This window comes from Salmo trutta, chromosome 12 (assembly GCF_901001165.1).
Source record: "Salmo trutta chromosome 12, fSalTru1.1, whole genome shotgun sequence".
NCBI lineage: Eukaryota > Metazoa > Chordata > Actinopteri > Salmoniformes > Salmonidae > Salmo > Salmo trutta.
This window is the reverse complement of record NC_042968.1, coordinates 80,922,437-80,986,028: the sequence shown is the minus strand read 5'-3', so window position 1 is coordinate 80,986,028 and position 63,592 is coordinate 80,922,437. Positions and strand designations below refer to the sequence as shown.

General features: G+C 44.1%; 6 protein-coding genes across 7 annotated transcripts in view; 2 read left to right on the top strand and 4 right to left on the bottom strand.

The window, feature by feature from the left end:
• Nucleotides 1-10,500: 10,500 nt before the first annotated feature.
• Nucleotides 10,501-20,833, top strand: LOC115204366 (carbonyl reductase [NADPH] 1-like). The gene is made up of 4 exons (XM_029769875.1): nt 10,501-10,923; nt 17,903-18,083; nt 18,457-18,580; nt 20,343-20,833. Exons 1-4 carry the CDS (start codon nt 10,638-10,640, stop codon nt 20,580-20,582), a joined length of 831 nt encoding a protein of 276 aa, XP_029625735.1. The 5' UTR covers nt 10,501-10,637; the 3' UTR covers nt 20,583-20,833.
• A 7,305-nt stretch (nt 20,834-28,138) lies between these two features.
• Nucleotides 28,139-33,121, bottom strand: LOC115204365 (transforming growth factor beta-1 proprotein). 2 transcript variants are annotated; one of them, XM_029769872.1, is made up of 7 exons: nt 31,648-33,121; nt 30,052-30,321; nt 29,747-29,845; nt 29,482-29,632; nt 29,099-29,249; nt 28,834-28,944; nt 28,139-28,692 (listed from the first exon to the last, which is right to left on the bottom strand). In XM_029769872.1, exons 1-7 carry the CDS (start codon nt 31,985-31,987, stop codon nt 28,645-28,647), a joined length of 1,170 nt encoding a protein of 389 aa, XP_029625732.1. In that variant the 5' UTR covers nt 31,988-33,121; the 3' UTR covers nt 28,139-28,644. The 2 variants fall into 2 exon arrangements, with proteins under 2 accessions (XP_029625732.1, XP_029625733.1); XM_029769873.1 differs by having other exon boundaries at nt 29,747-29,824.
• Nucleotides 33,122-34,693: 1,572 nt separating this feature from the next.
• LOC115204364 (B9 domain-containing protein 2) lies at nt 34,694-36,201 on the bottom strand. Its single transcript, XM_029769871.1, has 4 exons — nt 36,092-36,201; nt 35,725-35,838; nt 35,494-35,619; nt 34,694-35,352 (listed from the first exon to the last, which is right to left on the bottom strand). The coding sequence occupies exons 2-4, from the start codon at nt 35,810-35,812 to the stop codon at nt 35,039-35,041; spliced, it is 528 nt and encodes a 175-aa protein (XP_029625731.1). The 5' UTR covers nt 35,813-35,838; nt 36,092-36,201; the 3' UTR covers nt 34,694-35,038.
• A 2,071-nt stretch (nt 36,202-38,272) lies between these two features.
• LOC115202773 (uncharacterized) lies at nt 38,273-41,647 on the bottom strand. Its single transcript, XM_029766808.1, has 5 exons — nt 41,354-41,647; nt 39,853-40,111; nt 39,657-39,690; nt 39,213-39,495; nt 38,273-39,010 (listed from the first exon to the last, which is right to left on the bottom strand). Exons 1-5 carry the CDS (start codon nt 41,394-41,396, stop codon nt 38,664-38,666), a joined length of 966 nt encoding a protein of 321 aa, XP_029622668.1. The 5' UTR covers nt 41,397-41,647; the 3' UTR covers nt 38,273-38,663.
• A 2,554-nt stretch (nt 41,648-44,201) lies between these two features.
• Nucleotides 44,202-57,646, top strand: LOC115202631 (tyrosine-protein kinase receptor UFO; the record flags this gene model as incomplete). The annotated part of the gene is made up of 20 exons (XM_029766719.1): nt 44,202-44,325; nt 45,302-45,509; nt 45,610-45,710; nt 45,793-45,975; nt 46,290-46,370; nt 46,466-46,581; nt 46,788-46,948; nt 50,908-51,199; nt 51,336-51,512; nt 51,638-51,782; nt 51,965-52,001; nt 52,806-52,900; nt 54,078-54,173; nt 54,325-54,402; nt 54,489-54,581; nt 54,724-54,845; nt 55,016-55,125; nt 55,268-55,427; nt 55,703-55,839; nt 56,025-57,646. Coding segments are annotated over 20 exons (4,065 nt in total), but the record flags the coding sequence as incomplete, so codon positions are not given.
• Nucleotides 57,647-60,929: 3,283 nt separating this feature from the next.
• The window catches only part of LOC115204363 (ryanodine receptor 1-like), a 112,422-nt gene continuing 109,759 nt past the window's right edge, over nt 60,930-63,592 (bottom strand). Inside the window, exons 101-107 of the mRNA XM_029769870.1 lie at nt 62,375-62,521; nt 62,155-62,289; nt 61,881-62,037; nt 61,651-61,715; nt 61,442-61,542; nt 61,305-61,356; nt 60,930-61,189 (exon numbers count right to left, since the gene is read on the bottom strand). Coding sequence (XP_029625730.1) covers nt 61,094-61,189; nt 61,305-61,356; nt 61,442-61,542; nt 61,651-61,715; nt 61,881-62,037; nt 62,155-62,289; nt 62,375-62,521 — 753 coding nt within the window. The 3' untranslated portion in view covers nt 60,930-61,093. The remainder of the gene's footprint in view (nt 61,190-61,304; nt 61,357-61,441; nt 61,543-61,650; nt 61,716-61,880; nt 62,038-62,154; nt 62,290-62,374; nt 62,522-63,592) is intronic.

The following is a 63,592-nucleotide window of genomic DNA, read 5'->3' as shown; positions in this document are numbered from 1 at the left end:
AATCTCCATCTCACATTCACAAATTTCCAAACTAGTTTTGTGGTACTGGCAGAGGCTCAAAATATAAACCGAAGCTACTCACTGTCAACAAAATGGCTGGTACATTGTGTCCACAAACATGCTAGGGGAAATAGACATTTGCTACATTGTTCCATGATGTTACTATTACAAAATGTTGACTAGTTGGATTCACAGACATGTGATCAACCGCGGTGCTATCCTGGTGATGAATCCCACTACTAGGCCTATTTGCTTGTCTGCTTGTTTAGCGGAGATGTTCCCTGTGACTGTCACTACAAGAAGCAGGTTATCATAAAGTGAAAACGGCCACAACCTTCCAAAATTTCCCCTGGTAGCCAGATGCGAAGGGAGAGAAAAGGGCTGACATCTTTCAGTCAATGGTAAGCTAAAACAAAGTGTAATGTTCACTAGGTTGTAGTCTAATAACCTCATTATACACTGAGTGTACAAAACATTAAGGACACCTTCCTAATATTGAGTTGCGCCTCCTTTTGCCCTCAGAACAGCCTCAATTAATTTAGGCATAGACTCTACAAGGTGTTGAAAGCGTTCCACATGGATCCTGCCCCATGTTGACTCCAATGCTTCCCACACAGTTGTGTCAAGTTGGCTGGATGTCCTTTGGGTGGTGGACCATACTTAACGCACACAGGAAACTGTTGAGTGTGAAAAACCCAGCAGCATTAACTGAACACACCTGGTGTCCCGGGTCTAAATCAGTCCCTGATAGAGTAGTGGTGAACAATGAAACAAATGCAGTGGAATTGGCTTCAAGGTCCAGAGTTGAGTTTGAAGGCTGTATACAAAAACAAACATAAAACACCACAATTCAAGTGTTTATATAGGAAGATGGTATATTCTGAACCAGGGGTTGATGGAGAAAAATACACACTTTTTCAATCTTCAATAGCTCTTACACAAAGCGTTCCATGACTATGAAATTATATATTCTGACAGGGGAGGACAGACAAAAATCCACAGTCTTTTTTGTTGTTGTTGAATTCTTTTTTTTTTTTCTTTTTTTTTTTTTTTACATTAGATGAGTATAAAATGTTAATATATTCGACTGTGAATGATAAAAAAATAAGTTTGTTGAGAACGGTTGTATTAAACCAGAGAATGACAGAGGCCACATTTTAAAGTTATCAAAGTAGCAACTGTGTGGGAATTCCTATGGGAGAGAGATAGCGAGAGAGAGGTCATGAGCTCATGGGCTCCTGCGTTATTCTGAAAAAAATTGAATTATAGTTGGATAAATGTAGATAAACTTTGATATTTTTTTTGCAAGGACAAGATACTAGCCTCTACATCAAAACCTTAAAACTAAATATAAATTCCATACCTATACCCTTGATTTTGGACAGAATTACCTGAATGGGTTCTTACTACCAAGGACTATCAACAAAAAACTCCTAACAAACCAAAACCTGCAGAAGAAACACAGCAGAAACCTGGAAATACCATCCAACACATAACTGAGTGAGTAATGTTCAGTCTGAACCTACTTCTGAAGCCAAAAAGTAAATGACAATAATCTCTCGGTAATTTTGTTATATAAAGCTTAGTAAATACGGCTACAAAGCTACCAGGACCGAACAGACCTGACTGCAACTTCAATTAGCACTGAAGTGTGAAGTGAGATGTGTGAACTCTTGAGCTTAACAATGGCAGGAGAGTCTTACAGCCTCCCCCACCCAAATGCAGAGGCCTTAGAAGCCTGTGGTGGATGAATCAGAATTAGTTGGGTAACATAGATGATTAAGATGTTTTATTAGTATAATATGCTTATGTGAGATACTTGTCATTAGAAAGTGTCCTTTGGACTCTGGTATGTTTCAGTTGCACGTTTCCCTTAGCTGGGGCTCAGACACTTGGGGCCCAGAGAGGGGAGAGGTCAAACTTGTCTTCATGTGAATGTGTCTTTACCTATTCTTAAACCATGTGAAGGGATGGCGTGATTAATGGGGAACCAATTATTTGTCTCCACAATGTCTGTGCACAGGTCACTCCCCTCAGTGAGCTTGTCCAGGAGTGGGAACAAGAGGTGTTTTACTGAGGATGGGCCACTATGAGATAGCACTGACAAAGGAGATTTATGGTGTATTTTGATAAGAACGCCTAAAAAGCATTCCAGAGGACATGAGCTAGTGGTTTTGTTCTATACCGTACCAGGGAGGGACGGTTCTAGGGAGACCAGACACTGGTCTATATAATGAACACTGTTGAGATAGCAGTTGCTGTCTGCTGTGCTTTATAGATATATTTTCATACAAAACTTAACCTTGTGACCCATTCTATGTATCTGTGGTTTGTCATGTACGTTGAGAGGGGTGGACCGTGGGTATAAAAGCTCTTTGTATTGAAGGTGTAGTCACCTTTTTCAATGGTTCATTCAAGACAGTGCATTATTGAAGGTCAAGTGCTTTTGCAAAAGTATCTTAATTATTAAAGATGTAGTTAACTCGGACTGGTGTGTTTAACTCTCCTCATTTGGTAATGCAGAAATTAGACACCACAAGCCCCCTGTGCAGATGTCATCACAATACAGTACCCCCTGCATGGAATAAGTACAAAAAGAAGCTCCTCAAGGACATCCAGAGACACCATTTGCTGACTGCTACAAAGAGGGGAACGTAAACAACTTAATTTTCCACACAGACCCTCCCCTTGCATGGCACAGTGCTATAAGAACACACTACCCCTATGTCAAGAGAGAGTGTATTGGCCCAGGGTGGAAACTCAGAATACTAGACATTGAGGAAATTGAAACAACCTCTGTCAATATGTACAAGTCTGGGACAGTAATGGTGCAGGGCATCCTCAAGCAGTTCCAGCAGGACTTTTACGGGATAAAGAGAGAGCACAGCAGGAAAAGCTCTCTCTCGGTGATGACTCCCCCATCCTGAGTGAGTCTGATCACACCTCTTCAAACTGTCCTGCAGATGAGGATAGTAAATCCCCCCGAGAACTCAACACACCCAGGTCCCACAACTGCACTGCTCCTCCATCATTGAGAGGGATAAATTCACAGAGCTGGAGAGAGACATGGGGGAGCTCAGAGAGCTAGGTCCACACAATCCAGACAGAAATCAAATAGTATTTGTCACACATGCGCCGAATACAACAGGTAGACCTTACAGTGAAATGCTTACTTACAAGCCCTTAACCAACAAAGCAGTTAAGAAAAATACATGTTAAGTATTTACTCAAATAAACTGAAGTAAACTTTTTTTTTAATAAAGAGCAACAATAACAGAACAGTAACGAGTCTATATACAGGGGGTACCAGTACAGAGTCAATGTGCGGGGCACAGGTTAGTTGAGGTAATTGAGGTAACATGTACATGTATGTAGAGGTAAAGTAAATATGCATAGGTAATTAACAGAGGAGCAGCAGCGTAAAGATTGGGGGGTGGGGTGGTCAATGGAAAGTCTGGATAGCCTTTTGATTAGCCGTTCATGACAACAAGCTCAGTCCAATGATGCTGTGACACACCACCCCAGACCATGACGGACCCTCCACCTCCAAATCGATCCCGCTCCAGAGTACAGGCCTCGGTGTAACGCTCATTCCTTCGACAATAAACGCAAATCCGACCATCACCCCTGGTGAGACAAAACCGCGACTCGTCAGTAAAGAGCACTTTTTGGCAGTCCTGTCTGGTCCAGCGACGGTGAGTTTGTACGCATAGGCAACGTTGTTGGCGGTGATGTCTGGTGAGGACCTGCCTTACAACAGGCCTACAAGCCCTCAGTCCAGCCTCTCTCAGCCTATTGCAGACAGTCTGAGCACTGATGGAGGGATTGTGCATTCCTGGTGTAACTCGGGCAGTTGTTGTTGCCATCCTGTACCTGTCCCGCAGGTGTGATGTTCGGATGTACCGATCCTGTGCAGGTGTCATTACACGTGGTCTGCCACTGCGAGGACGATCAGCTGTCCGTCCTGTCTCCCTGTAGCACTGTCTTAGGCGTCTCACAGTACGGACATTGCAATTTATTGCCCTGGCCACATCTGTAGTCCTCATGCCTCCTTGCAGCATGCCTAAGGCATGTTCACGCAGATGAGCAGGGACCCTGGGCATCTTTATTTTGGTGTTTCTCAGAGTCAGTAGAAAGGCCTCTTTTTAGTGTCCTAAGTTTTCATAATTGTGACCTTAATTGCCTACCGTCTGTAAGCTGTTAGTGTCGTAATGACCGTTCCACAGGTGCATGTTCATTAATTGTTTATTGTTCATTGAACAAGCATGGGAAACAGTGTTTAAACCCTTTACAATGAAGATCTGTGAAGTTATTTGGATTTTTACGAATTCTTTTTTTGCTGAGTTTACATTCAAGAGAATAAACTTCTTCCACTTTCCCCAATGCACAAGTAGTTATCTCCACCCTGCTACCACGAAAAGACATTCACATTGCCACCATACAGTGGGTGAATGCAAGCATTTCCCGGGACTGTGCCTCAAAACCTAATGTCTACCTGACCCACCACTCCACCCTGGACTCCACCCTGGACTCCACCCTGGACTCCACCCTGGACTCCACCCTGGACTCCACCCTGGACTCCACCCTGGACTCCACCCTGGACTTGAACAGTCTTTACGGCCAGGTCCACCTCTACAAGGCAGCAATCACAACTTTTGCCAGGACCCTGAAGGATGTCACCCTCAACTGCAGCCCCAGCACCTCACACAGGAGCAACAGAGCCACAGACACCCCGCCCAGACCAGCGAGACACCCTCTCAGACCTGCACGACCCCTTCCCGAAGGACCTGCACCGAGAGAACCCATGCCAAGAGGACCTACACCCAGACCACAGCTTCACCAGCCACACCCCAACCAGCTGAGACCACCCCAAACAAACCCTGGCCACACCCTATATAGAACCACCCAGATCAGACCTAAGCCCCATCCTGCGACCTAAGAGGTATGTATCAGATGCTCACACCTACTGTAATGGTCCGGGCCTAAACCACATGAAAACAACACTACACACTATGGGACAAAAAGCTTTTACTATCTCATCCTGGAATATATGGTCTGAGGTCCTATGCCTTTGGCCTAAAGAGCAGGAACCCAGACTTCATCAAATAAATTGGAAATACAGACATTGTCATCCTACAAGAAATATGGTATAGAGGTGACGGACCCACTGGTTGCCCATCCACCAAACTACCAGGTGTGAAATAGGGAAGAGACTCAGGGGGTATGCTAATTTGGTATAGAGCAGACCTCTATTAAATGAGTCAAAACAGGAACATTTGACATCTGGCTAGAAATTAATAAGGAAATTATCTCAACAGATATCCCCCAATAGAATCCCCATACCTTAACGATGACAGCTTCTCCATCCTAGAGCGGGAGATCAACCATTTCCAGGCCCAGGGACATGTACTAGTCTGTGGCGACCTAAATACCAGAACTGGACAAGAACCAGACATACACTCTCAGTACACAGGGGGACAAACACCTACCTGGAGGTGACAGTATTCCCTCCCAAATACGCACCCCTAGACACAACTACGACAGAACAACCAACAAAAACGGGTCACAACTCCTGCTGCTCTGTCACACGCTGGGTCTGTACACAGTCAATGGTAGGCTTCGAGGAGACTTCTATGGTAGGTACACCTACAGCTCATCCCTTGGCAGTAGTACTGTAGATTACTTCATAACTGACCTCAACCCAGAGTCTCTCAGAGTGTTCACAGTCAGCCCACTTACACCCCTATCAGATCACAGAAAAATCACAGTCTACCTGAACAGAGCAATACTCAATCATGAGGCATCAAAGCCAAAGGAACTGCACAATATTAAGAAATGCTATAGATGGAAGGAAAGTAGTGTAGAAACCTACCAAAAACTAAATAGACAACAACAAATGAAAGGCCTTTTAGACAACTTCCTTGACAAAACATTTCACTGTAATAGTGAAGGTGTAAACTTGGCAGTAGAAAACCTAAACAGTATATTTGACCTTTCAGATTCCGCATCAAATAAAAACAAATTAAGTAGACAACCTAAGAAAATGTAAAACAATGACAAATGGTTTGACGAAGAATGCAAAAACCTAAGATAGAAATTGAGAAACCTATCCAACCAAAAACATGGAGACCCAGAAAACCTGAGTCTACGCCTTCGCTATGGTGAATCACTAAAACAATACAGAAATACACCACGGAAAAAGAAGGAACAGCATGTTAGAAATCAGCTCAATGTAATTGAAGAATCCATAGAATCTAACCACTTCTGGGAAAATTGGAACACACTAAACAAACAACACAAAGAGTTATCTATCCAAAACAGAGTTGTGTGGATAAACCACTTGTCCAATCTTTTTGGCTCTATAAAAAAGAACAAACAGCAAAAACATATACATGATCAATTAAAAATCTTAGAATCAGCTATTAAAGACTACCAGAACCCACTGGATTCTCCAATTACAGTGAACAGACTACAAGACAAAATACAAACCCTCTAACCCAAAAAGGCCTATGGTGTTGATGGTATCCTAAGTGAAATGATAAAATATACAGACCAAAAATTACAATCGGCTATACTTAAACTCTTTAACATCATCCTCAGCTCTGGCATCTGCATCTTCCCCAGTATTTGGAACCAAGGACTGATAACCCCAATCCACAAAAGTGAAGACAAATTTGACCCCAAAAACTACCGTGGGATATGTGTCAACAGCAACCTTGGGAAAATGCTCTGCATTATCATTAACAGCAGACTTGTACATTTCCTCAGTGAAAAAAAATGTACTGAGCAAATGTCAAATTGGCTTTTTACCAAATTACCATACGATAGACCACGTATTCACCCTGCACACCCTAATTGACAAACAAACATACCAAAATAAAGGCAAAGTCTTCTCATGCTTTGTTGACTTCAAAAAAGCTTTTGACTGAATTTGGCATGAGGGTCTGCTATACAAATGAATGGAAAGTGGTTTTGGGGAAAAAAACATACGACATTATAAAATCCATGCGCTCAAACAACAAGTGTGAGGTTCAAATTTGCAAAATACACACACATTTCTTTCCACAGGACCGTGGGGTGAGACAGGGATGCAGTTTAAGCCCCACCCTCTTCACCATATACAGTGCATTTGGAAAGTAGAATCTTCTTGGGTATGATGCTACAAGCTTGGCACACCTGTATTTGGAGAGTTTCTTCCATTCTTCTCTGCAGATCCTCTCAAGTTCTGTCAGGTTGGATGGGGAGCGTCGCTGCACAGCTATTTTCAGGTCTCTCCAGAGATGTTCGATCGGGTTCAAGTCTGGGTTCTGTCTGGGCCACTCAAGGACATTCAGAGACTTGTCCCAAAGCCACTCCTGCGTTGTCTTGGCTGTGCACTTAGGGTTGTTGTCCTGTTGGAAGGTGAACCTTCCCCCCAGTTTGAGGTCTTGAGAGCTTTTTCATTAAGGATCTCTCTGTACTTGCTCTGTTCATCTTTCCCTCGATCCTGACTAGTCTCCCAGTCCCTGCCGCTGAAAAACATCCCCACAACATAGCTATGGTGCCTGGTTTCTTCCAGACATGATGCTGCCACCACCATGCTTGGATGGCGCCAGGTTTCCTCCAGACGTGACGCTTGGCATTCAGGCCAAAGAGTTCAATCTTGGCTTCATCAGACCAGAGGATCTTGTTTCTCATGATCTGAGAGTCCTTTAGGTGCCTTTTGGCAAACTCCAAGCAGGCTGTCATGTGCCTTTTACTGAGGAGTGGCTTCTGTCTGGCCACTCTACCATAAAGGCCTGATTGGTGGAGTGCTGCAGAGATGGTTGTCCTGGAAGGTTCGCCCATCTCCACAGAGGAACTCTGGAGCTCTGTCAGAGTGACCATCAGGTTCTTGGTCACCTTCCTGACCAAGGCCCTTCTCCCCCGATTGCTCAGTTTGGACGGTCAGCCAGCTCTAGGAAGAGTCTTGGTGGTTCCAAACTTCTTCCATTTAAGAATGATGGAGGCCACTGTGTTCTTGGGGACCTTCAATGCTGCAGGAAATATTTTGGCACCCTTCCCCAGATCTGTGCCTTCAACACAATCCTGTGTTGGAGCTCTACGGACAATTCCGTCGACCTGATGGCTTGGTTTTTGCTCTGACATGCATTGTCAACTGTGAGACCTTATATAGACATTTGTGTGCCTTTCCAAATCATGTGCAATCATTTGAATTTATCCCAGGTGGACTCCAATCAAGTTGTAGAAACATCTCAAGGATGATCAATGGAAACCAGATGCACCTAAGCTCAATTTTGAGTCTTATAGCAAAGGGTCTGAAAACTTATGTAAATAAGGTATTTCTGTGTTTTATTTTTAATGCATTTGCAAAAATGTAAAAAAAAACTGTTTTTGCTCTCTCATTATGGGGTATTGTGTGTAGATTGATGAGGATGTTTTATTTATTTAATCCATTTTAGAATAAGGCTGTAAAAATGTGGAAAAAGGGAAGGGGTCTGAATACTTTCCAAATGCACTGTATATCAACGAACTGGCGAGAGCACTAGAACAGTGTGCAGCACCCGGTCTCACCTTACTAGAATCTGAAGTCAAATGTCTATTGTTTAAAAATGATCTGGTGCTTATGTCCCCAACCAAGGAGGGCCTACCGCAGCATCTAGATCATCTGCACAGATTCTGTAAGACCTGGGCCCTGACAGTAAATCTCAGTAAGACAAAAATAATGGTGTTCCAAAAAAGGTCCAGTTGCCAGGACCACAAATACAAATTCCATCTAGACACCGTTGCCCTAGAGCACACAAAAAACAATACATACCTCGGCCTAAACATCAGCACCACAGGTAACTTCCACAAAGCTGTGAACAATCTGAGAGACAAGGCAAGAAGGGACTTCTATTTATTTAGTTTTCCTTTATTTAACTAGGCATGTCAGTTAAGAGCTTATTTTCAATGATGGCCTATGAACAGTGGGTTAACTGCCTTGTTCAAGGGCAGAATGACAGATTTTTACCTTGTCAGCTCAGGGATTCGATCTTGCAACCATTCGGTTACAAGTCCAACGCTCTAACCACTAGGCTACCTGCCACCCTATGCCATCCAAAGGAACATAAAATTCGACATACCAATTAGGATCTGGCTAAAAATACTTGAATCAGTTATAGAACCCATTGCCCATTACGGTTGTGAGGTCTGGGGTCCGCTCACCAACCAAGAATTCACAAAATGAGACAAACACCAAATTGAGACACTGCACACAGAATTCTGCAAAACTATCCTCCGCGTACAACATAAAACACCGAATAATGCATGCAGAGCAGAATTAGGCAGATACCCGCTAATTATCAAAATCCTGAAAAGAGCCATTAAATTCTACAACCACCTAAAAGGAAGAGAGTCCCAAACCTTCCATAATAAAGCCATCCCCTACAGAGAGATGAACCTGGAGAAGAGTCCCCTAAGCAAACTGGTCCTGGGGCTCTGTTTATAAACACAAACAGACCCCACAGAGCCCTAGGACAGCAACACAATTAGACCCAACCAAATCATGAGAAAACACAATGATAATTACTTGACACATTGGAAAGAATTGACAAAAAAAGTGAGCCAACTAGAATGCCATTTGGCCCTAAACAGAGAGTACACAGTGGCAGAATACTTGACCACTGTGACTGACCCAAAATTAAGGAAAGCTTTGACTATGTACAGACTCAGTGAGCACAGCCTTGCTTTTGAGAAAGGTCACCGTAGGTAGACCTGGCTCTCAAGAGCAGACAGGCTATGTGCACACTGACCACAAAATGAGGTGGAAACTGAGCTGCACTTCCTAACCTCCTGCCAAATGTATGACCATATTAGAGACACATATTTCCCTCAGAATACACAGACACACAACGAATTTGAAAATAAATCAAATTTTGATAAACTCACATATCATTGGGTGAAATACCACATTGTGCAATCACTGTTCACTTTGTTTATCCATTTCCACTTGCTTTGGCAATGTAAACAGATGTTTCCCATGCCAATAAAGCCCCTTCAATTGAAATTGAATTGCTGTCACATATGCTATAATGGCACAGATATAATGATGAGTCCTCTATCCATCTCTATATATGAAACCAATCAGTATGTCAAACAAAGCTCTTAACTCTGCCTGAAAATATGGAATGCCATGCGGTACACAGGACGCACCGCAGCCTAGTGCGGTTCCCCTAAGGTAGCGTTGCTAACTGCTCCATTGACAACAAATGAGTTCCAAGGCAAAGACGTTGATGTATCGATCGGGTGGACATGAGGCGTTCATTTCTATTCAGTTGACTCGCCATAAATTCGGCGTCTGAACTGTGCGTACATTGGCTAACCTCTCCCGTCGTATATAAATATAATATGCTCTCTCTTTCCCATTGTGTCATACGTGGGCATTTGATCTACTAGGCTACACAACTTCATCTGTCAGAGTGACTGTGCACGTTCCTTTGTTTGCAAAAGTAGCCAATAAGGTTGACTTTCCTCTAAATAAACATTATCTTCTCCCAGATCAGCGTAGGCTACACGTCAGCCCACTACAACCACAGTGCGATTAATTACATGATTTAAATAGTTAGGCTACTTTAACTATTTACTTTACAAAAATAAAGTTTTGGAGAGCGAATGAAATGTCGAAAAAAGTGGCAGTAGTTACCGGTGCCAATAAAGGCACAGGATTTGCGATTGTGAGGGAGCTTTGCAAGGCAAAATTTACCGGGGATGTTATTCTTACTGCTCGAAATGAGAAACTTGGAAATGAGGCAGTGAAGATGCTAAAGTCCGAAGGATTTGAAGTTGCTTACCACCACCTTGATCTCTGCGACCAGGGCAGCGCCAAGCAACTGAGTAACTTTCTGCAGAAGACGTATGGCGGATTGGATGTGCTTATTAACAACGCGGGAATGTCCTTTAAAAGTTCCGTACGGTAGCCTATTCTACTATGTTGGCGCAACATGCTATGCAATTTTGTTTGGCGGCTTTGCTAGGATAGCCGATTGTTACATTGGGGGGGTTGATTAATCTTGCCCGGGCGCCCGTTTAGGCGTACAGCGGGTGAAACTTGATTGCGTTCTATTTGGAACCAGGCTGCCTCCCAGACGTGAGCCAGTTGCCCCGCTCTATCCAACAGCGAAGTCTGCTCATAACAAAAGTTATGTAATTTAAACAGATGTCATAATTAGTAGAATTCGGTGTTTTCACATTTAAAATTGATTCATTTTGATATAAACGCTTTATCTGCCTTCGAAATGAAAACTAGTTAGAACATTCAAACATTTTATTTTATGGAAAAGAGATGTTTCTGGATGACACAATGACCAAGCAGCACAGATTGCTGTTAATTTGAGAAGGGCGCTATTCCTTTCCTGCTTTCGCCCGAGGCCGTGACTGGTTTTTGACCGGTTCAATCCGGGCAAGTATAAAAGATCTCCCTCACTCCAGATAGCGAGAGGTTTGTGGGCGGATCTTGTGCCACAGCTTGGTCTCATAGGCTAGACGTAACATAGTATGATATGTTACTTTTGGTATGGTTACATGAGACAGATAGGCCGCTGTGCCCCTCGGGAGCTAAGGCACTGCATCTCAGTGCAAGAGGCGTCACCACAGTCCCTGGGCTGGCGTGGTTACAAGTGGTCTGGGGTTGTGAGACTGGTTGGACATACTGCCAAATTCTCTAAAATGTCATTGGCTTATGGTAGAGAAATTCATATACAATTATCTGGCAACAGCTCTGGTGGACATTCCTGCAGTCAGCATGCCAATTGCACACTCCCTTAAAATTTGAGACGTCTGTGGCATTGTGTTGTGTGACAAAACTGCACATTTTAAAGTGGCCTTTTATTGTCGCCAGCACAAGGTGCACCTGTGACCATGCTGTTTAATCAGATTCTTGGTATGCCACACCTGTCAGGTGGACGGACTATCTTGGCAAAGGATAAATAGTCACTAACAAGGATGTAAACACATTTGTGCACAACATTTTTGAGAAATAAGCTTTTTGTGGATATGGAACATTTCTGGGATTTTTTATTTCACCTTTATTTAACCAGGTAGGCAAGTTGAGAACAAGTTCTCATTTACAACTGCGACCTGGCCAAGATAAAGCAAAGCAGTTCGACACATATAACAACACAGAGTTACACATGGAGTAAAACAAACATAGTCAATAATACAGTAGAAAAATAAGTCTATATACAATGTGAGCAAATGAGGTGAGATAAGGGAGGTAAAGGCAATAAATAGGCCATGGTGGTGATGTAAATACAATATAGCAATTAAAACACTAGAGTGGTACATTTGACAGTAGATGAGTGTGCAAAGTAGAAATACTGGGGTGCAAAGGAGCAAAATAAATACATTAGGGGAAGAGGTAGTTGTCTGGGCTATTTATAGATGGGCTATGTACAGGTGCAGTGATCTGTGAGCTGCTCTGACAGCTGGTGCTTAAAGCTAGTGAGGGAGGTAAGTGTTTCCAGTTTCAGAGATTTTTGTAGTTCGTTCCAGTCATTGGCAGCCGAGAACTGGAAGGAGAGGCGGCCAAAGGAGGAATTGGCTTTGGGGGTGACAAGGGAGATATACCCGCTGGAACGCGTGCTACGGGTGGGTGCAGCTATGGTGACCAGCGAGCAGAGATAAGGTGGGACTTTACCTAGCATGGTCTTGTAGATGACCTGGAGCCAGTGGGTTTGGCGATGAGTATGAAGCGAGGGCCAGCCAACGAGAGCGTACAGGTCGCAGTGGTGGGTAGTATATGGGGCTTTGGTGACAAAACGGATGGCAACGTGATAGACTGCATCCAATTTGTTGAGTAGGGTGTTGGAGGCTATTTTGTAAATGACATCGCCAAAGTCTAGGATCGGTAAGATGGTCAGTTTAACGAGGGTATGTTTGGCAGCATGAGTGAAGGATGCTTTGTTGCGAAATAGAAAGCCAATTCTAGATTTAACTTTGGATTGGAGATGTTTTATGCGAGTCTGGAAGGAGAGTTTACAGTTTAACCAGACACCTAGGTATTTGTAGTTATCCACATATTCTAAGTCAGAACCGTCCAGAGTAGTGATGCTGGATGGGCGGGCAGATGCAGGCAGCGATCGGTTGAAGAGCATGCATTTAGTTTTACTTGTATTTAAGAGCAGTTGGAGGCCACGGAAGGAGAGTTGTATGGCATTGAAGCTTGTCTGGAGGGTTGTTAACACAGTGTCCAAAGAAGGGCCAGAAGTAAACAGAATGGTGTCGTCTGCGTAGAGGTGGATCAGAGAATCACCAGCAGCAAGAGCAACATCATTGATATATACAGAGAAGAGAGTCGGCCCAAAAATTGAACCCTGTGGCACCCCCATAGAGACTGCCAGAGGCCCGGACAACAGGCCCTCAGATTTGACACACAGAACTCTGTCGGAGAAGTAGTTGGTGAACCAGTCGAGGCAATCATTTGAGAAACCAAGGCTGTTGAGTCTGCCGATGAGGATGTGGTGATTGACAGAGTCGAAAGCCTTGGCCAGGTCAATGAATACGGCTGCACAGTACTGTTTCTTATTGATGGCGGTTAAGATATCGTTTAGGACCTTGAGCGTGGCTGAGGTGCACCCATGACCAGCTCTGAAACCAGATTGCATAACGGAGAAGGTACGGTGGGATTCGAAATGGCCGGTGATCTGTTTGTTAACTTGGCTTTCGAAGACCTTAGAAAGGCAGGGTTGGATAGATATAGGTCTGTAGCATTTATGGTCAAGAGTGTCCCCCCCTTTGAAGAGGGGGATGACCGCAGCTGCTTTCCAATCTTTGGGAATCTCAAATGACACGAGAGGTTGAACAGGCTAGTAATAGGGGTTGCAACAATTTCGGCAGATAATTTTAGAAAGAAAGGGTCCAGATTGTCTAGCCCAGCTGATTTGTGGGGGTCCAGATTTTGCAGCTCTTTAAGAACATCAGCTGACTGGATTTGGGAGAAGGAGAAATGGGGAAGGCTTGGGCGAGTTGCTGTGGGTGGTGCAGTGCTGTTGACCGGGGTAGGGGTGGCCAGGTGGAAAGCATGGCCAGCCGTAGAAAAATGCTTATTGAAATTCTCAATTATAGTGGATTTATCAGTGGTGACAGAGTTTCCTATCCTCAGTGCAGTGGGCAGCCGGGAGGAGGTGCTCTTATTCTCCATGGGCTTTACAGTGTCCCAGAACTTTTTTGAGTTTGTGTTGCAGGAAGTAAATTTCTGCTTGAAAAAGCTAGCCTTGGCTTTTCTAACTGCCTGTGTATATTGGTTTCTAACTTCCCTAAAAAGTTGCATTTCACGGGGGCTGTTCAATGCTAATGCAGAACGCCACATGATGTTTTTGTGTTGGTTAAGGGCAGTCAGGTCTGGAGAGAACCAAGGGCTATATCTGTTCCTGGTTCTAAATTTCTCGAATGGGGCAGGCTTATTTTAGATGGTGAGGAAGGCATTTAAAAAAAATAACCAGGCATCCTCTACCGACGGGATGAGGTCGATATCCTTCCAGGATACCCGGGCCAGGTCGATTAGAAAGGCCTGCTCGCTGAAGTGTTTCAGGGAGTGTTTGATAGTGATGAGTGGAGGTCGTTTGACCGCTGACCCATTACGGATGCAGGCAATGAGGCAGTGATCGCTGAGATCTTGGTTGAAAACAGCAGAGGTGTATTTAGAGGGCAGGTTGGTTAGGATGATATCTATGAGGGTGCCCGTGTTTACGGCATTGGGATTGTACCTGGTAGGTTCATTGATCATTTGTGTGAGATTGAGGGCATCAAGCTTAGATTGTAGGATGGCCGGGGTGTTAAGTATGTCACAGTTTAGGTCACCTAGCAGCACGAGCTCTGAAGATAGATGGGGGGCAATCAGTTCACATATGGTATCCAGAGCACAGCTGGGGGCAGAGGGTGGTCTATAACAGGCGGCAACAGTGAGAGACTTGTTTTTAGAGAGGTGGATTTTTAAAAGTAGAAGTTCAAATTGTTTGGGTGTAGACCTGGATAGTAGGACAGAACTCTGCAGGCTATCTCTGCGGTAGATTGCAACACCGCCCCCTTTGGCCGTTCTATCTTGTCTGAAAATGTTGTAGTTAGGGATGGAGATTTCTGAGTTATTGGTGGTCTTCCTAAGCCAGGATTCAGACACGGCTAAGACATCCGGGTTGGCAGAGTGTGCTAAAGCAGTGAATAAAACAAACTTAGGGAGGAGGCTTCTAATGTTAACATGCATGAAACCAAGGTTTTTACGATTACAGAAGTCATCAAAAGAGAGTGCCTGGGGAATAGGAGTGGAGCTAGGCACTGCAGGGCCTGGATTCACCTCTACATCACCAGAGGAACAGAGGAGGAGTAGGATAAGGGTACGGCTAAAAGCCATGAGAATTGTACGTCTAGGACGTCCGGAACAGAGAATAAAAGGAGCAGGTTTCTGGGGGCAATAAAATAGATTCAAGGTATAGTGTACAGACAAAGGTATGGTAGGATGTGAATACAGTGGAGGTAAACCTAGGCATTGAGTGATGATGAAAGAGATATTGTCTCTAGAAACATCATTGAAACCAGGTAATGTCATCGCATGTGTGGGTGGTGGAACTGAAGGGTTGGATAAGGTATAATGAGCAGGGCTAGAGGCTCTACAGTGAAATAAGCCAATAAACACGAACCAGAACAGTAATGGACAAGGCATATTGACATTAAGGAGAGGCATGCTTAGCTGAGTGATCATAAGGGTCCAGTGAGTAGTGAGGTTGGTCGGGGTCACGGCGATTCAGACAGCTAGCCGAGCCATGGGTAGCAAGCTAGCAGAAGATGGAGGTCTGTTTTTTAGCCACCCCGTGCGTTTCCGCTGGTAGATTAGTGGGTTCTGTGTGGTAGAGGGGATCAATCCAATTGTCAAAATAGTTATAGTTATAGTGGCCCAAGAAGATTGTTCGATAGACCTGTTCAGATAGCAACCGATATGCTCAAGACAGCTAACGATTAGCGGGCCGCAGTTAGCAGATGGGCGTTCAGGTTACGTCGCGATGGAGGGGCCAGTTGAATAACTCCCTCGGGCAGATAACGTCGGAATTCCAGTTGTGAAGGCAGGTGGGGCTCCGCATCGGCAGTAAAACGGGTCCGGATAGGTGATTGTAGCCCAGGAGTAGCTGATGGAACTCTTCAGCTGGCTAGCTCTGGGATAATTGGTGTTTGCTCCAGAATTGACGTTAGCCAATAGTCACTTGGATAGCAGCTAGTTGGCTGCAAGATCCAGGTGTAAATGTCCAGAGCTTGCGGTAGAAATTCGAGGATATGGAGAGAAAATTGGTCCGGCACCACATTTGGTGAGGTGGGTTGCAGGAAAGTGTTTTGAAGTTGAGTTTCTAGAAAAAATATACAAAAAGATATGCGAAGGAAAAGACATAAAATACATACACACGGTATGTTACAGTTCATGAAACATGGGACCAACGCTTTACATGTTGCGTTTATATTCTGCTCAAAAAAATAAAGTGAACACTTAAACAACACAATGTAACTCCAAGTCAATCACACTTCTGTGAAATCAAACTGTCCACTTAGGAAGCAACACTGATTGACAATACATTTCACATGCTGTTGTGCAAATGGAATAGACAACAGGTGGAAATTATAGGCAATAAGCAAGACACCCCCAATAAAGGAGTGGTTCTGCAGGTGGAGACCACAGACCACTTCTCAGTTCCTATGCTTCCTGGCTGATGTTTTGGTCACTTTTGAATGCTGGCGGTGCTTTCACTCTAGTGGTAGCATGAGACGGAGTCTACAACCCACACAAGTGGCTCAGGTAGTGCAGCTCATCCAGGATGGCACATCAATGCGAGCTGTGACAAGAAGGTTTGCTGTGTCTGTCAGCGTAGTGTCCAGAGCATGGAGGCGCTACCAGGAGACAGGCCAGTACATCAGGAGACGTGGAGGAGGCCGTAGGAGGGCAACAACCCAGCAGCAGGACCGCTACCTCCGCCTTTGTGCAAGGAGGAGCACTGCCAGAGCCCTGCAAAATGACCTCCAGCATGCCACAAATGTGCATGTGTCTGCTCAAACGGTCAGAAACAGACTCCATGAGGGTGGTATGAGGGCCCGACATCCACAGGTGGGGGTTGTGCTTACAGCCCAACATCGTGCAGGACGTTTGGCATTTGCCAGAGAACACCAAGATCGGCAAATTCGCCACTGGCGCCCTGTGCTCTTCACAGATGAAAGCAGGTTCACACTGAGCAAGTGACAGACGTGACAGAGTCTGGAGACTCTGTGGAGAACGTTCTGCTGCCTGCAACATCCTCCAGCATGACTGGTTTGGTGGTGGGTCAGTAACGGTGTGGGGTGGCATTTCTTTGGGGGGCCGCACAGCCCTCCATGTGCTCGCCAGAGGTAGCCTGACTGCCATTAGGTACCGAGATGAGATCGGCGTTGTAGGGAGGTCATACATTGATTATTTTTGTGTGATTTTGTTGTCAGCACATTCAAATATGTAAAGAAAAAAGTATTTAATAAGATTATTTCTTTCATTCAGATCTAGGATGTGTTGTTTAAGTGTTCCCTTTATTTTTTTGAGCAGTGTATTTTTGTTCACTATAAATGGGGTGTCTCGGATTTACGTACAGCATAATACAAAATGCTCTGAGGCCAGGTTGTGTGCCATGTTTAGCAACAATCAGCCAGCCAACTGTTCAGTTTAAACTGCCTAGCAACAATAGTAGGGTTAGTTGATTGCAACTTATGTGTAACATGAATGATAGTCATATGTATCAGTGTGATTGCATTTGAAAATGATGCTCTGAAAATATGATGGGTGAGGGTGACGCTATATTGACACAGCCCCCCCCCCATCCCCCACTCTGTTTCTCTCCCCCTCTCTTGTACAAAGCAATAATTGATCATCACATTTTTTCCCTAGATGATGCGACTGAGCCTTTTGGGGAACAGGCTGAGGTGACCATGCGCACCAACTTTTGGGGCACCCTGTGGGTGTGCCATGCTCTCCTACCCCTCCTCAGACCAAATGCCAGAGTGGTGAATGTCTCCAGCTTTGTTAGCAAGAAGGCTCTTGATACATGCAGCCCTCAACTACAAGCCAAGTATGATCTTCATTCTGTATCTAAAACCTCATTCATCCTTAACTTAATTCTGAATTGTAATCTACTGAGGGAGAAATATACACTGATATCATTATACATCCCTCCAGCCGCAGACCTGACCTTCTTGAAGGAAAGCCCTTTTCATCCCTTTCATAGCTGCTGTCGCATTAGCAGAAATGAAGACCATTGTACTTAAGGCCACAACAGCAAAATTTGAAAATCAAATCAAAGTGTATGATGTCAATTGCAATTCTAGTACACACAAATGCTACTACAGATCATAGACAATATTTAGAAATGAAACCATTAGTGATCATTACATGCAGTCATAAACTACTGTATTACAAGGTCTTTTTTCTGTGGTGTCTTGAAGGTTCCGTGATACTGAGCTCTCTGAGGAGGAGCTGTGCTTGCTGATGGGGCAGTTTGTTATTGCTGCTCAGCAGGGAAACCATCAGGCCCAGGGGTGGCCAAACACAGCCTATGGCACAACAAAGGTAGGGTTCTGTCTGTCCACACAACTATTAAGGGGAAAGGGCAAATGCGACCCACCGCCTCAATTTGGTCTTATGTAGCGAAATTGTGTTTTTGGATAAAAGTAGAGACTCGGAGCTCCAAAATGGTATGTCATACACTGCAGTTGAGGAAAAATTGGTAAAGTAATTCTGCTTCGAAAGTTGATAGACTTGTAACCTCACTTTTGAGAAAATGGCCCTTGAATGTGTTGGTTAACCTACTGGAGAGCTCTTCTTTGTCTACACCTATTCAGCATCATTCACACCCACTTAAGCCTTAGCCTCACCCATCTCTTTAAGGATTCACATGGGAGGCCATGTGCTAAACAGAGTGAGTTAGGTAGTGTAGTAAACAACCAAAGATTTCATGACTAAAAGTGGTGAAAGTAGTAGCCTACAATATGAAAAAACTCCAGGTAAAAATGCACTTGATCTTGGCCTATATTCTAATCTGACTTTGAAAGTGTCCAGATAAAGTATTGTATAAATATTGTTAGATGATGTTTACCCATGCACTTGTCTAAATTGATGAGTCATGTGAAATAAATGTTATAACCACCCCCCCCCCCAGCCACATCTAGCTAAGTGGATGGGTCACTATTGTTAGACATGTACACATGTTCATGAAATACAATAGACGGCCGTAATTACACCCAGACACACCTGGCTAACTGGATGGGTCATGTAATCATTCTCTTATGAAGTGGAGTCTTTTGTTTAGACATGTAGCTTGCTAGCTAGCTAGCTAAACAATGAACCATAATCCCAACCCATAGCTGCAGTACAGATGGATTGTCATAGCTAGCCACTATGCATGAAATACTGGAGTATGAATCTGCAGGTAGCTAAAGCTAACCAACTAGGTTCAATGGTAGCTAGCTAACATTACGCTATAACTAACAATGCAATATAACTAACAATGGCTTTCTGTGATACGAATAATATTACTATACAGATCATACACGTAAAGTTAGCTAGCAAGCAAGTTAACATTCGCTAGTTAGTCAACAGTACGCTTTAACTTGCAATGAAAACGACTTTGACAAAATGAGAAACATCTAATATCTGAAAATATAGCTAGACTCTTACCATATACATGGATGAACGCTTCACGGCAGTGTCTTTTCCGTTTGGTTTGTTGCTAGCTACAGCTTGTTTTGCCCGTTGTTGTGTCAAGTCATTCCGGTTCACACTGACCTTTTGCAGAAAAGTAGTCCATCACAACTTATCCCACTAATCTTTGTCGATAGCTCCTGCTAAATCCTGGGCAGTGACGTTATTGAGAGCAGTAGCAACACTTTTGCAGGTCTCCATGGCTAACGTTGTATCTTTCAAAAACGCAGTGGTAGCAAGGATTATCTACACGTACTGAGAAGCTCATGTTATAGACAGAAGCATGCTACATGGCAGACCAATCAGAACTCAACTCTCGGCATGTCCAGCCCATCCATTATCTCAGCTAATCATGGCTAGCGGGAAGGTTCCTGTATTTTTCCGTGGCTCAACCAACAAGGCTCATAATTTAACATTTGTATTCAAATTTACAGATGGCATACACGTTTCTTATTAAGGCACATGAAAGTTCACATATTCCAAAAAGGCATAAAAAAAATACATTTTATTTTATTTATTTTTTATCTCGAATGCCTCTCCTGTGAAGTAGTGACTTGTGACATACACCTAGCTTCTTGAAACAGGTCACAAATGGCAGATTTATCATACTGTTTTTTTCACCTCTGTTTAGATTGGAGTGACTGTGCTGTCCAGGATTCAGGCTCATATTCTGACTAAGACCCGGGCAGCTGATGGAATCCTGCTCAACGCCTGCTGCCCTGGCTGGGTCCGCACTGACATGGCAGGCCCCAAGGCCCTCAAGAGCCCTGAGGAAGGAGCACAGACTCCTATCTATCTGGCACTTCTTCCTGAAGGGGCGAAGGAGCCACATGGACAGTTGGTGTGGGACAAGACCGTTCAGGAATGGTAGAGTGGAGGCAGCATGAAGTTTACCTCATCTCAATCAGAGACTTGAGGAAAATTGCACAAAAAGGTTCCGCCAAATTCACATAACAAAAAACACATTGCAACAGAGGGTTGTGGAGATATCTTTTTTTCATTATATGATTTAATGTGATTAATTTACATAAATAACGCTCTGGAGTACTTTCATTGTATTGAAGGCCTGTTATTCTTTCAAAAAGTTCAATGATGTAAAGAAATAAAATAGATTGATAATAATGTCTGAGACAGTGATTTACTGGAAACTCTTGTTCAAAGTTGTAACTTTGTTTATTGAATTGAGCCTCTAGGGCATAGTTCCCCAACTGGCGGCCTGATTTTTATTTGGCCCCAACAGTTTTATTTGTTATTGCACTGAGAAGAGGGAAATGTGAAAAGAAGTGTGGCGCAGGTGTCTGCAAGCACAAAGACTCTCACATGCACTCAACCTTGAGTGAGAGCCAGCCCTACCACATTGACCTGACATAGCATAACAATTTCATTCAAGCTGCCTGTTGAGATGGTGACATATTCAGAGTGTGAATTAAGGCATGAGCCCCCCTAAATGCAACAAAAACAAACATAATAATGCTAATTTAACCATTATCCTATTGGTATTAAATGCAATGTGCACTGCTACAGTGGTAAATATTAAAATAAAAACATATTCCAAATTAAACAAACACCCCCACCTCTGTGTCCATAGCCGCAGGAAGTAGGGGTGCTGTAGCACCCCGTGATAAATTTAAATAATATAGCCAAAATTAGGCTATTAAAAAATAATTTCCCCCTACATTAAATTACTCCTGTCCGAACAGACATAAATAAAATATTTTTAAATACTACACCAGAGAGCATCATTTTGCTGGAGGATCAATAGCTTATAAAAAATTGCTGTGGATTAAGTTTCATCACAACCACTTGCAGTCGGGAAGGATGCAATTTGGGCAGCATGCGTGCCAAATATAGAACAGCTTGTTACGTTGTAGCCATTGATATAATCCATAGAAGGACTTCAGAACCTCTAACCCTGGCACTTTGAATGTTAAATTCATGGGTTCAGTAGCAATGGCTGCCAGTCCTGACTTGAATGGGAACTGCCTATCTATGGGATATACAGTATTCTACTGTACAGTCGTGGCCAAAAGTTTTGAGAATGACACAAATATTAATTTTCACAAAGTTTACTGCTTCAGTGTCTTTAGATATTTTTGTCAGATGTTACTATGGAATACTGAAGTATAATTACAAGCTTTTCATTAGTGTCAAAGGCTTTTATTGACAATTACATGAAGTTGATGCAAAGAGTCACTATATTCAGTGTTAACCCTTCTTTTTCAAGACCTCTGCAATCCGCCCTGGCATGCTGTCAATTAACTTCTGGGCCACATCCTGACTAATGGCAGCCCATTCTTGCATAATCAATGCTTGGAGTTTGTCAGAATTTGTGGGTTTTTGTTTGTCCACCTGCCTCTTGAGGATTGACCACAAGTTCTCAATGGGATTAAGGTCTGGGGAGTTTCCTGGCTATTCCCAAAATATCGATGTTTTGTTCCCCGAGCCACTTAGTTATCACTTTTGCCTTATGGAAAGGTGCTCCATCATGCTGGAAAAGACATTGTTCGTCACCAACTGTTCCTGGATGGTTGGGAGAAGTTGCTCTCGGAGGATGTGTTGGTACCATTCTTTATTCATGGCTGTGTTCTTAGGCAAAATTGGGAGTGAGCCCACTCCCTTGGCTGAGAAGCAACCCCACACATGAATGGTCTCAGGATTCTTTACTGTTGGCATGACACAGGACTGATGGTAGCGCTCACCTTGTCTTCTCTGAACAAGCTTTTTTCCAGATGCCCCAAACAATCGGAAAGGGGATTCATCAGAGAAAATGACGATCCCTGTACCTTTTGCAGAATATCAGTCTGTCCCTGATGTTTTTCCTGGAGAGAAGTGGCTTCTTTGCTGCCCTTCTTGACACCAGGCCATCCTCCAAAAGTCTTCGCCTCACTGTGCGTGCAGATGCACTCACACCTGCTTGCTGCCATTCCTGAGCAAGCTCTGTACTGGTGGTGCCCCGATCCCGCAGCTGAATCAACTTTAGGAGACGGTCCTGGCGCTTGCTGGACTTTCTTGGGCACCCTGAAGCCTTCTTCATAAAAATGTAACTGCTCTCCTTGAAGTTCTTGATGATCTGATAAATGGTTGATTTAGGTGCAATCTTACTGGCAGCAATATCCTTGCCTGTGAAGCCCTTTTTGTGCAAAGCAATGATGCCAGCACGTGTTTCCTTGCAGGTAACCATGATTGACAGAGTAAGAACAATGATTCCAAGTACCATCATCCTTTTGAAGCTTCCAGTCTGTTATTCAAACACAATCAGCATGACAGAGTGATCTCCAGCCTTGTCCTTGTCAACACTCACACCTGTGTTAACAAGAGAATCACTGACATGATGTCAGCTGGTCCTTTTGTGGTAGGGCGGAAATGCAGTGGAAATGTTTTGGGGGGATTCAGTTCATTTGCATGGCAAATAAGGACTTTGCAATGAATTGCAATTCATCTGATCACTCTTCATAACATTCTGGAGTATATGCAAATTGCCATCATACAAACTGAGGCAGCAGACTTTGTGAAAATTAATATTTGTGTCATTCTCAAATCTTTTGGCCATGACTGTATTCTAGTCAATGCCACGCCGACATTGCTCATCCTAATATTTATTCTTAATTCAATTTTTTTACTTTTAGATGTGTTAGATACCACTGCACTGTTGGAGCTAGGAACAAGCATTTCGCTACACCCTTTGATGGCACCCTGGAGAAGTGTGCCCTTCACTGATGAATCCCGGTTTCAACTGTACCGGGCAGATGGCAGACAGTGTGTGTGGTGCCATGTGGGCAGGCAGTTTGATGATGTCAACGTTGTGAACAGAGTGCCACATGGTGGCAGTGCGGTTATGGTATGGGCAGGCATAAGCTACGGACAACGAGCACAATAGTATTTTATCGATGGCAATTGGAATGCACAGAGATACGGTGACGAGATCCTGAGGCCCAATGTCATGCCATTCATCCACCGCCATCACCTCATGTTTCCACGTGATTATGGATGGCCCCATGTCGCAAGGATCTGTATACAATTACTGAAAGCTGAAAATGTCCCAGTTCTTCCATGGCCTGCATACTCACCAGACAAGTCACCCATTGTGCATGTTTAGGATGCTCTGGATCGACGTGTACGACAGTGTGTTCCAGTTCCCGCCAATATCCAGCAATTTCGCACAGCCATTGAAAAGGAGTGGGACAACATGCATGAAACAAAATGTTGGTTACACCATATACTGACTGGTTTTCTGATCCACGTCCCTACTTGTGTTTTAAGGTATCTTTGACCAACAGATGCATATCTATATTCCCAGTCACGAGAAATCTATAGATTAGGGCCTAATGAATTTAAAACATTTTTTAAATAATTTAAATTGACTGATTTCCTTATGTGAACTGTAACTTAGTAAAATATAAAAAATTGTTATATGTTACGTTTATATTTTTGTTTGGTGTAATTCTAAATATAGCATCAACATTTTGAAAATCGGATTTCCACCTGATTGTCTGCAGCCGGCTCTGATCGTAGTGTAGGTCTAATGAAACAGGCAGGGAGAGCTGTTAGCTCATCTGTGGTGTTCGGCAAACCCTCAATTTGCTAGCCCATAGCTCTACATGACATCGACTGTGCCACAAATTCATGCTGAAGTAGCAAAGTTGATATCCACATTTAAAAACACAGGGTAGCTACAGTTATTGTTATGTGGTCTTAAACATTATTTTGAGTTAATAGGGGGAGTACAAGGGGAAGGTCCTGTGAAAATATTTTTAACGTTGGGGGGTTTAATGACACCAAGAGTTGGGCCAGCCCCCCTTCCCCAAGTAAATTTTGAATTGTCCCTAATTGTCTATCTCATGGTTCAGCTGTCGGAGATGTTAGCACTAAATTACTCATGGCATTGCATGCATAGGCCTATAGGCTTAGGCGTCCACTGTATGATAATATAAAAAATATATATTTAGATATGTCAGCGGCATGTTACAACACACCAACATGCATTTCTTTATCCTTGTAAGACAGGATACTGCGTCTGCTATACAAATATACACGTACAGAAGGAGGCTAATTCATTTTTTTTATTATCAGAATTTAAAAAAATAAAGATTAGCATTATATTGTTTGATTATAGGAGTAACTCTGGTAAGCCTAAAACATTCTTCCTCACCTCAGGTTCAACTGCAAAAGGCCAATAATCAAATCAAATTTTATTTGTCACATACACGTTTAGCAGATGTTATTGCGGGTGTAGCAAAATGCTTGTGTTTCTAGCTCCAACACTGCAGTAATATCTAACAATTCACAACAATACACACAACCTAAAAGTAAAATTATGGAATTAAGGAATAAATATTAGGATAGGCAATGTCGGAGTAGCATAGACTAAATACAGTAGAATATTATACAGTATATACATATGAGATGAGTAAAGCAAAAATATGTAAACATTATTAGTGACTAGTGTTCCATTATTAAAGTGGCCAGTGATTTCAAGTCTATGTACATAGGGCAGCAGCCACTAAGGTGCAGGGTTACGTAACCGGGTGGAAGCCGCCTAGCTATTTAACACTCTGATGGCCTTGAGATAGAAGCTGTTTTTCAGTCTCTCGGTGCCAGCTTTGATGCACCTGTACTGACCTCACCTTCTGGATGATAGTGGGGTGAACAGGCAGTGGCTCGAGTGGTTGTTGTCCTTGATTATCTTTTTGGCCTTCCTGTTTTATCAGGTGCTGTAGGTGTCCTGGAGAGCAGGTAGTTTGCCCCCGGTGATGCGTTGGGCAGAATGCACCACCCTCTGGAGAACCCTGCAGTTTCGGGTGGTGCAGTTGCCGTACCAGGCGGTGATACAGCCCGACAAGATGCTCTCAATTGTGCATCTGTAAAAGTTTGAGGGTTTTAGGTGCCAAGCTGTTGCACTGTTGCGCCTTCTTCACTGTCTGTGGACCATTTCAGATCGTCAGTGATGTGTACGCCAGGGAACTTGAAGCTTTTCACCTGCTCCACTGCAGTCCCTTCGACGTGGATAGGGGCGTGCACCCTCTGCTGTTTCCTGAAGTCCACGATCAGCTCCTTTGTTTTATTGACATTGAGTAAGAGGTCATTTTCCTGGCAGCACACTCCCAGGGCTATCACCTCCTCTCTGATGGCTGTCTCGTTATTGTTGGTAATCAGGCTGTGTTGTGTCGTCTGCAAACTTGATGATTGAGTTGGAGGCATGCGTGGCCACGCAGTCATGGGTGAACAGGGAGTACAGGAGGGGGTTGAGCACACACCCTTGTGGGGCCCCTGTGGAGGTGATCAGCAAAGTGGAGGTGTTGTTTCCTACCTTCACCACATGGTGGCAGCCTGTCAGTCCAGGACCCAGTTGCACAGGGCAGGGTTCAGACCCAGGGCCCCGAGCTTAGTGATGAGCTTGGAGGGTACTATGGTGTTGAAGGCTGAGCTATAGTCAATGAACAGTATTCTTACATAGGTATTCCTCTTGTCCAGATGGGATAGGGCAGTTTACAGTGCGATGGCGATTGCATCGTCTGTGGATCTATTGGGGCGGTAAGCAAATTGAAGTGCGTCTAGGGTGTCAGGTAAGGTAGAGGTGATATGATCCTTGACTGGCCTCTCAAAGCATTTCATGATGAAGTCATGAAGACCTTTGCTTTCTTGGGTACAGGAACAATGGTGGACATCTTGAAGAAAGTGGGGACAGCAGACATGGATAGGGAGAGATTGAATATGTGCGTAAACCCTCCAGCCAGCTGGTCTGCGCATGCTCTGAGGACGCAGCTAGGGATGCCGTCTGGACCGGCAGCATTGCGAGGGTTAACACGCTTAAATGTCTTACTCATGTCGGCCATGGAGAAGGAGAGCCCACAGTCTTTGGTGGCGGCCTGCGTCGGTGGCACTGTGCTATTCTCAAAGCGGGCGAAGAAGGTGTTTAGCTTGTACGGAAGCAAGACGTCGGTGTCCACGATGTGGCTGGTTTTCCCTTTGTAGTCTGTGATTGTCTGTATACCCTGCCACATACATCGTGTCTGAGCCGTTGAATTGGGACTCCACTTTGTCTCTATACTGACGTTTTGCCTTTTTGATTGCCTTACAGAGGGAATAACTACACTGTTTGTATTCGGTCATGTTTCCAGTCGCCTTGCCATGATTAAATGTGGTGGTACGTGCTTTCAGTTTTGCGCAAATTCTGCCATCAATACACAGTTTCTGGTTAGGGAAGGTTTTAATAGTCACAGTGAGTACAACATCTCCTATTCACTTCCTTATAAACTCGTTCATCGAGTCAGTGTATACGTCAATGTTATTGTCTGAGGCTATCCCAGTCCACGTGATCGAAGCAATCTTGAAGCGTGGAATCCGATTGGTCAGACCAGCATTGGATAGATCTAAGCACGGGCGCTTCCTGTTTTAGTTTCTGCCTATAAGAGGGGAACAACAAGATGGAGTCATGGTCAGATTTGCCAAAAGGAGGGCGGGGGAGGGCCTTGTATGCATCGCGGAAGTTCGAGTAACAGTGGTCGAGTGTGTTACTCGCTCGTGTACTGCAACCGATATGCTGATAGAATTTAGGTAGCCTTGTTCTCAGATTAGCTTTGTTAAAATCCCCAGCTACAATAAATGCAGCCTCAGGATATATGGTTTCTAGTTTGCATAAAGTCCAGTGAAGTTCCTTGATGGCCGTCTTGGTATCCGCTTGCGCGGGGATATACACGGCTGTGACAATAACCGAGGAGAGTTCTCTTGGGAGATAATAGGGTCGGCATTTGATTGTGAGGAATTCTAGGTCAGGTGAACAAAAGGATTTGAGTTCTTGTATGTTGTTACAATTACTTCATGAGTCGTTAATCATGAACATACACCCCCGCCCTTCTTCTTACCAGAGAGATGTTTGTTCCTGTCAGCGCGATGCACTGAAAATCCCGTTGGCTGTAAAGACTCCAACAGCATGTCCCCAGCTAGCGATGTCTCTGTGAAACAGAGTATGTTATAATCCTGGATATCTCTTTGGAAAGCAACTCTTGACCTAATTTCGTCGACTTTGTTAACTAGGGACTGGACATTAGCGAGTAATATACTCGGAAGCAGTGGGTGGTGTGCGCACAACCGAAGCCTCACTAGAAGACCGCTCCGGCACCCTCTCCTCCGACGGCGTTGTTTTGGGTCGGCCTCTGGAATCAGTTCAAATACCCTGGGAGGTGCAGACAAAGGATCCGCTTTGGGAAAGTTGTATTCATGGTCGCAGTGCTGGTTGTCCTGGTAACTTGACGTCTCTCCGATATCCAATAGTTCTTCCCGGCTATACGTAATAACACTTAAGGTTTTCTGGGCTAACAATGTAAGAAATAATACATTAAAAAAACTAAATACTGCACAGTTTCCTAAGGGCTTGAAGCGAAGCTGCCATCTCTATCGGCCCCATCTTGTCAAAGACTTGATAAGTGGTGTGATGCAGATACATTTATTCAAAAGAGAATAATGACAAAAATATTGAGAGGACGTTGATGCTATTGAACATTCATTATTTTAAGTAGTAAACCCAAACTAATCCCGTCTTAGCCTCTATATTTCCCAGGGAGCACAAATACTGCAACACAGTGACAATTAGTCAAGACTATTGACACACCCAGGACATGTCTAAAGAACATTTTTTTTAACTCCATAAAGCACTACATATATTTAAAATAAAATAAGAAAACATGAACAAATCACTAAACATAAACAAATTCTCTGCTGGGAAAAGCTAAATGAAAAATGCAGACTAGAGACACCACCCAAACACAATTATAATAGTACCCTTCGTAAATGAATGTCTTGACTACATCCTGATTTCCAAGGGACAAGCATTTTACACTAAACCAGCGGCATCAAAAAGGATCAGCCCCCATTTTGGATCTCTATGAGTACAAGGAAATACAATGGACAAGAAAATAGAGAGACGTGCAGTAATTCTAGCTACACTTGCAGGACTTAACAATCATATTGGACAACTGCTCCACCTGTGAAAAAAAAGTACATTCAATGGATTGACATTATAAATAAGTATTCAAACCCAGCAGCTGTGTTGACTATGATTTCAATTCGGTGAGGATGTTATGAGAGTTTAATTTGATACTTCTAACTATACAGTATTCACTAACCTTGTGTTGTCTCCCCACATAATAGATAATGGGTAGGGGCTCCAAGACCTGTGGAACACAGCAGGGTTGGGCAGAGGCTCCGGGGTTGTGGTGCTTATACAGAGCCAGTACCTGTAGTTGGGTAAACAACACTAGATATCTCACTGGACAGACCATCTCCCCCCGTGGCTATACAGCTTCTGAATACTGAACACCCCAACTGTACAGATTCTTTAAAGACAGTTAACAATAGGGACGTCTATAGAAACATGACTGGTAGCATTACCTGGGAATACTTGTTTTCTGTGTTCCATATATAGGTGCAGGGGCCGATGCAGTAGTTAGCAAAGTAGCCAGTGGGTTCATGGATCCACTTCCAGCCTAGGTCCTTACGGAAGTCAATGTAAAGTCTTCGCACACAGCAACTCTCCGATTTGCTGGGGGGATACACACCTAGGAGTTATACACCTTATTTCTTACAAACAGGGAGTTAACAGGGCGCTAACAGGGAGCTAACAGGGCGTTAAGAGGGTGTTAACAGGGCCTGTAAGTAGGTCTACAGTATATCTATCTGGCAAAAGAGATTAACTTTGTTGGTACACATTTAAGAGACATGAATTGATCGTTCTAAATGTGCTCTTGGGCCGTTGGAATAAAGGATAGTCTCACTCTGAGCAGATCTCTTCAGTAGTGGTTTGTCGTTTCTTCCGAGAGCTAAGCTGGCTGTGGCGTTCCACAGGAAGTGACATCAGTAAAATGTGAGGCTTTGATGGCATTTTCATGGCTAGTGTTTCTGTATCTCCCCTCAGCTTGTTCATCCCTATCGTATAAAACATTGACACCTGTCAGGCAAGAGATTCATAGTGGAGGTTTTGGCAGAAAACGTATGGCTTGAGTTGATTTCAATACAGTGAATGGAGTAAACTGCAAATACCTGATATTTCGAAGAGGAATTCCTCCATTTGTTTCCCACAATCACAAGGCAACTTCAGTTGGAATCCCTGCTCCTCTCCTGTAAAGTGTTGCAAAAATACTAATATAATGGTGTATCAAACTTATTTTTAAACCTGAAGGAATAGGTATACTGTTTTAGCTGTAAAAGTCTGTTGGACAGTTCTTTCACATGCTTTGTCACTTCAATCAGACACAGATTTGTAACAGGATATGATTGTCTGTATTGCAACATACTGTTTGTGTTATGTAATTATATCTACAACCCTAAAGGAAATTGTAACTTACCAGCCCCTTGCAGCCACTCATTCAGAGTCTGTGTAACATCAAAGGACACCCAGCGATTGGCCCATTCCTTGGAGACAAAATGGGACTTCAGGTAACGTGCCTTATCTCCAACTCCTCTGTAGAGTTCCAGCCTCTGCTCGTTGTCTTCGATCTTGCCACGGTTCTTGATGAGGAGACGGAGCTCAGCTTGAGAGAGCAGTCTATCAGTCCCCAATACTGACCGCATCTCAGACATGTTGAAGAGCATCTGGTGCTTACTGGTGTTCTCACCTTGGAAAGGAGAGTCAATATGATTTTTTGTACTTTCTACTACTGGACCGGTCAGTGCCGGAGAGGGGGTATAGAGAAAGAAAGAGAAACCGAAAGAGAAGCTGCATTTTACCATAGTACTGGTAATAAAACTATTGTGGATAGATTCTGTTATATAAAGGCACTCTCAGAGAGAGGCGAATGCAGTTTCAGGTTTGGCCTCAAATGCTATCTGCCGGAGCCAAAATTACCCCTGTGAGTCTGTAACAATAATTACACATTGACAGGGACGCTGAGGAAGTGAGGCTCTGCTCTGGAAGCTAGATCACACCATGCTGCTGTATTACAATAAACCAACGGCATCAAAAAGGATCTAATCAGAGGGCACGGTCCTGAGAGCTTCTGGCGCAAACCTAACCTGCTCAGAGTTTCTGCCTGAACAACAAGTTTACACTGTAGCGATGTATACTGTCTTTTAGACAAAAAGGGGGAAGGACCCAGCAAAGGGAAGGAAACATCTGGTAGGGAGAGGTAAAAGGTTGACGCAGGCCGTGGTTTTACATACAGCAGACAGGGCCATTGCAGTCAGTTCAGTAAACCAATGGAAGAAACACCCATTTTCAGTCAACAACCTTATCTAAAGGACATAATTATACAAATGTACATCCTAAAAATGATCCACCAACTGCAGTTTATGCATTTGCTCAGTCATAAACTAGAGCACCACTTCAAATGTATCTTATTCACGACATGCGACAAGGTTGAAATAGCCTTAATAATAATTTGCATGTCTACCAAAGCTCTCTGCATCATCCTGCGCGCCTCAATCCAGGGTGGTGAAAAGTTAGACAGATGCTACATGGTAGACAGAGATAGCAGACCTTTTATTTTCGAGGGCAGAACCTGAGTCATTTAACAGCACGTACTAAGTCAAGTGTTCCTTCCTGCCAGCTATTCAGATAACCAGAATAAGCACACAGTAATCAGTCAGAGGAAACCACTGGCCCCATCTTACCCTCCACATTGTAAGTGACAATATGGTGTAATGTTATTACACTCCAAATATGGGTGCGATGATCAAAGATTATGACAACAAGCAAAATATATACAATGCCTACTTTTTTGCATTGCTATGCAATTACCATGGTGAAGGCCTGTGGTTAGCTAGCTTGTTTATATCTTAAATCTACCTTTGAAGATCCCCCTACACACATCAACCATTTAACACGCCTATACTTGACTGAAGTGAGGCTAGAGAAGCATCCACTTTAACTTGACAAGCCAGAGCCTGTGTAAGCAGCAGGATGTGTGTGCATGTAGACAGCATGCATGGATATATCTACTCACTTTGTTTCATGTTGAACTTGTGGACCTCCTTTGCAAAGTATGCCTCCTCCTCTGCATCCTGATTAGGCGGTATGTACATTTGCACCTGCTCCTCACTCAGCTCCACTGTGCTGTTGTAGATGGACATCAGGGAAGCTGGGACCTCCTCAGTGTCTCCCTCCTGGTCAATCTCTGGCTCCTTGGGCAGCCGCAGCTTGCTCAGTATCTGTCCACGGATGGCCTCAATACGTTTCCTCTTCACCAGCTCCAAGTCCAGAGACTTACAGGTGGACATGGTGTCACTCCGGCACACATATTCCAGCATCAATAAGGCAGTCAGCATCAAACACACAGCCCTCATTGCACACTTTAAAGAGGAACAATGTCTATGACAGCAGGCTTTCAGAGTTGACTATTATGTGGATTTACTGTCCTGTTTGAGCCTGTTGCATGAGCTGATTTCAATGTACTTCTCCTGCTGCTGTCACAACAACCCAGGAGGCTTCAGTATCTCAAGTTGAGTTCCTCGGAGACTGGTGCTAGCTCTGGAGCCGAGGTCAGATCCCAGATGAGAACCACATAGAGTTCACCACCAAAAGAGCTCAGCCTAAACTGAGTCACTGTCTCGCTGGCATGGTGCCTCACAGACTCTCACAGTGCTCCCTAGAGGCAGTCTCAATTCATGAATGAATGAACTACAGCACATCACCACATTACTCCCCGTCCCTGGGACCCAATTTAAAATAACAAACAAGCTCTTAGGAGACCCTGTGTAAACTGAGATTTGGAAAGTAACAGAGGAATATCTCAATGAAAATTGTCAAGTTGTCTCAACTGTCTTCCCAACTCTCTATAAAAATGTATTTATGTTCAAATCAGTTAACAAATTGTTTTGGCAAATGTGACAGTCTCTTCCTACACCGTTATTGAATATAAGTTTTAGTCAGCTGACTCACTTCCTTCATCAGATAAACTGCTTCAGACTAAGCCAAAGCAAAGGGCAATATCATTAGTCTAGAAGAGCACAATATTGACAAATGTAAATGTCTAAACCAGTTCTACATAAATACATGCACGCAACATACCGTATTGCATAAAGCACAAGAAATGTTGTAAAAAAAACAACTTCCTTGCTTCAATTACTTAACCATTTCAAATGTTCCAAGACCGAGGCTGTGTCATTCACTAAATGCACTTTCCCATGCTAAACTTGAGAGAACACCCAAGACAGAGATCCACCACAAAAAAATGAAAGAGCAGAGTAGACATCATAACAGCGTCATCTAACTCACCCACAGTTACAGCTCAGGCCCGCCTCCTTCTCTTTCTCTAGTCTACTATATCCAGATTCAGTCAATCAAAACGTTTCAGACTAAAACAAAGAAATAAGAAAAAAACAACACACCGTAGAAAATCATCTACCCTATTAGACCCTAGAGTTGTTAGTTTTAGCAGTCATCATCAGCCACTGATCTTTTCATTCCAGTTCCTGTTGCTTTTCTGTCTAGTTCCTGTCCTCTTGCACTAAAACAGTAGGAAGCTCTAAGTCCAGGAAGTGTGCAGCATTGTGAAACATCTGCCATTTCAAAGTATAGGGTTGCTGTTTCACATGGAAGAACCTAAATCAAATTGTATTTGTCACATGCGCCGAATACAATAGGTGTAGACCTTACAGTGAAATGCTTACTTACACGCCCTTAACCAACAATGCAGTTAAGAAAAATACAAAAAAAAATAAAAGTAACAAACAATTAAAGAGCAGCAGTAAAATAACAATAGTGAGGCTATATATAAGGGGTACTGGTACAGAGTTAATGTGCAGGGGCACCGGTTAGTCGAGGTAATTTAGGTAATATGTACATAGAGGTGGAGTTAAAGTGACTATGCATAGATAATAAACAGAGCGTAGCAGCAATGTAAAAGAGGGGGGTCAATGCAAATAGTCTGAGTAGCCATTTGATTAGATGTTCAGGAGTAGAAACTGTTTATAAGCCTCTTGGACCTAGACTTGGCGCTCCGAGGATCACCGTGGCGGATGTGTTGTTACCTACCCTTACCCTCTGGGCGCGGCCCGTCAGGAAGTCCAGGATCCAGTTGCAGAGGGAGGTGTTTAGTCCCAGGGTCCTTAGCTTAGTGATGAGCTTTGAGGGCACTATGGTGTTGAACGCTGGCTGAGCTGTAGTCAATGAATAGCATTTTCACATAGGTGTTCCTTTTGTCCAGGTGTGAAAGGGCGTAGAAGAATAAACCCTTACTATTACAGACAGAAGCAACAATGCTAGGACCAATATGTACAGACAATAGTATAAAGATATATATCCCCAGATGGTGCAACATCATCTGTGGATCTGTTGGAGCGGTATACAAATTGGAGTGCGTCTAGGGTTTCTGGGATAATGGTGTTGATGTAAGCCATGACCAGCCTTTCAAAGCACTTCATAGCTACAGATGTGTGCTACCGGTCAGTAGTCATTTAGGCAGATTACCTTAGTGTTCTTGGGCACAGCGACTATGGTGGTCTGCTTGAAACATGTTGGCATTACAGACTCAGACAGGGAAGACACTTGCCAGTTGGTCAGCGCATGTTCGGAGTACACGTCCTGGTAATCCGTCTGGCCCTGCGGCCTTGTGAATGTTGACCTGTTTAAAGGTCTTACTCACATCAGCTACAGAGAGCGAGATCACAGTCGTCTGCAGCAGATGATGCTCTCATGCATGTTTCAGTGTTACTTGCCTCAAAGCGAGCATAGAATTAATTTAGCTCGTCTGGTAGGCTTGTGTTAACTGGTTGATATGCTAAATTCAATAGACTTGCAAGTGCTAAAAACAGAGTATCATCCAAATAGACTGACATGGATACAATATATTCGTAGTTAATATATTTTGTCTCAACTCTGTGTTTACCACCTACTATCAAACATTAATAATAAGTACTTCATAATATTACAGAAAATATTGATGAGTGCATTAATTGTGCCTATCAGTAATGGCACTTGCAAGCCTAACTTTGAGGGAATATTTGTACAGCAAAAATATGTAAGTTCGGTCAAAGATCAAAGGCGTCAGGTTTGGTACATTGTATTGATTTATTTACATAATTCTACTATATAAAACACAAGGAATTCATAGAAAAGTATCAAACTGAAATTGTTCACATTGTTTAAAATACAACCTCGATGATATGAAATGTTCTAAAAAATATTGACAATCGGGAAGGCAGATGGTGTTGAAAGGTTCTTCTCAGCATGTATGCCACATCAACGCATCTCACAAGGCAAAATATCTCATCTGACCTTCTTTTATGTACCCCGGTGCAGATATGGTCCAAATCCACACCACCCCCACCCACTAACAATACAGTGCTCCATTCAGGCTTCCCTCCATTCACCCTTTGCTGTCCCATCTCTACATTTCAGCTCTCTACACCATATCTGTCAAAATGTCGCATGATGATGCCGAGCTCCAGCTCCACAGTGCCCATAGCAACTGTGTGCAGCCTATATCTGTCCGCCCCACTGTATACGAGGTCTGGGGAGCGCAGCTGGGGACCTCCACCCACAAAGGTTTGAGCTATCTGCTCCTGCCAGGATCCCAGTGGTCTCCAGGTCACACAGCGTACATGGTGGTGCCCTGGGCTGGAGGGCACATGGCAATATCCATAACCATACAGCTGACAGCGCCCAAATGAATCCTGGTGCCAAACCTGCAGGTGAAGCTTGGGCCAACCTGAAGGGGAATAAAAGACAAACAAGTCTTACCCTGAAAACTAGGCTTGGTAGATGTGACTATGTATATACTGTAACTAGCTTTCGATTTACGTCTGTGATGAACTGTTACTTTGAAATTGCCAGGAACCTAGTTTGTTACCTTGCAGTCCTTTAGTGGTGTAGTGCAGATCAATGGGATGACTCCAGTATGCCATATCCCCCGTCTGAGGCAAATCCACCTGGGTCTGCCCCTCCTTCAGGCCAGAGAGAAGTCTCCATGCACCTCCTTACATAACGAGATAAGTGTTGTTGGAAACTGAGAATCACAACCATAACGGATAAGGTCAAGTATACATCATACTCAAAATAATCTGATTATAACGAAAAACACCTGTATGAATTCCCCATTTACAGAAGAGACTGCTCTGAGGGAAGCCGCTAGCCCCAACGATCTGACCGATAATGTGCAGCTCTGCCATTACCGGTATCTGTGCAGCTCCTTTGCCTGCAGGTAGAGAACATAATAACGTTGAATTGGTGGAAATCTCTGTTTACAGTCACTAGTTAGCTGGGATTAACGTTAGTTAAGAGTAACGTTAGCTAGCCTCGTAGGGTCAAAAGATACATTCGTCAACATAGCTGGCCTGCAAAATGGTTGTTGGTTAGCTAGCAAGCTAGCACGTTTGATTAACTAACGTTTTAACAATTTATATAAAAGATTGCCAGTGAAAAACAATAATAATGTAAAAAAAACATACCCCAAGGATTCACTCAGATGAAAATACCGAAGCCACCATGATCCTAATTTCCTTGGAAACCAAACAGGAAACTACGGAAGCTGACGATAGAAAGCAGGCAAAGCGCGCATTCAAAATCCACAGCTCTGTTCCCTTCCTTCGACAGTCAGTATGGATTCTTGGATGACCTTTTAGGAAACTAGGGAAATTAATTGTCCACTAGTTTATTGCTATGGAAGTGTTTTCTTACACATACACTGCACAATAGTATAGCTGGCTGTGTATATTTCTATCAATAAAATATATGTAATGTAGGGGAGAGTGGTGTCAGTTGAGCCAAATGGTCTATGCGTGCGCCACCCTTGTTTCTAGGAAACAACGCACAAAATTCATATTTTGAACAAATATTTAGGATGAGGTCATCATTTCATGTAGTCTGTGAAGGAAGAAACCACGTGGGAAGAAAGTGGTAAGCAAGTTATGTCCAAATAATGGATTTTCACCAAGTCAAATTAATATATTGTGTTAGAGATTTGATTATGCTTGCTTGTATCTAATCCAAAATAGATCATTTTAGGATTGTTTTATACACCAGTTGGGGTCTCTATAAGCTTCAATATGTTGCACTAAACCTAGCATCAGTGGTGGAAAAAGTTTCCAAATGTTATACTTGAGTAAAACTATGTATATCTTAATAGAAAATTACTCAAGTAAAAGTGAAAGTCACCCAGAAAAATACTACTTGAGTAAAAGTTTGAAAGTATTTGGTTTTAAATATACTTATGTTTCAAAAGTAAATGTAATTGATAAAATATACTTAAGTATCAAAAGTAAAAGTATAAATAATTTCAAATTCCTTATAGTAAGCAAACCAGCACCATTTTTTTTATTTTTAAATTTACAGATAGCCAGGGGCACACTCCAACACTCAGACATAATTTACAAGCGAATAATTTGTGTTTAGTGAGTCTGCCAGATCAGAGGCAGCAGGGATGACCAGGGATGTTCACTTGATAAGTGCATGAAATTGACAGTAAAAGTAAAAGTTGTCAAAAATATAAATAGTAATGTACAGAGACCCCAAAAAACTACTTAAGTATTACTTTAAAGTATTTTTACTTAAGTATTTCATACCACTGCCTAGCAGGAAGTGCATCCTTGTAGCTGTGTGGGCTAATATAGTCAAAATGTTTGCCTTGGGTAAGTTTAGCCAATGGCTATGGGGTAAGATGAGCCAATATGGTAGAGCCAATGGCAAGTTGAGCAAATGTCAGTGTTTCTTCCCAGACTTAATGCAAAGTATTATCGCTGGGATATGAGGTAACAACAGGGCCTGGCCTATGTCACAAGTGTAAAAAAAAAGTACAATGTTTTTTTGTAGGTGATAAGCCTGTATTGAAATATGCTTAAAGATGCACTATGCAGAAATCGCTCCACCATTTCCTGGTTGCTAAAACTCTAATAGACGCCTAATTTCAGTTTATTTGACAAAATAACTTAGTATAGTATGGAGAATCATTGTAACATCTAAACCACTGTGAAATATATTTTCCATAACCAAAAATATTGTTGTTTCAGATGTTTGAAGCTGGTGTACAAAAACGAAATGAATAGAGCAAAACCAAAACTTATGAACAGGAAGCATAGAAATAGCACACATAGAACAGATCTACCACTTCTTAGACTTGCTTTCAAGTAGGATGATAGATCTATAACTCACATTTATATGTGGATTTGGTCGGGTCGCCCAAAAAGTTACATATTGCCACTTTAAAATGATTGAAAGACAAGAAAGTGATAGTTATTGTGTTGAATTGTGTTTGTGAAATAAAGATAGACAGGGTTTTAAAAAGGTAGTGGTAATATTTCATTCAGTACAGTCATTTGTAGGCGGCTAAATCTACCCCATACCTGGGTAAGTTGTGCCAAGAGTCCACTTTTTCTGTACAAGCTATGTTTTCAAAATTGTAATGTTTACATGAATTGTGATTATTTCCAGATATACACAACATTCATAAATATATGTAGATATTTTTAAAATAAATAATACTATATTTCCCTTGACAGAGTGACGCTGAATGTAAAAAATTGCTCCACTTACCCCACTCACCCCTAATGTCATGATGCATTAATGTGTGCTAGGCTACACAAGGCTGCGTATTGCTCGCTATGGGTATGAAAGAGACAAGAAAGAGACAAGTATGAAAGAGACAAGAACCCTGGCATTTATTTAAGCAACATATAAATAAGGAAACGAAACAATGACAATGAACTTAGCTAACACATGGCAGAGCAAAAGTTAAGGAGATAGGTGTGGGGCAAATAGTTATAAAGACAAGGTATGCTTACATTACATCATTTAAAACAGCATCAAGAAATCCACGCTCTCTCCATAGCCAGAGGATGACAACAGACAGGTTATAACCAAATAAATTATATCAAAGATAAGATAAAATAGCTCAAATGTTTTGCATCAGTGCATATCACTTACAAAGGGTGGCAACAATAAGAGGCAATTATTGCCCTTGTATTTTCATAAAGGATGAACAGGAGGATTGAAAGTCTTGACGTTAGGTAAATCATCATTTCCCCCCTAGAATGAAAATCCCCCACAGTCAAAGGCATCAAAGTCTGAGTCTGCCCCCTCAAAGTCAAAGCTGTGGAAGTGAGGAGAGTCAACAACAGTCTGGTTGCAGGAGTGGTATGCCCCTGCTGAGCCCAGGTTAGAGAAGTCTGTGGTGGGCGGCAGGTCAGGAGGCCTTACGTCAGGATTAGCAGGAGAGCATGCACCCAGGTAACCCATGGCAGAGGAAGCAGCGGCCCCTCCCATCAGCAGATACACAGCCCTCACTGCCTGGGCATCATGGCTGGTGCCATGGCGCAGACAGCCCACTGAACGACTAGTCCCTTTGTCCCTCTTCATGTGGGGAGTTTTCTGGCCTGTGGTGGAGGGTGGAGAGAGAGTGTCATGCACATCCTTAGTTGCTGTCTACTCTACACCACTGGACTGCAGGCTTTTTTTTCTACAGACTCATCCAAAGAAAAACTTCAACAGTCACGTAGACAGTGGGTAAATTAATTCAGAGACAAAATTGCATAAACAAGTTTGTATAGCGATGTCCGTACGTCCCGTATTTCTCACCATTTTCCTTTTGTTGATTGTCGCCTGTGGTTGGCCCAGGAGAATTTGGCCCAACAGAGATTAAGACTGGAGATCTTGGCCCAGGAGATCTCGGCCCAGGAGATCTTGGCCCAGAAGATCTTGGCCCAGGGTATCTTGGCCCAGGAGATAAGATCTCCATATCACTGAGCGGTGGAGTTGGGGGATCTTTGTCAGAAATGGGGTCTGGAAGCGGGTCTCTGTCAGTGATGCATCGTGTCGAAGCATTATGGCGTCTACAGGAGGACATTGGTGACGATACACTCTGTAGAGTAGAAAAGTGTATAGCTGTGATATCAAACCGTTGAGGAAGAATACCCTACATCTTGCAATGCTATCGCTCACAGTCACATCACTGACAATATTCCCAGTTTGTTCAAATGAGGAGGGCGAATTAAGATTCAAATTAAGGAGGCATAGACTCACCTCTCGCACTTTCCTCAGCATGTTGACCCATTGACTGAGGAGAGAATATGACACATTATTACTTCAGTAGTACTCAGAACATAGTTTCATCAACGAGAGATGAAAGAAAGTAAATCGCTGACACTGCACAATGCTGCCAACTCCAGTAATCCCCATCCCACCCCAGCCTCTATCTCACATTGCTCTGCCAACTGACCTGCAGTCTTCTGCGTTGTCAGCCAGTAGCAGCAGGAACTTCTCCTGAGGCAGGATCAGAGCAAAGCAGCAGTCCCTGCTTCCTCCAGAGGGCAGCTTGGGCAGGTCCAGGATCTCCCTGCCCTCCACGATGGCCTCACAGCCCCCCTGCAATGCCACCATCTGGTCAGGAGGGGACACTGCATCGCGACTCACCAACACACAGCCGTCAGCTGTCAATATGAGGTACCTCTCCTTCCATTGTTTGAACATAAAGCCACCTGGAAGTGAGAGGTGGAGGTTGGTAGAGCAGGGGACATGAAGCAGGAAGAGTGCATGATGGATGGTGAGAGAGCGGAACAAACAAAGACGAAGCTCTTTAGAGGCACTTAGGACTACATACATTTTTCAGAACAGAAATATTTAACACCCAAAGCACGATGGCAGGATTAACCATGTGTGTTAGGTGTATATTTTGTTTCAAAGTAGATTTGTTTAAGACTACCAAGAAACACTCTGTGTGACCCTGATTTAGCCCACTGCAGTACCAGGTTAAACTAACTTTTTCACGATGATGATGATAATGATGGAAGCAGTGTGCAAGTGGTTTCAAACATGTCCACTCTCTGCTTCCTATTCTCTCCTCCTTTAGGATTAAAACAAGTCACATGGTTGGAGGATCAAGGGGGGGCTGGACCAAGCAGATAATACTGCCTATAGCGTGCACTTGAACTAGAATAAACAGTGCCACACATCTGGATCCACTCACTACATCTGCGAACCAAAGTGATGCACTTCATCAGAGCATATAGGACAATCAGTCCAGGACAGGAGACAGTCTGAACAGCTGTTAGCCCACTAGCATATGGCATTTGACTGCATCATATGACCATGTCCTAGTTAATTGATACAAATGAGTTTGAACACCCTCTGATGTGGTCTGATCTACTAATCTATTCTTGATCTATTCCTGCCCTAGATTGTCTGTGCCAGAACTCCAAAGCACTATTTTTCTCTGCATTTGCCCAACTAATTCCACGTTATGCAATGCATGGTATGTTGATGGAACATTCCCCACTTATTTTACATCAACAGAGTTTTTCCCCACCTAGTCAGCTCTGAGATTCAAACCAGCAACCTTTCGGTTACTGGCCCAAAGAGCTTAACCACTAGGTGTCCTGTATTTAGTCAATTTATACATGCTGTATTGATGCCCGTAAAGCTCAATAGATCTAGCTTAGCATCGGACATAGACTGTAAAACATTTCCCCGTTGTCATAATGCAAAAGAAGCTTGTCTGTTTATGCTAGCCATCATCTAATAAATATTTATATGGATTTTACATAGGCTTCAGTTTTGTACCAAAACACACAACTAAAGGTAATCATTATTTTACAGAAATTAATACATAAAAAAAAACATCAATAAATGTACATTACAATAATAATTAAAGTAACAACCTACCAATTATTACTACCTAACAAAAATAACGAAAGTAAAAGAGAGGAGACCTAGTGTCTTACCATACTTCCTGAGAAATCCACGGTGAATCCCTGCAACACTCATATTTAAAGGTTAGCCTCCATGAGAGACAAGGCGCAAGAGATGGAGAGAGCGATGGCTGTATTTAGGAAGGATGCAAAGTGGGCTAGTGAGCATGCCTGTGTGTGTTTGGTATGTTTTAGTGCCGAGGCATAATCCCCATTCAGCTGGAGCATCCCACACAGGGGCAGTTCAGAAGCTTGGAATGAGATTGGGTTTACTGTCCTTAGGCAAGCCAAGTACAATCACATAAAAAACACATGCCAGTGCAAATCAAAAGTATAATACTGAAGTATGAATGGTCAAATCTAATGCAAAATTCCTAACCTACAAAATGACTTATAGCCTAACCATTTGTGCAACATTTTCACTCATGCATATAGAATTAGAGAAAGCACTCATTCACTGGGTAAAGCACATATAATCTGTACTGTCTATTGTGCTATTACTGACATGATGCATAACCACCAGCTTCTCTCTTCTCTTGAGCCACTTGATAGTATTTCCTATCGATACTTGCATGCACTAAAATCACTAAAACTTGCACTATGACTCAGTGATTTAAGGCCTCAATCACTAAAACATGCACTATGACTCAGTGATTTAAGGCCTCAATCACTAAAACATGCACTATGACTCAGTGATTTAAGGCCTCAATCACTAAAACATGCACTATGACTCAGTGATTTAAGGCCTCAATCACTAAAACATGCACTATGACTCAGTGATTTAAGGCCTCAATCACTAAAACATGCACTATGACTCAGTGATTTAAGTCCTCAATCACTAAAACATGCACTATGACTCAGTGATTTAAGGCCTCAATCACTAAAACATGCACTATGACTCAGTGATTTAAGGCCTCAATCACTAAAACATGCACTATGACTCAGTGATTTAAGTCCTCAATCACTAAAACATGCACTATGACTCAGTGATTTAAGGCCTCAATCACTAAAACATGCACTATGACTCAGTGATATAAATTCTCAATCAATAAAACATGCACTATGACTCAGTGATTTAAATCCTCAATAATTGGTGTATTTCTTAATCTTAATCCCATTAACACTTTCATGTGAAGTCAACAACAACCCCCTGTGGTGGGGTGCGATGAGATCACACTGACAATCCCTCACTGTCTTTTGACCCCAGATTATGGCGGCCGCTAGGGATTGCTATATCTCTCCACAGATGGTTTGTGGGAAATGGGAATGGACAAACTGATACCATGTTAATCTTTAATAACCTATGTGAATGTTGCAGCATAAATCCCATATGGTTTTAAAATATCATACATGGAACAGACATTAAGCATTTTGCTGCAGGATAACAGTCATTCACATCTCTGCAGATAAACACTTTATTTGTTTGTTTTTCATAACAACTTTAACAATGAAAACTGACATTAAGTTTTCTCATACGCGCATCCATCCTTTATCATATGCTAGCATATTCTTTCAGATCATGTATAACATCTTGTTTTTCAAGCCTGGCTCTGAGGACCAACGGGGTGTGTAGGCTTTTGCTCCGGCCCAGCACTGTCAAACAAGGTTAATTTTAGGCTTGATAATTATTAGTTGATTATTTGAATCAGGTAGTATTAGCCATCGATGAACCGCTAGGACTATGATTGAAGAACACTGCTATGGCATGAGATTATGCTGTTCTGGCCTAGGACATTTTATTGCAGTGTTGTGATTCTAAGAACATCCACAAGGGCGCAGTAATGCCCCATGTACTGTATGTTGTATGTTTTTTATGTTGCCATGGAATAGGGCTGTGACTAGATGGAGTACAGCTACAACCGAAAGTGACTTTTCGTAGCAGGTTATGAGAACGTTTTAGCTAACCTTAACCAGTTTCCTAACCTACTACGTTAATTCTCCTAAACTGCTGCGTAAATTCTATTAACGTGCTACATAAAAATCACTTCTGGTCATAGCTGTACACCACCTAGTCAAAACCAGGAAAAAGCCTACTACTAAATCCGCTGTTTCCTCATTTTAGAAACACATCCGGCTAGTTTTGAGGAGTGAAATTTGCCACTCAAATTAGATTGATTTTATTGACATAACTTTAATGATAAAACAGTAGTCTTATACATTTGTTTTTGCATGTGTAAAGTCTGCTGTCTCTAAGATAATAATCTTGGCAAAAACAAATGTAGACATTTCACTGTTTTCTCAACTGACTGGTATAACATGTTATGACAGTGGATTTAGATGTGGAAAAATTGTTGATTCAACCTTTTTTTGCCCAGTGGTTAATGTCTACATTTGTTTTTGCCACGTTTATTCTATGACAGACACCTTAATGCATACTTTTACATTATATGATGTGAGCTAAACATAGAAAATCATTTTTTCCTTGAAATATTTAATTGAAATACTATAGAATTCCATTCATAATGGAGCAGGCTTTCCCATATTCGGTCCTGGGCCGAGGAGTGTTTCTTCAACGGTTAGTTGTGCATGAAGGTCAATAAAGTAAGTGAAGAGAGGGGAGGGAGGAGTAATGGAGGGAAAAATGTCAAGAACTAAAGTTTGCCCATAGAGTTATTCAACCGATATTGAGACTGTCTCATACTCGCGCACTATTTGATTACTAATAACTAAATTCAGTATCGAAAATAGACCAACTAGCTGGATTTGATGTATCCTATTTTCTGAATTCGACTCCTCGAAGGAGCAAAACTATTTCAAGAATTCCCATGGCATAGTCTAAAGTATACTTTTGGAAAGCAGCTGAAACCTTCAAGAAATAAAGTCTACCATCTGGGTACTGTGCGAGGAAGATGACTCATTCTTGCCAGGAATCGTGTAAATATATCTGAGAGCGATCTTATTCTTCAAGAGCAAACCTAACGAGGATGAACGGCGGCGGAGGGTGTGTGCCGTTATTTGTTCTTCTGTTGATGGATATAGCTACAATGCTAGGCGTCCTGTGCCAGGTGAGTCAGCATGGACGGTAACGGAGGCACTGTCATAACGCATATTTTATTATTTGAAAAACCTTTTAAAAAGTATATGCTTTTCCTTCATTATGGTTTATCTTACTTACGAAGGTTTTAGACTGATATAGTTACAGATGTAGGTTTTTAATTTGAGCCAGTTTGCTACAGCAGGAAAGAATCCTGCAGCAACAGAAAATGCTAATTATTACGTGGATTATAATTAATGAATATTTTTGTAGGGTTTGATACATTTTTCGTAAGGGAAAATCAAGTCTGATATTTCAGAGTGGAAATTACAAACTTCAGAAGGCATTTTAAACCTCAAATACATTGCAAGTTCTATAGTTCCTGCAGTGCAGTAAAGTTCTCATGCAAGAGGGCGATCAAATTAAGATCCTACATCAGGCCCTACACCCAAACAAGGGCACTACGTTCATCCACCTCTGGCCTGCTGGCCCCCCTACCTCTGCGGAAGCACAGTTCCCGCTCAGCCCAGTCAAAACTGTTCGCTGCTCTGGCACCCCAATGGTGGAACAAGCTCCCTCACGACGCCAGGACAGCGGAGTCAATCACCACCTTCCGGAGACACCTGAAACCCCACCTCTTTAAGGAATACCTGGGATAGGATAAAGTAATCCTTCTAACCCCCTCCCCCCCAAAAAAAAAATATATAGATGTACTATTGTAAAGTGGTTGTTCCACTGGATATCATAAGGTGAATCCACCAATTTGTAAGTCGCTCTGGATAAGAGCGTCTGCTAAATGACGTAAATGTAAAAATGTAGGCTACTATTAAAGGGAATTGACAATACAATTTCACTCTCTATTTAATGTTAAACTACTCTTAACTCATGCTTCCCCTAGTGAACTTTGGTATTTATTAATCTATTAATTAATTAAAGAGCAATAGTCACTGAATATCAGTTTAACATTCAGAGGTGTTGTGGGTGTCCCACCTGTTTTTTTTATGAAGCGTTTCAGTTTTTGAAGAGCCCGGCCAACGTAACCTTATCCCTGGGTAAGCCGGTACAGGTGGTCTGTTCTCTCCAGGGAGATGGGGGTGGAGAGGAGCCTCCGGATGTGGTGTGGTTGAGGGACGGTCAATCCCTGGATTACGCTGACACCAATCAAGTGCAAGTGCCTGTCACTGAAGGAGGTTGGCTGACCATCAGTGAACTCAGGTCTTTCCTTAGTATGACTCTCTCTCTGTGTTTACGTTATGTCAGTCGGAAACAACAAGGCATCTTATTTTTAGTTATATGTCTGTCTGTCTGTCCTCAGAATTGATCATGTGAAGCTGTCAGACATTGGGAGATACTGTTGTATGGCAACAGTGGGGAGGAAGGACTTAATGTCTCAGGAGGGGCACATTCAGCTGGAGGGTAAAGTGTCCCTTTTCTCTTTTTAATAATATGTCTGTCTATATTCTACAATATTTTACTGAAATTTCATCATCTTCTCAAGGAATCCCACATTTCTCAGTGAAGCCTCATGACGTGACAGTGGTGGCCACTGCTAGCCTCAGCCTGCAGTGCTTGGCCCATGGGCCTCCAGAACCTGTCAGGATCATCTGGCTGCAGAACGGAGGACCACTCAACACGCTACAGGACCCGGTGTCCCATTCTCCCTATACTCTCAATATCACAGGCAAAGACTGTCTTATTTGCATGCACACGTAGAACGAATCAAAATCAAATCAAATTGTATTTGTCACATACTTTGTAAACAACAGGTGTAGACTAACGGTGAAATGCTGATTTAATGGTCCTTTTCCAACAATGCAGAGTTAAAGATAAAAAAAGAAAACATTTACATAGTGACACGAGGAAAAAACATTTCTATTGTTATGTATTGTGTGATGTAAAACATATTTTCAGAGGCAATTCTTTCATAAAAGAGTGTTGATAAAATCAAAAGCATTCATTATCTCACTGACCACCTCTCTGACTGTCACCATTTAGGCCTCAACCATACCAGCAGCTTCTCCTGTGAAGCACATAACAGTAAAGGTGTGGCTACCTCAGCCTCTGGAGCTGTGACAGGTCCGTACCAACAGGGCAGGGGTCAACAGACATTACCTAACATGCTGATTGGATTGGTTTTATCCATGACTATCTCTCTTTCTGTCTTGGAATAGTGGTTCCCTCCCAGGCACAGAAAGTCCAAGTTGTAGAGGTCACCAACTCTTCCCTACACATCTCCTGGGAGCCTGGCTTTGGAGGGGTATATCCTGTCTCTGTGTGTTCTATACAGGTAAGACTAATCCAAGAAACTGGTGTGACTGACTATAGAATAGTCTAGATACAGAGCCAATCTAAAAGTAACTGCTCATGAGTTATACACAGTGTATAAAACATTATGAACACCTGCTCTTTCCATGTTATAGAATGACCAGGTGAATCCAGGTGAAGGTGTTATTAATGTTTTATGCACTCAGTGTACCATGGTTGATATTTCAGGCAGCTCTGTCTGGTCCTGACCTCAACTCGTTGCGTAATCTCCTGATCCATAATCAGAATGTCAATGTACCACCTGCTCAACACCTGATCCCTGAACTCAAGCCCTACACCTTCTATGACGTGAGGGTGGCTTGCCGGAGTAGTCAAGGTGCTTCCCCGTGGTAACCATGGGTAACACTGCGCACCGCTGGAGGAGGTAAGCTGTACGCCACGATCTTCTACCCACAACCCATCAGTGTTTATAAAATTCTATTACTGATAATGTTTTTCGTTATTATAACGTAGATGCAGGGAGTCAGGAAGCAGGTGCAGTTAGTGAGTTTAATAACAACGAACATGGAGCAATACAAAACACGAGAAGCGTCTGACATGGAAACAAAAACAATACTACCTGACGACTAATAACAAAAGAGTGCTATATAAAGGATAAGTAATCAAGGGATTAATGAAGTTCAAGTGTGACTGATGATGAGACGAGGTGTGCGTAAAGATGGGTTGCCAGGTATGCGTAAAGATGGGTTGCCAGGTATGCGTAAAGATGGGTTGCCAGGTATGCGTAAAGATGGGTTGCCAGGTATGCGTAAAGATGGGTTGCCAGGTGTGCGTAAAGATGGGTTGCCAGGTATGCGTAAAGATGGGTTGCCAGGACGAGTGGTTAGTAGACCGGTGACGTTGAGCGCTGGAGCGGGAGTCGACGTGATAGTTATTTGTGTTCACCTCTACATTTCTTAGTCATTTTGGCAGATGATTTCATCCTGAGTGACTTACAATGAGGGAATTCAACAAGTGCAAGAACACCTATGTAGCAGAGCTCAGTGACCTACAGGAAATATGGGAGGAGCAACGAGAGTAGTCTCAGTTGAGTGACTCGCTTTGAAAGACTGGTTTTGGAACAAAGATTGTTCTTGAAAAAACGATTTGGGAATTGGTTAAGCATTCTCAAGTGTTTTTTGATCAAATAAACTGAAGAGATAGGGACCCGACATTAAATAAGATTGTCAGTGCCATTCCTCTGAGATGGTAATAGACAGTCAAGTTTGCCAGTAGGAACACTCCTCCGCTCCACCCTCAGTGGTTTAAATATAAACCTCTATATTGAGCGAGCTGCCTGAGTGAAGGAGGAGGTACTGAGAGCAGGAGGGAAACACATTAAACATTGTCTATTCATGGTTTGGCAGAGGTGGTGCAACCCTGCTGTGTCCATAATGCTGAAGTGTGTTTGAATTAAGGCTAGAGGAGAAGCGGTTTTTCTCATGCTTTCCACAGTCTGCAATGTAGACATGCTTGTGAAAAAGGGAAAGAGAGACTTTCGAAGTGAAAGGGGAAACAGCCACTACCACAGTGGTGTAGGAAAAACGGCAATTCAATCAAATCAGTAACCAGATTTTAGAGTTGAAATAAAGCACCCTTCTTGTGCTGTGAGAATGTAAGTTTGGATTCATTTGATTTGATTAACTACACGATGTTGACTGTGTGGAGGAGAAAAAAAAGACATCGTATTGGTTCATTCCGTACGTTTGTTGTTGCATGCAGTGGAAGACTCATGAATCTGAGGTCTTTGTGCAACCTAACCATTTAGACTCTTTACTCTGTCTCTTTATCTGAAGATAGCATGCACACGCATGAGGTGGCACAGATCTTTAAGGTGTAGGTGTGTGTGTGTGTGTGTGTGTGTGTGTGTGTGTGTGTGTGTGTGTGTGTGTGTGTGTGTGTGTGTGTGTGTGTGTGTGTGTTATACTTTGTGTTGTAAATAGAGCACATGTTCCCATCCTCCCCACAAAGATGTACAGGAATATTTTGGAAAGATATCTTATCCCTCTCACCTACAGTACATCTCTCAACAGGAGTCAGAGGGGTGTAGGCAGAGGGAGAGACAGACAGAGGGTTGGAGGGATAGAGGCAGAGGGAGAGACAGACAGAGGGTTGGAGGGATAGAGGCAGAGGGAGAGACAGACAGAGGGTTGGAGGGATAGAGGCAGAGGGAGAGACAGACAGAGGGTTGGAGGGATAGAGGCAGAGGGAGAGAGACAGACAGAGGGTTGGAGGGATAGAGGCAGAGGGAGAGACAGACAGAGGGTTGGAGGGATAGAGGCAGAGGGAGAGACAGACAGAGGGTTGGAGGGATAGAGGCAGAGGGAGAGACAGACAGAGGGTTGGAGGGATAGAGGCAGAGGGAGAGACAGACAGAGGGTTGGAGGGATAGAGGCAGAGGGAGAGACAGACAGAGGGTTGGAGGGATAGAGGCAGAGGGAGAGACAGACAGAGGGTTGGAGGGATAGAGGCAGAGGGAGAGACAGACAGAGGGTTGGAGGGATAGAGGCAGAGGGAGAGACAGACAGAGGGTTGGAGGGATAGAGGCAGAGGGAGAGACAGACAGAGGGTTGGAGGGATAGAGGCAGAGGGAGAGACAGACAGAGGGTTGGAGGGATAGAGGCAGAGGGAGAGACAGACAGAGGGTTGGAGGGATAGAGGCAGAGGGAGAGACAGACAGAGGGTTGGAGGGATAGAGGCAGAGGGAGAGACAGACAGAGGGTTGGAGGGATAGAGGCAGAGGGAGAGACAGACAGAGGGTTGGAGGGATAGAGGGAGAGACAGACAGGGGGTTGAAGGGATAGAGGCAGAGGGAGAGACAGACAGAGGGTTGGAGGGATAGAGGCAGAGGGAGAGACAGACAGAGGGTTGGAGGGATAGAGGCAGAGGGAGAGACAGACAGAGGGTTGGAGGGCTCGAGGCAAGAGGAGAGAGACCAGACAGGGGGTGGAGGGATAGAGGCAGAGGGAGAGACAGACAGAGGGTTGGAGGGATAGAGGCAGAGGGAGAGACAGACAGGGGGTTGGAGGGATAGAGGCAGAGGGAGAGACAGACAGAGGGTTGGAGGGATAGAGGGAGAGACAGACAGGGGGTTGGAGGGATAGAGGCAGAGGGAGAGACAGACAGAGGGTTGGAGGGATAGAGGCAGAGGGAGAAGAGACAGACAGAGGGTTGGAGGCGATCGAGGCCAGAGGAGAGAGGACAGACAGAGGGTTGGAGGGCTAGAGGCAGAGGGAGAGACAGACAGAGGGTTTGGAGGGATAGAGGCAGAGGGAAGAGACAGACAGAGGTGGAGGGATAGAGGCAGAGGGAGAGACAGACAGGGGGTTGGAGGGATAGAGGCAGAGGGAGAGACAGCAGAGGGTGGAGAGGAGATAGCAGACAGAGGGTGGAGGATAGAGCAGAGACAGACAGGGGTTGGAGGGATAGAGGCAGAGGGAGAGACAGACAGAGGGTTGGAGGGATAGAGGCAGAGGGAGAGACAGACAGAGGGTTGGAGGGATAGAGGCAGAGGGAGAGACAGACAGAGGGGTTGGAGGGATAGAGGCAGAGGGAGAGACAGACAGGAGGGTTGGAGGGATAGAGGCAGAGGGAGAGACAGACAGAGGGTTGGAGGGATAGAGGCAGAGGGAGAGACAGACAGAGGGTTGGAGGGATAGAGGCAGAGGGAGAGACAGACAGAGGGGTTGGAGGGATAGAGGCAGAGGGAGAGACAGACAGGGGGTTGGAGGGATAGAGGCAGAGGGAGAGACAGACAGAGGGTTGGAGGGATAGAGGCAGAGGGAGAGACAGACAGAGGGGTTGGAGGGATAGAGGCAGAGGGAGAGACAGACAGGGGGTTGGAGGGATAGAGGCAGAGGGAGAGACAGACAGGGGTTGGAGGGATAGAGGCAGAGGGAGAGACAGACAGGGGTTGGAGGGATAGAGGCAGAGGGAGAGACAGACAGAGGGTTGGAGGGATAGAGGCAGAGGGAGAGACAGACAGAGGGTTGGAGGGATAGAGGCAGAGGGAGAGACAGACAGAGGGTTGGAGGGATAGAGGCAGAGGGAGAGACAGACAGAGGGTTGGAGGGATAAGCGAGGAGAGACAGACAGAGGTGAGGATAGAGCAGAGGAGACAGACAGGGGGTTGGAGGGATAGAGGCAGAGGGAGAGACAGACAGGGGGTTGGAGGGATAGAGGCAGAGGGAGAGACAGACAGGGGGTTGGAGGGATAGAGGGAGAAGTGCTTTTGTTTTTGTTGGCCGAGGTAGAGCCACATCTTGAAACAATCAGCAGTGGAACACTCAGGGATGACATCCCCGGAGAGGGTCCAGTACAGGCTCCTACCACCGCCCACGCTGACATCCCTGGAGAGGGTCCAGTACAGGCTCCTACCACCGCCCACGCTGACATCCCTGGAGAGGGTCCAGTACAGGCTCCTACCACCGCCCACGCTGACATCCCCGGAGAGGGTCCAGTACAGGCTCCTACCACCGCCCACCGCCCACGCTGACATCCCCGGAGAGGGTCCAGTACAGGATCCTACCACCGCCCACGCTGACATACCCGGAGAGGGTCCAGTACAGGCTCCTACCACTGCCCACGCTATGACTCACAACGTGATAGACAAATATGTCTTTATTTACATTGTTGTCTTAATAAGATAAATATTATTTATTCACATAACTTTTCTTTAAATACACACTGGTTTTAACACCATGAGTCCAGTAGTGTATATTACAGATAATTTAATATGTTGTACACATTATTCCTTTTTGTGTGTATCTGACAGTGCCAGAGGCAGCACCAGACAACGTGAGTGGACTGTTTAATGGAACAGATGTAATTGCCAGCTGGTCCAAGCCACCAGGCAGATTAAATGGCCAAATACTGGGCTACAGAGTGGAATACCTCACTGCTAACATGTCCCAGGTAACACACACACACACACACACACACACACACACACACACACACACACACACACACACACACACACACACACACACACACAGTGTAATGGGTATCTTTGCTGTTGTTCTGTTTCCCTGTCTCAGGCTGTTATGGAGTCAGTTCAGTCCTCTGAGCTAGCTATCCCTCTCTCCAGCCTCCTGGACAGTGTGTCCCTGAGTGTGAGTGCCTGTACTGTTGCAGGTTGCGGCCCCTGGAGCCCAGTCCAATCCTTCAAACAGAAACAGCCTGGTGAGTCTGGACAGAACCGAGGGAGACAACAGGATGGCTGTGATGGGTCAAGGAGAAGGGAAAACAGCAGGAGATTGAAAATGAATATTTGAGGGGCTGTGTTTTCTAGGTTGATTTAATCGGTAGCACATTATGGTGTCTGACATACTGTAGCTGACATACCTCTCTTTCCTCTGTTTTAGATGTGTCCCTCCATCAGACATTCTCCTGGCATTGGTGGTATGTAGTCATGGGGATTTCTGTCAGTCTGGCCTTGATAGGGTTCATCCTATATGCAATTATATTGCGACAAAGAGAGACATGCTTTGGGTATGTACCTATTGTTCTCCCTGTACAGTGGTGGAAAAAGTACCCAATTGTCATACTTGAGTAAAAGTAAAGATACCTTAATAGAAAATGACTCAAGTAAAAGTGAAAGTCACCCAGTAAAATACTACTTGAGTAAAAGTTAAAAATTATTTGGTTTTAAATACACTTAAGTATCAATAGTAAATGTAATAGCAAAAATATACTTAAGTATCAAAAGTAAATGTAATAGCAAAAATATACTTAAGTATCAAAAGTAAAAGTGTAAATAATTTCAAATTGCTTATATTAAGCAATATACATTTACGGATAGCCAGGGACACATAACACACAGACATAATTTACAAATGAAGCATTTGTGTTTAGTGAGTCCGCCAGATCAGAGGCAGGGGATGCCCAGGGATGTTCTCTTGATAAGTATGTGAATTGGGCCATTTTCCTGTTCTACTAAGTATTCAAAATGTAACGAGTACTTCTGGATGTAAGCGAAAATGTATGGAGTGAAAAGTACATTATTTTCTTTAGGAATGAAGGGAAGTAAAAGTAAAAGTTGTCAAAAATATAAATAGTAAAGTACAGATACCCCCAAAAACGACTTAAGTAGTACTTTAAAGTATTTTTACTTAAGTGCTTTACACCACTGTCCCTGTATCACTTTGTTCCATTGTTTTTCATTACTGTCAGATGACTCATTTAAACCATCTGTGTGTGCAACAGGAAGGCCTTTTACCCAATGAGGAACGCTGGTGGGGATTTTGTGGTGAGATACAGTGCAGGACACACCTACAATCGGCAGTCAAATGAAGCCACATGTGAGTTGCCATGCCAGTGACATAAGAGAAACAGTGCAGGGTGAGCGGATATATGAGTTATTTAAGTGAATGACTTGGAATCAAATGATGTGTCATGCAGGGTGAGAGTTCAGGAACATATGTTGAGGCTTGGATTTCATCCTGTTGCTCAATGTTGTTCTGTGCCAGATGTGGAGAAGCAGAGTAGTGTCACGATCTGGCTGTTAACACAACCCTTTGGATTTAATTGAGAACAGAGTACAAGTCTTGGTAGAGTCATATTGCTAGTGTTTTTAGGGGTCAAGGCACCTATACCTTTTAATTGATTTATTCCAATAAAAATGGAAAACGGTCTAAATCAGGGGATCCCAAACTTTTTCAGGCAGGCCCACCTTCCAGCAGTCGGGAACATCCCCCCCTGCACGCACGCCACGTCTATTTCTATGGGTACAAGCACTGTTCATGACACAAACTGTTCACACCCCTCTTGTTGGTGGAGAGAACATTTAGCAGGTTTAAAGCGTATTTCCTGCAATTCTACACATTTTGTCATGTCTAATGTGTATTGATGTGATATTTGAGTGACTTGAACATTACAACAATATCTAAGGGCTTAAAAACCTAGCTAAATAAATATGGGCTAGTTGATCTGGACATTTCTGACAATTTATAAGTAGCTCTCTAAGGTATGCAATGGCTGACATGACAAGATGAACTGATGATGCACTTCCCAATATAGAAATGTCACCTTGTGCATTCTAGTATTACAACTTCCACGAGTAAGTTGAAAGCTGGACTGAGTTCCCCCCTGCTGACCCCTCGCAGGCGCCCCCCACAGTTTGGGAACCACTGGTTTAAATCATAGTTTTGGGGTGTGTTTGTTGATAGTGTGAATATAGAGTTGTTATGGTGAGGTAAACAGGAAGGGAAAATATATACTGTAAGCCTGGAGCAGCTTAACAATAATGGCTTCATGATCTGGGTTGTTTTTCAAAACCGCAGCAGAAGAATGATATCATGTGTTACTGAGCCGGGATTTCACAAGAACAACATCCCCTGTAAGGGATCACTCTGATATGTTTTGCCAGTTGTTTAAGGACAGTGGGGGAGGATTCATGCTAAAGTTATTTTCCAAGATGTCATGTTTTCAGAAATCCCTGTTTCAGTGTAAGGGAGTATTATCTATCCCTTTCCACAGTGAACAGCCTGGTGATTAGTGATGAATTGAAGCAGAAGTTGCAGGACGTGATGGTGGACAGTCACAAGCTGACCCTGGGCAAGACCCTTGGAGAGGGTGAGTGAGCTCTGACTGAAGCCTTTATCATACATGATGTAACCTAGACATGAACTTCTCAGGCTACGAGTAAACATCCCCGGCCCTTAAGAGACTTAGATCCCCAGATACACCCACCTGACTAACAACACGTCCATGTCTTACTCTGCAGGGGAGTTTGGCTCTGTCCTGGAAGGGCTTCTGGTGCACCAACAGACTGTCCTCAAAGTAGCTGTGAAGACCTTGAAGAGTGAGTGATCAGACAGTGTCAGTTGCCACCATGTCTCTCCCATATTTTACCTGAGTCACCTTTTCCTCCCTCTCACCTTCTCTTAGTTTCCATCTGCACTCGCACTGAGATGGAGGACTTCCTCGGGGAGGCTGCTTGTATGAAGGAGTTTGACCACCCCAACGTCATGAGACTCCTTAGTGAGACAGACTGGGTCCCTTGTCACATCTTTCTCCATCTACTATTAAAATGTGGTCAATAACCAAGTGTCTGATAAGGTTGTGTTATAAACTCCTAACCATCTGACTGGATTCCTTCTTTAATTCCCCGTCCTCCCTGTAGGGGTGTGTCTGCAGGCAGCAGAGAGAGGAGGCTACCCCTCCCCCGTAGTCATCTTGCCCTATATGAAGCATGGGGACCTGCACAGTTTCCTGCTCTACTCTAGACTTGGGGACAATCCATTGGTCAGTTCCCTTCCCTCCCACACAGATCGGAAAGTTTTTGTTACACAAATACATTTTAGCGTTTGTGGCCTTTCTCCTTTTATGCATTTTCCATTTGTGCTGCTGTATAGCACCCCCTGTTGGAGAAGACTGCCTTATCTAATCCTCTCCGTCTCCTCTCCATCCATCAGTCCCTGCCTTCTCAGATGCTGGTGAAGTTCATGACAGACATCGCACGGGGAATGGAATACCTGAGCAACAAGAGGTTCATCCATAGAGACCTGGCAGCGCGAAACTGCATGTGAGGATTCTCACCTCTGTTTTGTCAATGTGTTCCACTCTTTCTCACACATACGCTTCAATATTTTTCTGTCAAGTCTAGCATGTTGAGTGATACAAATAACAATACAGTGTTTATTATGTTTTACATATCTGTCCTGCAGGCTGAATGAGAATATGACTGTCTGTGTGGCTGATTTTGGCCTTTCCAAGAAGATCTATAACGGGGACTACTATAGACAAGGACGCATTTCAAAGATGCCAGTGAAATGGATCGCCATCGAGAGCCTGGCAGACAGAGTTTACACCACCAAGAGTGATGTGGTGAGAAATCCTTCCTGACTTGGTCTGGCTACATTATGTGCTCCGTGTACGCCTCTGTATTCGTGTTTTAAAATCCTGCAACATACAGTGCATTCAGAAAGTATTCAGACCCTTCTGGGAAAAAAGGTTTTTAGACATTTTTGCAAAACAGAAATACCTTATTTACATAAGTAATCAAGTTAGTATTAAGTAAGTACGTAAGTATTTAAGTAATAAGGACTAAATACAAGTACAACATTTGTGACAGTTTCTTATTATCTCTATCTCTCTCTGAGTGGTCGTTTGGAGTGACTACGTGGGAGATAGCCACTCGGGGGCAGACGCCCTACCCTGGAGTGGAAAACAGTGAGATGTACGACTACCTTAGACAGGGAAACCGCCTCAAACAGCTCCCTGGCTGCCTGGACATCATGTGAGTTTCTAGTTCTGGATCTGTACATATAAATCCTTCAATAGTATGAGTTGGCTCACTGAATTATCATTATTTGCTGGTATACAGTAGAGGCAACGTAACTTTCGTGGAGTACCTGAAGTTGTGTTTATTTCTACTCATGTTGTATAAACCTCAGTCGTCCCCTCCTCTCCTTCATACTGTAGCTACTTCCTGATGTTCTCCTGCTGGCTGCTGAGTCCTAAGGACCGCCCAGGGTTCCCCTCTCTGCGCTGTGACCTGGAGAAAGCCCTGGAGGAGATGCCTGAGCAGGAGGAGGCAGATGACCTGCTCTATGTCAACATGGAAGAGCCCTCAGGCTCTCTGTTAGGGGCCATTGGGGGCTGGGAGCCCTTTGGACAGCCTCACCCGTCCTACTGGAAGAACATAGGCAATCTGGAAACAATCCAGAACAATCTCAATGTCTCTATGTACAGCCCTCAGCACGAGGCCCAACCCTATCTCAATGACCGTGTGGACAGCCCTCAGCACAAGGCCCAGCCCTATCTCGATGACTCTGTGGACAGCCCTCAGCACAAGGCCCAGCCCTATCTCGATGACTCTGTGGACAGCCCTCAGCACAAGGCCCAGCCCTATCTCGATGACTCTGTGGACAGCCCTCAGCACAAGGCCCAGCCCTATATCGATGTCTCTATGGACAGCCCTCAGCACAAGGCCCAGCCCTATATCGATGACTCTGTGGACAGCCCTCAGCACAAGGCCCAGCCCTATATCGATGACTCTGTGGACAGCCCTCAGCACAAGGCCCAGCCCTATCTCGATGACTCTGTGGACAGCCCTCAGCACAAGGCCCAGCCCTATCTCGATGACTCTGTGGACAGCCCTCAGCACAAGGCCCAGCCCTATATCGATGTCTCTATGGACAGCCCTCAGCACAAGGCCCAGCCCTATATCGATGACTCTGTGGACAGCCCTCAGCACAAGGCCCAGCCCTATCTCGATGACTCTGTGGACAGCCCTCAGCACAAGGCCCAGCCCTATATCGATGTCTCTATGGACAGCCCTCAGCACAAGGCCCAGCCCTATATCGATGACTCTGTGGACAGCCCTCAGCACAAGGCCCAGCCCTATCTCGATGACTCTGTGGACAGCCCTCAGCACAAGGCCCAGCCCTATATCGATGACCGTGTGGACAGCCCTCAGCACAAGGCCCAGCCCTATATCGATGTCTCTGTGGACAGCCCTCAGCACAAGGCCCAGCCCTATCTCGATGACTCTGTGGACAGCCCTCAGCACAAGGCCCAGCCCTATATCGATGACTCTGTGGACAGCCCTCAGCACAAGGCCCAGCCCTATCTCGATGACTCTGTGGACAGCCCTCAGCACAAGGCCCAGCCCTATCTCGATGTCTCTATGGACAGCCCTCAGCACAAGGCCCAGCCCTATCTCGATGACTCTGTGGACAGCCCTCAGCACAAGGCCCAGCCCTATCTCGATGTCTCTATGGACAGCCCTCAGCACAAGGCCCAGCCCTATATCGATGACTCTGTGGACAGCCCTCAGCACAAGGCCCAGCCCTATATCGATGACTCTGTGGACAGCCCTCAGCACAAGGCCCAGCCCTATATCGATGACTCTGTGGACAGCCCTCAGCACAAGGCCCAGCCCTATCTCGATGACTCTGTGGACAGCCCTCAGCACAAGGCCCAGCCCTATATCGATGACTCTGTGGACAGCCCTCAGCACAAGGCCTAGCCCTATATCGATGACTCTGTGGACAGCCCTCAGCACAAGGCCCAGCCCTATATCGATGACTCTGTGGACAGCCCTCAGCACAAGGCCCAGCCCTATCTCGATGTCTCTATGGACAGCCCTCAGCACAAGGCCCAGCCCTATATCGATGACTCTGTGGACAGCCCTCAGCACAAGGCCCAGCCCTATATCGATGACTCTGTGGACAGCCCTCAGCACAAGGCCCAGCCCTATATCGATGACTCTGTGGACAGCCCTCAGCACAAGGCCCAGCCCTATCTCGATGACTCTGTGGACAGCCCTCAGCACAAGGCCCAGCCCTATATCGATGACTCTGTGGACAGCCCTCAGCACAAGGCCCAGCCCTATATCGATGTCTCTATGGACAGCCCTCAGCACAAGGCCCAGCCCTATATCGATGACTCTGTGGACAGCCCTCAGCACAAGGCCCAGCCCTATCTTGATGACTCTGTGGACAGCCCTCAGCACAAGGCCCAGCCCTATATCGATGTCTCTATGGACAGCCCTCAGCACAAGGCCCAGCCCTATATCGATGACTCTGTGGACAGCCCTCAGCACAAGGCCCAGCCCTATCTCGATGACTCTGTGGACAGCCCTCAGCACAAGGCCCAGCCCTATATCGATGACCGTGTGGACAGCCCTCAGCACAAGGCCCAGCCCTATATCGATGTCTCTGTGGACAGCCCTCAGCACAAGGCCCAGCCCTATCTCGATGACTCTGTGGACAGCCCTCAGCACAAGGCCCAGCCCTATATCGATGACTCTGTGGACAGCCCTCAGCACAAGGCCCAGCCATATCTCGATGACTCTGTGGACAGCCCTCAGCACAAGGCCCAGCCCTATCTCGATGTCTCTATGGACAGCCCTCAGCACAAGGCCCAGCCCTATCTCGATGACTCTGTGGACAGCCCTCAGCACAAGGCCCAGCCCTATCTCGATGTCTCTATGGACAGCCCTCAGCACAAGGCCCAGCCCTATATCGATGACTCTGTGGACAGCCCTCAGCACAAGGCCCAGCCCTATATCGAATGACTCTGTGGACAGCCCTCAGCACAAGGCCCAGCCCTATATCGATGACTCTGTGGACAGCCCTCAGCACAAGGCCCAGCCCTATCTCGATGACTCTGTGGACAGCCCTCAGCACAAGGCCCAGCCCTATATCGATGACTCTGTGGACAGCCCTCAGCACAAGGCCCAGCCCTATATCGATGACTCTGTGGACAGCCCTCAGCACAAGGCCCAGCCCTATATCGATGACTCTGTGGACAGCATGAGCTGGATGGCCTTCTCTTCGAGCCCCACTTTGCAGCTCCAGGCATCCCGCTCCTCCTCTCTCCTGCTGGACGGACAGGTCAAGAATGGGACCGGAGGGTGTTCAGGCAGTGAGGCTTAGAGAAAATACACAGTGACTACCAGTGGTTGTTTAGAAATACTGAAAAATGTGGAATGAAATTCACTTTTTATTGAAATACTGTTGTGTAGTCAAATGAACATGCTCTAACGAAATCATTGATTTGTTGTGCACGTACACTGCAGTAAATTATTACTAATGTGCAGCCCCCATCACATGCTAAATATCTTCCCAATATTAAGTTAAGAAATCAAATCACCTAATTCATTGGCAGTGACTGTGTGTTATAAATTGGTATAATCTTCTACTGAAAGAAAGCTACATCAAACTGCAAGTGCATCAATACCTTTATTTCATAAACCAATGAACAAACTCATTAATAAACCATTCTTTGTTTTAAGAACACAAAGTTGTGAGTTCTCTTAAACTAAACAATATATTGGATACAATAATGCATTCATAGTGTTCACAGACTAGAGTCAGCATTAAAAAAACATTGAATAAACTAAAAACGAAAAAATACACAAACCCTAGTTACTACGTTAACAGCACAGTAACCATAATTAGTTCTATTGAGAAAAATAAGAATAATCAACATTTTCATGAAGGTTTCAGGACAAGCTGTAGTGTATTCAACACAAATGTTGTCAGTTGAAAAGTAGCAGTTGAAGAGCATTTAAAGAAGTACGGCACTCAACACATTCAATGTACTGTATGAGTGGTAAAAGAGCTGTTCCAGTGGGATGGAAATTCAAGCGGAATAGTCAAATATTATCAAAGAGATTGTTGTGTCATTAGTCTCAGAGTGCATTGTTTTAAAGGAAAAATCTATGTACTCTGTGACCATCTCCCACGTAGTCACTCCAAACGATCACTCAGAGAGAGAGAGAGAGAGAGAAAATAAGCAACTGTCACAAATGTTGTAGTTGTATTTAGTCCTTGTTACTTAAATAGTTACTTAATACTTATGTAAATGAGGTATTTCTGTTTTACATTTTTTATAAAAGTACCAGCCACTATACTCTAGTTGGGCTTATAGTAGAAAGTAGTACAACAATGCAACTAATAAAGTTTGTTCAAACGATTTAGGCACTGAAATTTGACAGAAATGTACATTCGTATTGTCTACAAACACAGACAAACAATGTGCACTGTGTGTGAGAGATGACATTGATTGAAATATGTAATTGTTATTGCTACATATGCACTTCATTATTGTGCATATTTGTGTGTGCTGGAAATAGGGAATATTTCCCACATTCATTCACACATTTCAAGAATTGACATGGTAACAAACACATCTTCTAAATGCAGTAATTTAGTTTGCATGTGTTTGGTCTATTCGAACGAGAGGGACAAAAGCCCTCTTTTGGTATAGCACTATAAATGTGCCTTCACCCTGGTCCGTACAGCATAGTACAGCTATTTCAGTCTGGTTTAGTATGGTTACAGTATAGTACAGCTATTTCAGTCTGATTTAGTATGGTTACAGTATAGTACAGTTATTTCAGTCTGGTTTAGTATGGTTACAGTATAGTACAGCTATTTCAGTCTGGTTTGGTATGGTTACAGTATAGTACAGCTATTTCAGTCTGGTTTAGTATGGTTACAGTATAGTACAGCTATTTCAGTCTGGTTTAGTATGGTTACAGTATAGTACAGCTATTTCAGTCTGATTTAGTATGGTTACAGTATAGTACAGCTATTTCAGTCTGGTTTAGTATGGTTACAGTATAGTACAGCTATTTCAGTATGGTTACAGTATAGTACAGCTATTTCAGTCTGGTTTAGTATGGTTACAGTATAGTACAGCTATTTCAGTCTGGTTTAGTATGGTTACAGTATAGTACAGCTATTTCAGTCTGGTTTAGTATGGTTACAGTATAGTACAGCTATTTCAGTCTGGTTTAGTATGGTTACAGTATAGTACAGCTATTTCAGTCTCGTTTAGTATGTTATTAAACCTACTAATTGTAGTAGTACGTTACAGTATGTTATTAAACCTACTAATTGTAGTAGTATGTTACAGTATGTTATTAAACCTACTAATTGTAGTAGTATGTTACAGTATGTTATTGAACCTACTAATTGTAGTAGTACGTTACCGTATGTTATTAAACTTACTAATTGTAGTAGTACGTTACAGTATGGTTATGCAAGCTGATCCTCATATTGCTTTCTGAAACAGTCGCCAGCAGGGAAGAAGTCCCACGCTCGCTCCTGGTACATCTTCCACACATACGACTCCTGCAACAGAGGACAGTAGGATAGCGGGTGAAAAGAAGAGACAGCCAATTGAAATTAATGGCGAGGAATTTGGTGTCACAAACAGAAAGACTGACTGACAGACAGACAGACTCACCTGGCCAGTGTGCTCCGTCTCATCTTTGTTGATGAGGTACATTAAGAAGAACCTGCAGAGGACAGACAGGCAGGTCATTGTGATGGCTGATCGACATGGACACAGACTGTTGACTGCCTAACAGGGAGAACACTCACATGTAGTTGGCCAAGTTGTGTTCCTCCAGGGTGTGGGTCTCGAAGCCGTGCGGTGTCGTATCAAAGTAGTCGCTTCCAATTCCACAGATGAAGCACTTGGTCTACAAGAATCAAATAAACAGAAACGGTAGACAAGATGCTGGTATGTGCATAACTATCTGACTCACTCCCCTAAAACTGAGGAAAGCAATAAAATAAATGATTTCTACCTCCATGTCTTCCTTAACCTGCTCCTGTTGGTCTCTGAGCTCTCCGAAGGCATCAATGATCAGACCTGTAGGTAGCACACAAGCTCACAGCCTCACTGGAGAATGGAATTATGACTAGATATCTCCTTCCATCCATTCAGTATGCCCAGACAGAAATTGGCCTTGCTTGAGGTATACTGTACAGTAGTTGGGTAGTGTTTTGGACTGCATAAGAGGGACGGGTGCCTTACCCTGGATGATGGCCAACAGGATGACAATGACAAAGAAGAAAAAGGTGATGTCAAAGACGACCCGGTAGAGCTCGTACACGTCTCCTGCCGGGTCCTCGATCTCGTCCCCTATGCCACCGCCAGCACGCACGCCCACGTACATATGGAAGAGGTAGCACTGATGAAAAGTGGAGGGAAGAGAGCACATCGAATATAGGGCAGGAGTAAGTAGACTCTACTATACAACATACTGTATACCACACAGAGCAGACCAGAGACAGAAACCCTGACTCACAGTCATCATGTCATCACATTTCATATCCGGCTCATCCTCATCTTCACTCTTGTTGTAAAACTTGCGGAAAAAGATAAAGGCCACTACAGTGTAGAGATACACCACCACTGCCAACAAGCCCAATGTCATCATGAGCTAGGAGGGAAACAGGGAATGAGTAGAATCAGCCACACATTCACTACACATGGAGGCTGGAAGAGTCTTCCTGGTCAGCTCTTACTTGTTTCCCATTGTGGGTGACAGAGGACAGGATAGTACGCAGATCCTTCACACCGATGGCTATGTCCAGCAAGTGACAGGCATAGAAGAAGTTGTTGTAATGTCCAAGAAAGGACATGATCGTGTACCAACACAGATAGAGAAAAGTCTGGGGGGAATAAGATTGAAATAATATACAGTTTATTGTCTGCAACTTATAGTACACTGCTCAAACAAATAAAGGGAACACTAAAATAACACATCCTAGATCTGAATGAATGAAATAATCTTATTAAATACTTTTTTATTTACATAGTTGAATGTGCTGACAACAAAATCACACAAAAATAATCAATGGAAATCCAATTTATCAACCCATGGAGGTCTGGATTTGGAGTCACACTCAAAATTTAAGTGGAAAACCACACTACAGGCTGATCCAACTTTGATGTAATGTCCTTAAAACAAGACAAAATGAGGATCAGTAGTGTGTGTGGCCTCCATGTGCCTGTATGACCTCCCTACAACGCCTGGGCATGCTCCTGATGAGGTGGCGTATGGTCTCCTGAGGGATCTCCTCCCAGACCTGGACTAAAGCATCCGCCAACTCCTGGACAGTCTGTAGTGCAACGTGGCGTTGGTGGATGGAGCGAGACATGATGTCCCAGATGTGCTCAATTGGATTCAGGTCTGGGGAACGGGCGGGCCAGTCCATAGCATCAATGCCTTCCTCTTGCAGGAACTGCTGACACACTCCAGCCACATGAGGTCTAGCATTGTCTTGCATTAGGAGGAACCCAGGGCCAACCGCACCAGCATTTGGTCTCACAAGGGGTCTGAGGATCTCATCTCAGTACCTAATGGCAGTCAGGCTAACTCTGGCGAGCACATGGAGGGCTGTGCGGCCCCCCAAAGAAATGCCACCCCACACCATGACTGACCCACCGCCAAACCGGTCATGCTGGAGGATGTTGCAGGCAGCAGAACGTTCTCCACGGCGTCTCCAGACTCTGTCACGTCTATCACATGTGCTCAGTGTGAACCTGCTTTCATCTGTGAAGAGCACAGGGCGCCAGTGGCGAATTTGCCGATCTTGGTGTTCTCTGGCAAATGCCAAACGTCCTGCACGGTGTTGGGCTGTAAGCACAACCCCCACCTGTGGACGTCGGGCCCTCATACCACCCTCATGGAGTCTGTTTCTGACCGTTTGAGCAGACACATGCACATTTGTGGCCTGCTG

What these genes read in the sequence shown, in the direction of transcription:
- LOC115204366 (XM_029769875.1), top strand. Translation starts at nt 10,638, where the DNA reads ATGTCGAAAAAAGTGGCAGTAGTTACCGGTGCCAATAAAGGCACAGGA. An exon ending in CGCGGGAATGTCCTTTAAAA is followed by an intron (nt 10,924 to 17,902) that starts GTTCCGTACGGT and finishes TTTTTTCCCTAG; the next exon opens with ATGATGCGACTGAGCCTTTT. An exon ending in AGCCCTCAACTACAAGCCAA is followed by an intron (nt 18,084 to 18,456) that starts GTATGATCTTCA and finishes GGTGTCTTGAAG; the next exon opens with GTTCCGTGATACTGAGCTCT.
- LOC115204365 (XM_029769872.1), bottom strand. Translation starts at nt 31,987, where the DNA reads ATGAGGGCTGTGTGTTTGATGCTGACTGCCTTATTGATGCTGGAATAT. An exon ending in CAAGTTCAACATGAAACAAA is followed by an intron (nt 30,322 to 31,647) that starts GTGAGTAGATAT and finishes CTCCTTTCCAAG; the next exon opens with GTGAGAACACCAGTAAGCAC. An exon ending in TGAGTGGCTGCAAGGGGCTG is followed by an intron (nt 29,846 to 30,051) that starts GTAAGTTACAAT and finishes CCATTATATTAG; the next exon opens with TATTTTTGCAACACTTTACA.
- LOC115204364 (XM_029769871.1), bottom strand. Translation starts at nt 35,812, where the DNA reads ATGGCAGAGCTGCACATTATCGGTCAGATCGTTGGGGCTAGCGGCTTC. An exon ending in TAAATGGGGAATTCATACAG is followed by an intron (nt 35,620 to 35,724) that starts GTGTTTTTCGTT and finishes TCGTTATGTAAG; the next exon opens with GAGGTGCATGGAGACTTCTC. An exon ending in CACCACTAAAGGACTGCAAG is followed by an intron (nt 35,353 to 35,493) that starts GTAACAAACTAG and finishes ATTCCCCTTCAG; the next exon opens with GTTGGCCCAAGCTTCACCTG.
- LOC115202773 (XM_029766808.1), bottom strand. Translation starts at nt 41,396, where the DNA reads ATGAGTGTTGCAGGGATTCACCGTGGATTTCTCAGGAAGTATG. An exon ending in TGGATTTCTCAGGAAGTATG is followed by an intron (nt 40,112 to 41,353) that starts GTAAGACACTAG and finishes TCTCACTTCCAG; the next exon opens with GTGGCTTTATGTTCAAACAA. An exon ending in TGCTGAGGAAAGTGCGAGAG is followed by an intron (nt 39,496 to 39,656) that starts GTGAGTCTATGC and finishes TCTACTCTACAG; the next exon opens with AGTGTATCGTCACCAATGTC.